At 37.8% G+C, this 72089-nt stretch overlaps 6 protein-coding genes and 1 long non-coding RNA gene across 8 annotated transcripts; 6 read left to right on the forward strand and 1 right to left on the reverse strand.

The window, feature by feature from the left end:
* Positions 1–6771: 6771 nt before the first annotated feature.
* Positions 6772–7888, forward strand: LOC104226986 (uncharacterized). The gene is made up of 2 exons (XM_009779112.2): positions 6772–7107; positions 7239–7888. Exons 1-2 carry the CDS (start codon positions 6871–6873, stop codon positions 7767–7769), a joined length of 768 nt encoding a protein of 255 aa, XP_009777414.1. The 5' UTR covers positions 6772–6870; the 3' UTR covers positions 7770–7888.
* Positions 7889–11449: 3561 nt separating this feature from the next.
* LOC104226987 (uncharacterized) lies at positions 11450–13280 on the forward strand. Its single transcript, XM_009779113.2, has 2 exons — positions 11450–12661; positions 13045–13280. Exon 1 carries the CDS (start codon positions 11531–11533, stop codon positions 12236–12238), a length of 708 nt encoding a protein of 235 aa, XP_009777415.1. The 5' UTR covers positions 11450–11530; the 3' UTR covers positions 12239–12661; positions 13045–13280.
* Positions 13281–26524: 13244 nt separating this feature from the next.
* Positions 26525–27697, forward strand: LOC104239237 (uncharacterized). Its single transcript, XR_714073.2, has 2 exons — positions 26525–26652; positions 26811–27697. It is a non-coding gene; the product is annotated as an uncharacterized lncRNA (long non-coding RNA).
* Positions 27698–30285: 2588 nt separating this feature from the next.
* On the forward strand, positions 30286–31455 carry LOC104239236 (putative F-box protein At1g32420). Its single transcript, XM_009793817.2, has one exon. The coding sequence runs from the start codon at positions 30286–30288 to the stop codon at positions 31453–31455; it is 1170 nt and encodes a 389-aa protein (XP_009792119.1).
* A 915-nt stretch (positions 31456–32370) lies between these two features.
* Positions 32371–34622, forward strand: LOC104239235 (pentatricopeptide repeat-containing protein At2g13600-like). Its single transcript, XM_009793816.2, has one exon. It carries the CDS (start codon positions 32566–32568, stop codon positions 34372–34374), a length of 1809 nt encoding a protein of 602 aa, XP_009792118.1. The 5' UTR covers positions 32371–32565; the 3' UTR covers positions 34375–34622.
* A 424-nt stretch (positions 34623–35046) lies between these two features.
* On the forward strand, positions 35047–38285 carry LOC104239234 (E3 ubiquitin-protein ligase RING1-like). 2 transcript variants are annotated; one of them, XM_009793814.2, is made up of 2 exons: positions 35047–36407; positions 37773–38285. In XM_009793814.2, the coding sequence occupies exon 1, from the start codon at positions 35196–35198 to the stop codon at positions 36390–36392; it is 1197 nt and encodes a 398-aa protein (XP_009792116.1). In that variant the 5' UTR covers positions 35047–35195; the 3' UTR covers positions 36393–36407; positions 37773–38285. The 2 variants fall into 2 exon arrangements, with proteins under 2 accessions (XP_009792116.1, XP_009792117.1); XM_009793815.2 differs by having other exon boundaries at positions 37832–38285.
* Positions 38286–41685: 3400 nt separating this feature from the next.
* On the reverse strand, positions 41686–48100 carry LOC104239233 (dolichyl-diphosphooligosaccharide--protein glycosyltransferase subunit STT3B). The gene is made up of 7 exons (XM_009793813.2): positions 47510–48100; positions 46411–46924; positions 45433–45969; positions 43726–44180; positions 43321–43443; positions 43021–43080; positions 41686–42101 (listed from the first exon to the last, which is right to left on the reverse strand). The coding sequence occupies exons 1-7, from the start codon at positions 47878–47880 to the stop codon at positions 41972–41974; spliced, it is 2190 nt and encodes a 729-aa protein (XP_009792115.1). The 5' UTR covers positions 47881–48100; the 3' UTR covers positions 41686–41971.
* Positions 48101–72089: the final 23989 nt, after the last annotated feature.

Genomic DNA, 72089 nt, shown 5'->3' on the forward strand with positions numbered 1-72089 from the left:
TATGTTCATGTGGTAAATGGACCATCTACCACATGCTGTGTGCACATGCGTTGAAGTGCTTTCAACAAGTTGGATATGGGGAAACAAACTATATTGATAGGCAATACAGTGTTGCTGCATACATAGACACGTATAGTGGGAAGTTGAAGCCATTAGGTGCTGAGCATTATTGGCCGCCGGAACCTTTTAAGATGGTATGTAACAAGGACTATTTGCTCAAGCTGCAAGTGCAAAAGAGAACGCGTATACGGAACCAAATGGATGTTGGTGACACCGTTTATGCGCGTAAATGTGGCATATGCTCGCAAACAGGACACGACCGTCGTAAATGTCCTTCAGGTGGTGTGCATGGCGGTGGTAATCCGGCTCCTGGTGCAAATTCGTCGAATGTACCCAACTATCAAGGATACCCCTAGTCTTTTATTTTGGTATTGTTTTTTTGTAATACATGTTTTTATTTGTGTATGTTGCAATATATATCAAATAAAATTATGTTACACAATTTGAAATGAGTGAAGAAAAAGTTGTTTAATTGTAGGAAATGTAATATGTAAAGCGTGGTTTGATAGTTTCATATAACAACACAAGCACTTAAACTTAACTTGCACTTCAATTAAAATAAAGCATTACTACAGCACAAACATAACAGGCCAACATAATAAAAATACATGAAATATGAAAAATACACTAAACACATACAAGCAAATGTTTAGTCTCGGTTGCCATTTATTCTCTGCTCCAACCACTTAAATCGTTATTCCATTCGTTCTTTTTTTCTTCTACCTCTTTAAGTTTCGCCTTCACCTCCGCAAGTTCCCATTTATATTTTTCTTTTCGTTCCTTTTGTGCTTCACAATTCCATTATGCTTTCCATTTTTCTTCTCCCACCTCCTTCAGTTTCCTCTCATTTCTACAATAATTTTATCGCTTTCTCTTTGTGTTTCCCGTTGGCATAAACACATATTATGAATAAACTGCAGTTGTTCTCTGTAGCATTCCTGATAACATGGTTCATCAACCCATTCCTGAAAATCACAAATAGGTTCGCCGGAAACCTTGTATAACTGGTTCATACAGCACCAGTAGCGGCGTCCAACTTCACCATCGTCCCAACAATTTTGCATCGAGCATTCTTTTCCACAGTTGCACTTTGGTACACGAAGAGGTTGAGCCATTTGATGAAATATTTGCTTTTAGTAAAAAAAAAACCTTACTTTTAATGAAATATTTGCTTTTACTAATTTTTGAGCACACAAAATAACTATAATGATGCCGTTATTTATAGGCGAGACAAAATACATAAAGCGTAGTATAGTACTACATTTTATGGAGTTGTCTTGCCGTTCTGAAAAAGATGAAAACCATGTGAAAAAGATGGTTTATCGCAGAAAAATTTAACACATAAAGCGTAGTATAGTACTACATTTTATGGAGTTGTCTTGTCGTTCTGAAAAAGATGAAAACCATGTAAAAAAAGCTGGTTTTAGTTATCCTTTGTGCAGTGATGGTTTTAGTTCTATTGTTTGTTTTTCTGTGTACTGCTATCCTTTGTGCAGTGATGGTTTTAGTTCTAATATAGTACTACGTTTTGCAATGTTTGTGTTTCTTGTGTACTGTTTAAGTAAAACTGTTGTTCAAATGCAATTAAAATATAAATGTTGTTAAAAGATAATTGTTATCATTATATACATAATGCACTATTTAGACAAACTAAAAACCTAAGTAAATCAGTGAGTCTCGCAGCCTGTGTGCTTCAGTGCTGTTGTTGGCCTAAGTCGCATCCCCTGTCGCCCGGGTACACTATCTGGATCATTATTATCAAGCCGCCTCTTTATGTGAGGATGTGCAGCAACATCGACACCACAACTGGCAGAATCGGAAGAATAGGCCGTCGGGCCGTCAGCAACCTACAAAACAAGTACTAAACTTAGCATGTGACAAAGTATATTTGTATTGTACGTGTTAAGTCAAAAAATATTTTCCCACTGTGGTCTCGTCGGCCTCCTAAATATATGTATCAGTGGTGTCCTCATCAAAGCATGTAGTGGCCTCAAAGATGGGCTGGGACGATGCCTTCATAAGAAAGTTAAAAATTAATTAATGGCACCTCATTAAGGAAAAAAAACAAATTGAAATTTTAAAGTAATACAAACATACCTGCGCCTGTAATAGATCCGTATCAACCACCGGGGATGAGGTATAACTCAACCTACGCCCGCAATTCACGTCCCGGGTGGGCCGATCCTCAGCTGCGCATGCAAAGTACTGGTCTACATCCCCGTCGAATGTACCCGTGATCGACAATGCTCCTGATGGGGTGACCTGCGATGCTGGCAGAGATAGCTGAAGGCTGTACGAAGGCATGCTGCTGGAAGGCTCATCTTCCCGAGGTATATAACCCGGCTGATCATCTCCAAGCGCCACAACTCCAAAGTCCTCATCATGTCCCTCAACAGGTGGGTCGACAGGTGCCTCAATGCCCCCTTTCTGGGGACCACCTCCTTGCCGTCCCCCGCGACCCCTGCGACCCCGTAGAGCACCCCTACCTCGTGGGGCATCCCTCCCTCGTGCCCTACCCCTGCCTCGTGGGACACCCCTACCCCGATGGTAGTCCTCTGGTGCCGCATACTGAGCCTCGTGGTCTAACCTCGCGGCATCTCTCGCCTGAAACAGGGTCCGTCGAGCCAGCTGTGCCACCCGCCGGCCATAGTCAACGACTGCAGGGATGTCGGTATGCTGCTGCATCTCCTATCCCAACTGGTAGAGGTGATGATGCCCAATAGCCTGTGAAATATTTAAAATATTAATTAAATAACGCAATATCACAATTATACGATATTAATAAGCCAAAAAACATACCAGTGCCTCATGTCTCCTGGTGTATGGTCTGTAGCGCTCGCCAAGTACATGAATGGGGTTCCCGATAATCAGTCGGGTGTGACAGCGATACCATGATGCATACATATGAATAGTGGCCTCCTGGGTAAATGTAGGTGCTGGCGGAATACGGTCAGCTCGGTGCTCCTCCCAAATAAGGACCTGCTGCTCTAGCCATCCCATATATATATCGTCCAGCCTGGCACGGTCATCCCGCTGATAGTGTATAGCTACCCATCCAGGATCCCTCGGTATAGGCTGGGGACGGTAAAACTGGCGAAGCACACGCTCTGTGGCATGATACTCAACCATATTAAAGAAGATCATCGGGACGGGGGTGCTCCAAAGCATTCGATCGACTGAGCAATAAAAGGGCAGCTGAGCTACCAACTCGTCGTTATATGGCGTCCAGATGAACTGCCAAATAATAACATAAAAGTGAGTATGCGCAATACAACTCAATTTAAACAAGTAAGTGTAGGTACATATTTACCTGTCCGTCCACCAGCATATCTAGCATATCCCTGATAAGAGGGAGATTATGATGAGCATCGGTCCCTCGGTAGTTCCCACGCCGGAGAATCCACCTAGAAGCTAGAGGGAGAAACGAATAAGCCTCACCAGGCGCAAGTGCTGGTAGAGGTGGCTGCAACGGCATGATCCGCTGCCAGGCCCAAACCTAAGATAAAAGGTTGATGTAAAATTTATGAGTCATTTCGACCATATAGAATTCGGAGAAATGAACAGAGTATTCGAAAATGTTGTCACCTATAGGAGGGGCAGAAAACCACTTATGTCCACCGCTGGGCCCATGCTCGCCCGTCACATGCTCCTATACAGGTATGCGAGAACAGCAGCACCCTAACTGTACTGGGGTAAACCATCCAACTCCTGAAGATGATGGAGAAAACGCATACTCACTTTACTCCCCGAAGTGTTCGGGAACAAGACACACCCGAAAGCAGGAGCAGCGCCAACCGCGTGTACCTCTCAATATGGAGATCCTCCGTCTCGCCGGTAATGTCTGGGTGCAAAAATGCCATATGATCTCTGATGGCTGACAAAGCAACGCGACTGCCCCCAGCGTCACCCTGAGGTCTATAACCAGTAAAATGCATCATCATATCCAACAATTATGCACGCGTCATGGATCTAATGTACGGGGGCAGTGCTACGGCCCGTCCATCTACGCGCAGCCCGTACAAAACCTGAACATCCTCCAGCGTGATGGTGGCCTCTCCAGTGGGCAAATGAAAAGTGTGCGTCTCCGGTCGCCACCACTCTACCAAGGTCGTGATGAGAGACCAATCAAGTTGCATCCGTCCAAGCTCAAAAATCGTATAGAAGCCCGTAGCCTGTAGGCGCGCGACTACGCGGGCATGGAAAGGATGCTCCCCGATGAACTCTCACAAATCGTCAGGTCTCCTAGGGCGGAGAGGCTGCATCGATAGTTGTCCCTCCCATACAAATGAGGACATATGGTTGCCCTACAATATTAGTAGCTGATCCTCGGCAGGTCCGGGATGCGCAGGCGGAGGAAAGTCCATGTTGTCTACTATAATTTAAACAAAATTAATTGTGCCTGTTAGCTTAATAAATTAAATAATTAATTATGTTTAAAATTGGACTGAATAATTATGTACGAGTTCCAGGCTCAATATTTGAGGCCCGGTAGTACCGAGTTATCCTTAATTATTATGCGTGTTAATTTCAACATTTTTAGAATTGTGCTTGTTAGCTTAATAAATTAAATAATTAATTATGTTTAAAATTGGACTGATTAATTATGTATGGGTTCCAGGCTCGATATTTGAGGTCCGATAGCACCGAGTTATCCTTAATTATTATGCGTGTCAATTTCAACATTAATAGAATTGTGTCTATTAGCTTAATAAATTAAATAATTAATTATGTTTACAATTGGACTGAATAATTATGTACGGGTTCCAGGATCGATATTTGAGGCCCGGTAGCACCGAGTTATCCTTAATTATTATACGTGTCAATTTCAACATTTTTAGAATTGTGTGTGTTAGCTTAATAAATTAAATAATTAATTATGTTTACAATTGGACTGAATAATTATGTATGGGTTCCAGGCTCATTTTTTGAGGCCCGGTAGCACCGAGTTATCCTTAATTATTATTCGTGTCAATTTTAATATTTTTAGAATTGTGTGTGCTAGCTTAATAAATTAAATAATTAATTATGTTTACAATTGGACTGAATAATTATGTATGGGTTCCAGGCTCATTTTTTGAGGCCCGGTAGCACCGAGTTATCCTTAATTATTATTCGTGTCAACTTTAATATTTTTACAATTTTGTGTGCTAGCTTAATAAATTAAATAATTAATTATGTTTACAATTGGACTGAATAATTATGTATGGGTTCCAGGCTCGATTTTTGAAGCCCGGTAGCACCAGTTATCCTTAATTATGATGCGTATCAATTTTAACATTTTTAGAATTGTGTGTGCTGGCTTAATAAATTAAATAACTATGTTTAAAATTGGACTGAATAATTATGTATGGGTTCCAGACTCGATATTTGAGTTAATTTTACAACATATAGGAATTTGTTACTTTTGTAAGTTTATTGTTGTAATTAAATAATTAATTTTGTAAAGTGTAATTGAATAGAGTTTGCAGTTACTATATACTTAAACTACATAGACTCTACGCTAAAAGGCTCTACATTTTACTACACTAAAAGGCTCTATATTTTACAACACTAACAGGCTCTATATTTTACTACACTAAAAAGCTCTATATTTTACTACGCTAAAAGGTCACTATTACATATAAAAACAACTAACATAAAATACAAATATGAACAACAAACAAAATAAATAATATTAATTTTTTAACAATACAAATAATTTATCAAATTTTAACAATTTTTTGTACCAAAGCTAATAAATCAATCCGGGTATAAATAAGATACAAATTTAAACACAAACATAACACAAATTAACATGGAAACACATTAAACAATACAAATATGCATGTACTATACAAGTTTCGACATAAACAAAATTGAAATACCTCGATTTAAGTTTTTTAAATTTGATTGAAATCGAATTTTTGCACCCGAAAAAGGAATCCAAAGCTTGTCTTGTATGTGGGACCTACACTCCTTGCTCTTTAGGTGACGGGTGGGGCCCAAAATATTTTTTTTTGAAGTTTGACGCGGGGGTGGGGGACCAGCAGAATCGAAGGTGTTGGTTTCCTTCGGTTCAGTGGTCCAAGGAAGAAGAAAGGGCTATATTTTATTGAAGTTGTTCGCAGTATTATACTGCGTTTTAAGTAAAATGCAGTATAATACTGCGAACAGCTTTAATAAAATATAGTTGGGCCCAGCATCTTAGTAAAACGCAGTATAGTACTGCGAATTACGTATAAAAATATTTTTTTAAGTAAAACGCAGTACTATACTGCGAATTACTTTAACGGCAAAATTTCTGTTAAAGTAATTCGAGTCATTTATGTAACTTTTTTTTAAAGTAGTACAAAAGTATTTTTTGTACAAAAAATAATTAAAAAGGTTTAGGAGCTGTCACTCAGCAACACGACAAAACAGCCCTCTACTTTACCATTATAAAAATCCCCCGACTGAGTACTTTTTTGTTTTTGCATGTAAAAGTCAAAAAGCATAGCTACTATGGTCTACTCATACAGAAAATAATAATTGCATGTAAAAGGGAAAAGCAGAGCTACTATGCATACGTTGATTGATTATATCTAGAAATTCGAAGACTCAAGAAGCATATCAAAAAGGATTTAATTTAAAATTAAACTAATTCAAATGACTTTATGCATAGGGAGACGGGCCCATGAGAAGGAAGTGGAGATTAGCGCTAATGATCACGCTCATCTACAGCGTATGAGCTAGTACTACAAAAAAGCATGGCTGTATGTACTCTCTGTTGCAGACTATGAACAAAAACCCTAATTCCTCTCTCTATTCTTCTTCTTCTTCTTCTTCTTTGAGATGGCTAACGAAAGCAAGGAGACCACAAGTACTGCCATGGAGATGAGGGAAATGCGTGCTCTAATCGGGAGGATATTCGGGGTATTGCGTGACAGACAGGACAAGTCTGATCAAGCAATTCTAGAGCTGAAGGAAACCGTTGAGTCGTTGAAGAATCAACAGAAAGGAAAAGAGGAATTCGAGCCCGAGAAACCTTCCGTGAATGCTTCCGGCTATGGCAACTCATCTACGCTTCAGGTACAATAAAAAACCCTATGGAGTTAAACTATAACTCCTTTTTTCATTCGCCTTCTCTAGATTTGACTTTCCAAAAGTTCTCTTGTAATGATTTGTAATATTGGCTCTATTTCTTTGTATTCATGTTTTAGGGACGCGGAAAAACCCTAACCACGAGTAAGGTTGTTGTTGACGTTCCAACTGTAGATCGTGTGACTACAGAGCAAGAAGAAATAACCATGAGGATATCAATGGATGCTGTAGTAGAATATTCTGAGCCATACAAAGGTTTCTCACGTGTGACTGGGTACCATGGGAAACGACCTGTGAATATCCTAATTGGTTTAGGGGGGAGTACTCACAATTTTATTGATGAATCCTTTGCAGATAAGTTAGGCTGTGACACATTTCCAATCAAGCCTCGATCTGTTAGCTCAGCTTTTGGTAATATGGTGACCTCCAGAGCATGCTACAATTTCCAATTGTTACTGCAAGGCGCCCTGTTTATTTTGGATTTATATCTACTTCCATTCTCGTCAAATTGTGAAATGGTACTAGGAGGCGAATGGCTAGCGACCATTGGGGGGCAATTTACTATGGATTCTAAGGGTATGGAGTTTTCCTACCAAGGTAAGAAACACTTTTTACCTTTCAAGAAATCAGCTGAACGCAATAAGTGCTAAGGGTCTTGACAAATTGGAAGTACTGATGCCTCTAGTTGACTGTTTTATATAGCTTTTTCCTAATGGGGACTTTAGGTTTGATCTCTCTGCTCTCTCCTTAAATTCCCTGCTATGTTTCTTAAGGATATGATTATGCTATTAAAGCTACTAGTTTATGGTTTGTACTATTTTCCTAACAGTTCTCCCTCTATGTGAAAGTAAACGAACTACTTGTAAGGTTATCTATCAATATTATATGTATTTTGTGAGTTGGTTATACCAGTCTTGTTAGGTTATGCATTTCTTTGAATGTTTGCTTTTCCATCCTTCCCCTGCTTCTTGAGTTGTTGCAGTGTGATCTGCCATTTTTGCTATTTGTGGATTAATTATTGGTTGTTTGTTGAATTGTGTTTAGTTAAAAGTTATTTTAGATTTTCAAAACTCTCACATTTAGCTCTTGTAAATTATGAACAAGTCACCTTGACAACCATTTCCGATTTCCTGGCAGTCCAATAGCTTTTCTGATCTTTGGCCAAGGCATATTGTTATGTTTGTATAGGATGTTGGTACTTAGGACTATTATACAATATCTAATTCTTCTCCTACTTGCACTTTACAAAATGGTTCCTTAAAAACTGTATATCGGATAAGTTTAAAGCTTAATAAACTTCAGAATTCGCAGTGTCATGGTGATCTGTATATTTCACAAATTTTCCACTCACTTTTGTTATTAGGAATTTATAAAGTTGCATCGAATCAGTCTTGGACCAATTAGACATGGTAATTTAGAAAACAATTCATATTGCACTTGTGACGGTCATATACTAGCTTGATTGTCAAGGGGATGTGAGTTCATTTAGTAACATTTTCATGTGGCTCGTAGGATTTTGTCCCTCCAATAATTTTTCTTGCCCTCATGTTCATGAAGTTAGAACTACTCCCCAGGGCAGTGATATACCTCCAAAAATATTTATTCTGGAAAAGGAAATCAACAACTACAATGACAACCCATTAAATCTCACAAAGTGGGGTCTGGGAAGGATAGTGTGTACGCAGACCTTACCCTTACCTAATGGGGTAAAGACTGTGTTTTCGATAGACCCTCGGCTCACGGAACTAAAACAAGAAGAGACAATTCATCAGAGCAGAAACCATAGAAATAGTAATAGAAGCATAAAAAGCATAAAATAGATGACATGCAATAACAATACTCAATAATTAAAGCCCGAGGCTATGATAAACGGATGGAAAAGGAAATCAGGGTAGAAAAATTGCCTGCCATATTGGATTCAATAAATTGTAAAATTGACTTAAGATATGCCTCTTTGCTTTTTGTTTGCAACTCAAAAAAATTTGTGCTCTGGTCTCCTCATGCCAACAAAAATGAACTAATTGGCGGTGTACAGCAAACTTCTTTCTACTTTTCTTTTTGGATCTTTTTCCGGGTTTAATAGGTAAAGATGACAACCACCAAAGGTGCAAATATATTGACTCACGTCTAATGATACTCTAATTGGGAAAAAGGAACTGATTGGGTTGTGATGGCTAATATCACTGTTCTTGAGCTTTCTTCGGATGAGCAGACGTTAAAAAGATTTTTCTAATGGCCAAATATTTATTCTAAAGATATATACATCCAAAATCGAAGCAGGGATGAAGGACAAGAATACTATTTTCCCTAATCCAAACTAATTGGGTCAAATTCTTCATTATATACATCATCAACAACAACAAATCCAGTGCAATCCCACACGTGGGGTCTAGGGAGAGTAGTGTGTACGCAGACCATACTCCTACCTTTATCTACCTTATAAAGGTATGGAGATTATTTTCGAAAGACTCCCGACTCAAGAACGGTAAAAAGGAATAAACCAACATTAACAATGGCAAGGAAATAAGATAAAAGAAACAAATAGCACATCATGTAATAGCAGAGAAACTAGGAATACAAAGCTATATATAAGAGAAGTGATCGAATACAAAGCTATATATAAGAGAAGTGCGAAACTATCGGCAATATTGCCACATCGTCTAATCAGCAAGGAACTCGGAATAGGAGAATACAAGACTAGTACTAATAATACTAATACGACCAGAAGAGAATCTCAATTACCTGTCAGCCCACGAGCCTAACCGTCTACCTCCTTACCTCCCTCTCCGGTAAAAAGCCCTTGACATCCAAATGCTTCCACTTGTTTTTGTCTATGTTTGTGATGTCTCATTTTCTCTATTGCTCTCTTTCTTTCTACATCACTTTCACAACATAGTTTTTCCCCCAACCTTTTCACAACTGCGTATAGGAGAAATTTTGGCTTAGTTCTTCGAGTTTTCAGTTTAACTGTCAATTATATTTCTATATTAATTAGATACGATGGATATATCATTTCCTGTTGCACCACCTTCTACTCATTCATAACATGATTTTTCTTAGAAAATGAAATGATGTTATGTTTCCATCTGATATAACTTTCAGTTAAATAAATTTAAAAGGTTTACTTAGTTTTCGAATTAAAAAAATGCATATGAGAAACTTTTACTTAGTTTTCAAATCTATAAGTTTGGGCTTAACAATAAACAATGTATAGTTGTACATTCAAATTATAAGGTTGATATATCAGTTTATTTGGCACCATCTTTCTACTCATTACTAATAGGATTTCTCTTCTAAAATAAAAATGATACTTTCCATTTGATACAAGTTTAAAATGCTATACCAAGATACAAGCTTCTGTTTCATATTGCAAATTGAAGTTCAAAAGTCATTACTCACTCACAATTTACGCCGTTGGGTTTGGGATTATTATTAGTAGAATACAGCGTGGGAAAAATTAGACATTTCGATAAATTGATTTTACTTTGAGAGTCCAAGAAATTTTTAAGACACAATTAGCATATTAAAGGATTTAATTTAGGAACTAATTCTAAAGAAAATGCGCACGTGAGAAGGCGGTGGACGCTGGGGCTAGTACTACAAATACGCATTCTGCGCTCTGTAGTAGAGTACGAACCAAAAACCCTTTTCTCTCGATTCTTCTGCATTTCTTCTTCTTCGACGACGAGATGGTTAAAGGAAACAAGCAAACTACGAATACTGTCATGGAGATTAGGGAAATGCGTGCTCTTATCGAGAGGATGTTCGGAGAATTGAATGCCAGTGTTAACGATCAAAACCCCCATATTGATTCAAAGGAAGATGAAGAAACGAGAAAGAAGAAGATGAAGGAAGATGAGGAAACGAGAAAGAAGAAGATGAAGGAATAAAATAATAATTTCGGATGAATGGTGCACATGTGAATGACACATGGATATACTGCAAAGTAAATAAATATTCCTATACCCATTTCTATTCCTCACACCCATTCATTTAAAATGATACACATTTGAGATGAATGGGCCACACGTGAATACACATGGATATTGTACAATATAAATAAATATTCCCCACACCCATTCATTTAAAGTGATACACATTCCAAATGAATGGTGCACACGTGAATAGCACATGTATATAGTACAATGTAAAGGAATATTTTCGTTAGTTGGTTTTGCAAATAGCCAATAGGATTTAGTACAAGTGTATATGAATATTTATTTACATTCTTTGGTATCGGTACAGAGTTTTGTATAAAGGGACCAAGCTGTTAATAAGAAAACAGAGAAAATTTCTCAATTTCATTCTCTTTTCTTTCATGGTATCAGAGCAGATTTAAGCTCGATCCATTCACAAATCATCTCACGTTTCTATCTGATTTCTTCTCCCTTATCCATTTCTGGATTCAACCATGACTGGTACTGAAGTAACAGCTGCCATCACAGCACCTGGATCCACAACCAGTGCAGTCAACAATGACTCCAATCATCCCTATCAGTTGCACTCTTCTGATACTCCAGGTATGGGGCTTGTGAGTTCACCATTTGATGGAAGAGGATTTCCAGGATGGAAGAGGTCTATCCGCATTGCAATCTCAGCCAAGAACAAGCTTGGATTCATCAATGGATCTGTTGCTGAACCAGCAATGGATGATAAAGAATATCCATTGTGGAGTAGGTGCAATGACATGGTTACCTCTTGGTTGCTGAATTCTTTGACCAAAGAGATAGATGACAGTGTTATCTATTCAAGGACTGCTAAGGACCTTTGGAACAGTCTGGAACACAGGTTTGGGCAGTCTAGTGGAGCAAAATTATACCATCTGCAGAAGAAAATTTCAAAAACATGCCAGGGAAACAACAGCATATCAAGTTATTTCACGACACTTAAGAGACAATGGGATGAGCTGGATTCACTTAATTCACACTTAGGGTGTAACTCTGCATGTGTTTGTGATGGTAAGAAGAAGTTGGCCAAGTTCATGGAGGACCAAAGAGTCATTCAATTCCTAATGGTACTAAATGATGCTTATGCACAAGCAAGGGGAAACATTCTCATGCTCAGCCCTATGCCTAGCATAGATCAATGTTACTCTCTTCTTTTACAAGATGAGAGCTAAAGGGAAATCTATACAAGTCCACAATACCCCACTGATGGGACTTCATTCATGGTAGGATCACAAAACAAATTTTCACAGAAAACCAACCTAGTGCAAAGAGGGTGGAATACTCAGTAAAAATCAAGAAACACACAACACAAGTCTAAGCCAAAGAAGTCTAAGTATAATCCTAATGTTACCTGCAGTCATTGCTCAAAGATAGGTCATGTAAGGGCTGATTGCTACAGACTTGTAAGGTTTCCTGATGAATTCCAATTTACCAAGGGTGGAAATTTTCAAGGAACAACAATCAAAACAAATGTTGTAATAACAGATCAGCAAACTGATGGAAAGTATTCTGAGGACAATGAAGGAATCCAAAACAGTCAGCCACAATTTTTCAGTAAGGAACAGGTCTCTGAGCTAGTAAACATAATCCGGCAGGTACAAATTGGAAATACAACAAATGCAAGCTCAAAAATTAGTGTCAATGTTGTTGCTGGTACTATACTCAAATATTCAGGAACATGAATTGCTGTTTTTAATACTAAAACCTGGAAATTGATTCTGGTGCCTCGGAACATATGTGTTTTGATTCCAAATCTTTCCTAAACCTATCACCCTTACCTGTGCCTTTACATATTAGTTTGCCTAATTCTTATCAACTATTTGTCACACATATAGGGGAGGTTTACATTCATCCTGATATGATTCTAAAAAGAGTACTTTATGTTCCATCTTTTAAGTATAACTTGTTATCTGTTCATAAGTTATGCTCTCAATTCAAATATAGCATCAACCTTACTTCTAGTGAATGTTTATTGCAGGTCCCTTTAATGAGGAGGGGACAAATTTTTGGTGAAGTAAGAGATGGATTATATCTACTCCGGCCTAGAACTACAGAGTCTAGAATTCTATTTAGTAAAGATGTAGTTTCCATTCCAAAAACTAAAGTTCCCTTTTCAATTCCAGTTCTAGCTAATGTCGTTCCTAATGTAACTCAATGACATGTAAGGTTGGGGCATTTGCCCTTTTCAGTAATGAAGAAGCTCAGTTTTATTCATTTTCCTTCAAATTTTCATAATGTGTGTGACATTTGTGCTAAAGCAAGGCAAACTAGGCTCCCTTTTCCCATTAGCCAAGTCAAAACATCATCTCCATTTGACCTCATTCATATAGATACTTGGGGTCCTTTCAAAGCTCCTACATACAATGGGTACAACTATTTTTTGACTATAGTTGATGATTTTAGTAGGGCTACTTGGACTTTTCTGTTGATGACCAAAAGTAATGTTTTTCCAACTTTGAAATCTTTCTTTTCTATGGTTGAAAGGCAGTTTAGCAAGAAGGTAAAAAGGGTGAGGTCAGATAATGCCTGGGAGTTGGGAAAGGGAACACAAGAATTCCAATTCTTTCAAGAACAAGGGATTCTTCATAAAACCTCTTGTGTGGCTACACCCCAACAGAATGGTGTAGTTGAGAGGAAACATAGACACCTTCTGGAAGTTGCCAGGGGGCTAATGTTCCAATCCAAAGTTTCTATTCAATATTGGGGAGAATGTATATTGACTGCAACATTTTTAATAAACAGGTTCCCTTCCAAGGTATTAAAAGGGAAAACGCCATATGAAGTTCTGTTCGGGAAAGCACCTACTTATGAGATTCTAAGGAGTTTTGGATGTTTGTGCTATGTGTCAACTCTGTCTCAACATAGAAGCAAATTTGATCCTAGAGCTAAACTTGTAGCAACCCCTTTGGAAGGGTACTACTTAGGAAAACAAATCTAATTTCCTACTTACAAAATATTAAAAGAGATATTAATAAAAATATTTAGAATAATTTTAGTAGCGGAAGTAGGTCCATGCGAAAAGGTTCAAAGTGCAATATATATTTCTTTTTTGAAAATACACCATAATTTTATTTTAAATGAAATACAATGTCAAAATATTAACATATGGTGATATAACCCTTCTGGATTAATCAACAGATTAAAGCAACTTCCTAACAGATTTATACAATCATTCAAAATCACTACAAGTTTATATTGTACATAAATTTCAAACTATCGGGTATATATAAAAATCAAAGGAAACTAGTTTTCTCCTTTTCTACATATTTACAAAACAAAGTGTAAATTCAGCATATTACAAGACTTGAGTTATTAAAACACTCTAATACAATAAAATAGGTTACAAATTCAAGCTACAAGATTTTGGTCTTTAAAATCCAACAAGCCTCCAAATAACATAAGTGTGACATATATATATATATATATATATATATATATATATATATATATATATATATATATATATATATATCCTGTATATCCTGTATATCCTGTATATCATGTATATCATGTACATGTCCCAAAACTATGCAAACCAAGGTGCATATGCAAATATGATCTCCATAAATTCTCCCAAAGAGACTACTTCACCCTGGCCATCTTCAGATTTCATCCCGAACATTTCCTACGATAGAAAACAACTATCGCTAAGCATAAAGCTTAGTGGTGTATAAACTTTAGGCTTGGAGTCATTAAATTCTCCAATTCCCCTTTTCAGTCATAGTTAGCTCAATTTAACATAATTTAAAACAAGTGAACAAATATATCAAACATACCAATATCAAACTTTGAAGTGTTTCCAAATATCAATAACAATGTTCAAGAGTCTAGAAAGTGTATACTATCAATTTAAGAGAGTATATCAAATATCCATTTTTCGCCCAATATGTACGTCATGCCATCACACTAAGCATAATCAGATACCAAGATGGACCGAAGTCCCAAATCAAGTAGGGGCAAAACCCAATAGACAAGAGAATCAAGAACCATATTAAAAATGGCTTCCTAGTTCGTACTTAACACGGACAAGTTCTATAATTCAAGATGAACTAACAAATCCAAAGTCAAGATGCCAAAAGATCCAAATCAAGAGGCATGCCAAGTGAGTGACCAAGTCACTGCCACAAGAAGGACAAAGTCCCAACAAGATAGCAAAATGATCAAACAATCCGTACGAATAGGCGATTTAGCAAATTTCTTACAAGACTTGATATAATACGAATATTACAATATAATTCGAAGACAAGAAAAATAAAATATCAGGTTATTTCAACATATTTCTAGCAAGCAAAAAGAGTACAAGTTTATACACAAACCTTGGTGTTTTACCACGAAACAGTTCAATCACAACTTGGGGACGTTCGAATCGTCTACGCCGTAAACAAACCAAATCTGTCCACTTCCTCAAACACTTCCCCTTTGATTTTTTTTTCAAGGGTTTATATACCTTAAATACATAATCAAATATCTAAATAAGTTCAGTGATTTAACAAGTTAAACTAAATATGATCTTGGTGAAAATTACCCAAAAATGTTTGAAACAGAAATTCTGGACAGTATCACTGTTCCGAGTTGTGACTCAGTTGTGAAGATGTACACGGACAAACTAGACTTTCTGGTCTTCACAAAAGTTGTATATCTATGTCTTACCATTTCATAACATCTTGAATCACCTCCATATCAATTTTGAACAAAAAGTTATGCTAAAATTACTAACAGCAGTACATGGAGTATTTCTAAAGCTGGAAATCTGGACAGCACCTGCCCTGTACTTTCTGTTCCTTTTTTAGGTAAATACCAACAAAACTAGATTTTGGTTCCTTCATAAAAGTTATAGATTTATGAGATACCTTTCCAGAAAGTTCTGGATCACTTAAATCGGAGCTCTGTACAAAAAGATATGTAGAAAAGTCTAGTAGGTGTCTAGTATAAAATCGAGTTTAGAAACTTACCAAGAGGAGCAACTTGATCTTCACCAAAAACGAATTTTGTGCGTTGATTTAGTCGAAATCCATGATTTTTTTCATGAAACTTCAGATTTTTCAAGTTTCTACGGAGGGGAAATATAGAGAGAGATAGAGAGAAGGAGGGATAGATAGAAAGAGAGAGATGGATTCTTTGTCTTGAAGAGTAGAAACAAAATGGTTACCCAACCACTAAATATTATTAGATAAATACAAAAGGTTGGAAACCAAAACTTAATTATATATTATATTTAATAACAACTAGTCAAAATAATATTAAGTGTTACATATAGCAACATCATGAAACTTCATTGCTAATATTAACACAACCTAAAGTAAGAAATTTTCATATATTGACCATTTCACATTTAAGAAGTGCAAAGTAAAATATTTTCTCGTTATAAAAATGCTCAATCAAGAATGCAAATATTATAAAAAATTTTGGGGTGTTACAACTCTATCCTCCTAAAAAATATTTCGTCTCGAAATTTACCTTGTACTAGTCCCGAAACAAATGTGGATATTGAACTCGCATATCCTCTTCTCGCTCCCAGGTAGCTTCTTCGCCTGAATGATTTCTCCAAAGAACCTTCACTAATGGGATTCTCTTATTTCTAAGCTCTTTTATCTCACGCGCTAAGATTTGGATTGGTTCTTCTTCATATGTCAAATCAGGATTAACCTCAATAGACTCAATAGGAAGAACATGAGATGGATCTGAGCGGTATTTTCGAAGCATAAAAACATGAAAGACGTTGTGGATCTTACCTAATTCAGGTGGCAAAGCTAGCTTATATGCAACCGGACCAATTTTCTCAAGTATTTCATAAGGTCCAATGAATCGAGGACTAAGTTTACCTTTTTGGCCAAATCTCATAATCTTCTTCCATGGAGAAACCTTTAAAAATACCTTATCGCCCACTTGATGCTCAATTTCACGCCTTTTAAGATCAGCATAGGACTTTTGTCTGTCTGAAGAAATTTTCAAACGATCCTTGATGATTTTTACCTTATCTTTAGTTTGTTGCACAATCTCAGGACCCACAAATTTTCTTTCACCAACATCATTCCAACAAAGAGGCGTTCTAAATTTTCTCCCAAATAAAGCTTCATAAGGAGGCATGCCTATACTTGATTGGTAGCTATTATTATAAGCAAATTCTATTAGGGCTAAGTGTTTGTCCCAACTACCCTTAAACTCAATAATGCAGGCTTGAAGCATATCCTCCAAGATTTGTATTACCCTTTCAAACTGGCCGTCCATTTGTGGATGGAAAGCGGTACTAAAATTCAACCTGGAACCCAAAGCTTCTTGCAAGCTAGACCAAAATATAGATGTAAACCTCGGATCTCTATCAGACACAATAGAAACAGGGATTCCATGCAGCTTCACAATCTCATTAATGTACAATTCTGCTAACGTTCAAGTGAGTAGTCCATTCTGATTGCCAAGAAATGAGCACTCTTAGTTAGTCTATCTACAATGACCCAAATTGCATCATGATTTCTTTGAGTGCGTGGAAGTCCAGAAACAAAGTCCAACATTATCCTTTCCCATTTCCATTCAGGTATTGACAAAGGTTGCAGGAGACCAGTTGGGACTTGATGTTCAGCCTTTATTTGTTGACATACCAAGCATTTAGAAATGAACTCTACAATGTCTTTCTTCATACCACTCCACAAATAGTGCTCCTTAATGGTCTGATACATTTTAGTACCTCCAGGATGCATTGCATAAGGTGAACTATGTGCTTCAACTAAGATCTGCTTTCTCAATTCATCTTCATTAGGAACACACAACCTATTTTTATAAAATAAGGTACCATCTTTCCTTAATGAAAAATTTGATTCTCTTCCATTTTGGACTTCTTCAACCCATTTCACAAGCTTCTCATCTAACTTTTGTGCTTCTTGGACTTGCTCAAGTAAGACTGGCTTGACTTGCAAATTAGCAATAATAGAACCATTAGAATTAAATGAAAGACAAACATTCATGGCTCTTAATTCAAGAAGCAAAGGTAATGTACTTAGAGTTAAACTTGCAAGGGAATTGTGACTCAACGCATCTGCAACCACATTGGCTTTACCAGGATGATAATCAATCGTGCAATCATAATCTTTGATGAGTTCAAGCCATCTACGTTGTCTCAAGTTTAACTCTTTTTGTGTACCCAAGTACTTCAAACTCTTGTGATCAGTAAATATGTGACACTTCTCTCCGTATAAGTAATGCCTCCAAATTTTTAAGGCAAAAACAATGGCAGCAAGTTCAAGATTGTGAGTGGGATAATTCAACTCATGTGATTTCAACTTTCGAGAGGCATAAGCAATTACTTTCCCTTCTTGCATCAAAACACAACCCAAGCCACGAAGAGATGCATCACTGTATACCACATAATCTTTTCCTTCAGCTGGCAAAGAAAGTATTGGAGCTTGTGTCAATAAGGATTTGAGCTTTTCAAAGCTCTCTTGACACTTGTCATCCCATAAAAATTTGGCGTCTTTCCCCAAAATTTTGGTCAAGGGAGAAGCTATAATAGAGAAGCCCTTCACAAACCTTCTGTAGTATCCTGCTAATCCCAAGAAACTTCTTATCTCAGTTGGAATTTTAGGAGTTTCCAATCAACAATAGCTTGAATCTTACTAGGATCAACCTGCACACCTTCAGATGATACAATGTGCCCTAAAAAAGCCACTTCATTCAGCCAGAATTCACATTTGGAAAGCTTCGTGTAGAGTTGTCTCTCTTTCAGAATTTGCATGACAATTCGGATATGCTTATCATGATCTTCTCTATTCTTGGAATAGACTAAAATGTCATCAATAAACACCACCACAAATTGATCGAGATAAGGCTTGAATACACGGTTCATTAGATCTATAAATGCAGCAGGAGCATTTGTCAAACCAAATGGCATTACCAAAAATTCATAATGGCCATACCTGGTCCTAAAAGCAATTTTAGGAATATCTTGCTCCCTCACACGCAACTGATAATATCCAGACCTCAAGTCAATTTTTGAGAATAAGCGGGCACCCTTCAGTTGGACAAACAAGTCATCGATTCTAGGCAGTGGGTATTTGTTCTTGATTGTTACCTTGTTCAGCTGTCGGTAATCAATACAAAGCCTAAGAGTGCCATCTTTCTTTTTCACAAATAAAACAGGATCTCCCCAAGGTGAAATACTGGGACGGATAAAACCTTTCTCAAGAAGTTCTTGCAATTGAGCCTTCAACTCTTTTAATTCAGCTGGAGCCATTCTATAGAGAGTGATAGAAATAGGAGTAGTTCCAGGGACAAGATCTATAGGAAATTTAATCTCCCTTTCTGGAGGCAACCCAGGAAGATCATCAGGAAATACATCAGGAAAGTCGCACATAGTTGGTATGTCCTTAAGACTTGGACTCTCCAATCGTGTATCGACTATATGAGAAAGATAGGCATCACAACCTTGACAAATCATCTTCCTTGCCAAGACCGCAGAAATAATATTAGATGTCAATGATCTTTCTCCTTGAACTACTATGTGTGAATATGCAGAAGTTCTAAATGTCACTTGCTTCAACCTACAATCAACCAATGCATGGTGCCTATGGAGCCAATCCATGCCAACAATAACATTATAGTCTCGGAAGGGCATTTCAAGCAAGTCGACAGGGAATACCAGATTTTGATCATGAATGCACAATCTCGGTAAATCCTGTTAACAACGGCCTGATGACCTAATGGACTCGTGACCAGCACATCAAAGTCAAGTCTCACAGATTTAACAGTATCGGGAAATGCAAGTGATGAGCAAACATAAGAGTGCGAAGATCCAGGATGAAATAATGTAACAACAAATATGCCAAATAAGTGAAATTTACCAGCAACCACGTTCGGACCATCCTGGTCATTCTTCTGTCTCATAGCATAAACTCGTGCAGCAGCTCTCGACCCACTAGCCTGATTAGCTACACTCGAGCCCGCTGCTTGCATATTTCGAGGTCTAGCACTACTATTAGCTTGAGAATGAATAGTGACAGGCTTTTGAACTGATCCTTCTGTATGTGTATAAGAAAGAGGATTAGGATTAGGACAATCCTTCACTTTATGATCCATACTTCCACAATTAAAACAAGCACCAGAAGCTCGTTTACATGCACCATAATGATTCTTCCCGCACTGTGCACAAGTAGGTGTATGAGTTTTGCCTTGGCCATAACTTGGAGTACTGGCAGTAGAAAGATTTGACTTATTCTGCTTATGATGTAATGATTTATGGGTACTCTCGGTCTTGGAATAGTCAAACTTTCCCTTTTTGGATGGACCGCCATATTCTGAATTACCCTTCCTAAACTTGTTTTCTCTCCTACTAGCTTCTTCCTTGTCAATTCTTTCCCAAGTAAGTGCAGCTGAAATCAGCTTGGAAAAATCATCAAGTTGTAAGATTGTCACTGATTTTCGAATGTAACCATGCAAACCTTCTTCAAATCTTCTGCACTTGTCTCTTTCACCATCAATAATACCTTTAGCATAGCGAGAAAGCCTGAGAAAGTTTTGTTGATACTATGCAATAGACATACTCCCTTGTCTTAAATTCAGAAACTCTTTCTTTTTAGCATCACAATAGACAGGGGGAACATATTTTGCACGAAATGATTTCACAAAGTCATCCCAAGTCAGCACCGGAGGTTTCACTTTTGCATTTGGCATACTTACCCACCAATCATAGGCATCTTTTTGTAAAAGGGAGATAGCATACTTAAATTTTGCAGCATTAGTACACTCCAGTTGTTCAAAGACCCTCTCCATGCACTCGAGCCATTGTTCAGCTACCGTGGGATCTGTAGTGCCTTCAAATTCAACTCCGCCCATTTTTCTCATCTTTTCAAAATTCATTTCACTAGGTTCTGACATTGTCCCAGCTAAGTGACGAAAGAATTCAGCCATCTGCTGGAATGGAGGAGTCATAAATGGAGTATTATGACTCATTGCTCTTGGATTACTGCCCATTTCATTTTCACTAACACGAGGATGATTTAGGTCAGGCAAGGGTTCCTCATTTCCTCCCTGAAGGTGAGACATGACATTATACTGGGCCTGACTTTCATCAACGGATTCAACAGCTCTATTCGAAAAAGAGGTCATATTAAAAATCCTATAAAAGATAAGATCACACTGCATTAGGGACATGTACATGATGCATATGCACACAAAATACAATAAATTAAATTAAATTAAACAAGTATGCAAAAATTTATAAACTCCAAGTCATTTTAAAGAGAGGAAATAACAACAAATACTAGGTATTATCACAACAAAACAAATCCTAGAATCACAAACCGTGGCTCTGATACCAAAACTTGTAGCAACCCCTTTGGGAGGGTACTACTTAGGAAAACAAATCTAATTTCCTACTTACAAAATATTAAAAGAGATATTAATAAAAATATTTAGAATAATTTTAGTAGCGGAAGTAGGCCCATGCGAAAAGGTTCAAAGTGCAATATATATTTCTTTTTTTGAAAATACACCATAATTTTATTTTAAATGAAATACAATGTCAAAATATTAACATATGGTGATATAACCCTTCTGGATAATCAACAGATTAAAGCAACTTCCTAACAGACTTATACAATCATTCAAAATCACTACAAGTTTATATTGTACATAAATTTCAAACTATCGGGTATATATAAAAAACAAAGGAAACTTGTTTTCTCCTTTTCTACATATTTACAAAACAAAGTGTAAATTCAGCATATCACAAGACTTGAGTTATTAAAACACCCTAATACAATAAAATAGGTTACAAATTTAAGCTACAAGATTTTGGTCTTTAAAATCCAACAAGCCTCCAAATAACATAAGTGTGACATACATACATATATATATATATATATATATATATATATATATATATATATATATCCTGTATATCCTGTATATCATGAATATCATGTACATGTCTCAAAACTATGCAAACCAAGGTGCATATGCAAATGTGATCTCCATAAATTCTCCCAAAGAGACTACTTCACCCTGGCCATCTTCAGATTTCATCCCGAACATTTCCTACGATAGAAAACAACTATCGCTAAGCATAAAGCTTAGTGGTGTATAAACTTTAGGCTTGGAGTCATTAAATTCTCCAATTCCCCTTTTCAGTCATAGTTAGCTCAATTTAACATAATTTAAAACAAGTGAACAAATATATCAAACATATCAATATCAAACTTTGAAGTGTTTCCAAATATCAATAACAATGTTCAAGAGTCTAGAAAGTGTATACTATCAATTTAAGAGAGTATACCAAATATCCATTTTTCGCCCAATATGTACGTCATGCCATCACACTAAGCACAATCAGATACCAAGATGGACCGAAGTCCCAAATCAAGTAGGGTCAAAACCCAATAGACAAGAGAATCAATAACCATATTAAAAATGGCTTCCTAGTTCGTACTTAACACGGACAAGTTCCATAATTCAAGATGAACTACAAATCCAAAGTCAAGATGGCAAAAGATCTAAATCAAGAGGCATGCCAAGTGAGTGACCAAGTCACTGCCACAAGAAGGACAAAGTCCCAACAAGAATGCAAAATGATCAAACAATCCGTACGAATGGGCGATTTAGCAAATTTCTTACAAGACTTGATATAATACGAATATAACAATATAATTCGAAGACAAGAAAAATAAAATATCAGGTTATTTCAACATATTTCCAACAAGCAAAAAGAGTACAAGTTTATACACAAACCTTGGTGTTTTACCACGAAACAGTTCAATCACAATTTGGGGACGTTCGAATCGTCTACGCCGTAAACAAACCAAATCTGTCCACTTCCTCAAACACTTTTCCTTTGATTTTTTTTTTCAAGGGTTTATATACCTTAAATACATAATCAAATATCTTAATAAGTTCAGTGATTTATCAAGTCAAACTAAATATGATCTTGGTGAAAATTACCCAAAAATGTTTGAAACAGAAATTCTGGACAGTATCACTGTTCCGAGTTGTGACTCAGTTTTGATGATCTACACGGACAAACTAGACTTTATGGTCTTCACAAAAGTTGTAGATATATGTCTTACAGTTTCAGAACATCTTGAATAACCTCCATATCAATTTTGAACAAAACGTTATGCTAAAATTACTAACAGCAGTACATGGAGTATTTCTAAAACTGGAAATCTGGACAGCACCTGCCCTGTACTTTCTGATCTTTTTTCAGGTAAATACCAACAAAACTAGATTTTGGTTCCTTCATAAAAGTTATAGATTTATGAAATACCTTTCTAGAAAGTCCTGGATCACTTAAATCGGAGCTCTGTACAAAAAGATATGTAGAAAATTCTAGTAGATGTCTAGTATTAAAACGAGTTTAGAAACTTACCAAGAGGAGCAACTTGATCTTCACCAAAAACGAATTTTGTGCGTTGATTTTGTAGAAATCCATGGGTTTTTTTTCATGAAACTTCAGATTTTTCAAGTTTCTACGGAGGAGAGATATAGAGAGAGATAGAGAGAAGGAGGGATAGATAGAAAGAGAGAGATGGATTCTTTGTCTTGAAGAGTAGAAACAAAATGGTTACCCAACCACTAAATATTCTTAGATAAATACAAAAGGTTGGAAACCAAAACTTAATTATATATTATATTTAATAACAACTAGTCAAAATAATATTAAGTGTTACATATAGCAACATCATGAAACTTCATTGCCAACATTAACACAACCTAAAGTAAGAAATTTTCATATATTGACCATTTCACATTTAAGAAGTGCAAAGTAAAATATTTCCTCGTTATAAAAATGCTCAATCAAGAATGCAAATATTATAAAAAAATTTGGGGTGTTACATAAGTCTTGTGTGTTCCTAGGATATGCCCAAGGTCAAAAGGATACAAGGTCCTAGACATGGATACAAGAAGGGTATTTGTATCCAGGGACATCATGTTTCATGAATAAGTTTTTCCCTTTCATTCAGCTCATTCATCCATCTATTATCCACATTGTTCTACCTTCTTCACAGATCCTAGTGCTGAAAGTCCTATACATCAGCAACAACTTGTACTCTCACCACATTCATGACCCTCAAGAATTCCTTCAACACCTACTGGTCATAACCCTCTTTCTCTTAGAGCCACACACATTTTACCTCACAACACACCTGATCTTACACCACTCCTAGATAAATCATCCACCCCTCCTTTTTCACCTATTCACCTAACATCCAGATATGTCATTCCCACACCTCCACCACTGTCAGAAAGTCTGATAGAATTTCTCAAGCACCTAGCTATTTAAAAGACTATGTGTGCAATGCCATCATTCTCACTAATCTCACAGATTCCTGCTTCACTAAGCCAGCTATTCCTACTGTTTTCTCTTTTGGGACTCTATCTGATACAAATAAACACCTAGCTCAATCCCTATCCACTATTTTTGAACCTAGCAGCTATGCACAAGCTTGCAATCACCCAGGGTGGAAGGCTGCCATGGATGCAGAAATTTCAGCCTTACAGCTGAATCGCATCTGGGATGTGGTGGATTTGCCTCCAGGAAAGAAAGCTCTACCTTGTAAGTAGGTATACAAGGTAAAGCACCATTCCGATGGAACTGTGGAGAGATTAAAGGCTAGACTAGTAGTGAGGGGGGACATTCAAAGGGAAGGAATTGACTATTTTGAAACCTTTTCACCAGTGGTCAAAATGACCACCATAAGGTGTCTTTTAGCTGTGGCTATGAAGAAAGGTTGTGAAGTGTCACAGCTTGATGTAAATAATGCATTCCTCCACGGGGAATTGCAAGAAGAAGTCTATATGAAGTTTCCAGCAGGTGTTCCTCCACCCCAAACTAATCAAGTTTGTCTCTTGAAAAAGTCTCTTTATGGGTTGAAACAGGCATCTAGACAGTGGTATGTCAGACTTGCAGGAGCTTTGAGTTTTAAAGGGTATTCTAGTTCTCTAAATGATTACTCTCTATTTTACAAACGCAATGGTACTCTTGTGTCTATACTAGCAGTTTATGTGGATGATATCTTACTAACAGGGGATGATACCACAGAAATTCAATATATTGCTAGTTTTCTCAACTAAGAATTCAAAGTGAAACATTTGGGTGCTATTCATTATTTTCTAGGGATGGAAATACTCAGGGAAAGACAAGGTTTCATTATCAGCCAAAGGAAATTTACCTTAGAGCTGCTGCAGGAATTCAATTCTCTAGGAGGAAAAGTTTCTTCACCTCTTGACCCTTACATCAAGCTTCAGGCGAATTCAGGAACACCAATGGATGACCCAAGTGTGTATCGTCACCTCGTTGCCAAACTCAACTATTTAACGAACACTAGGCCTGACCTTTCCTTTGTTGTCCTCTCTCTCAGTCAATACATGCACAAGCCTTGTTGTTCCCATTTTTTTGCTGCTCAACGAGTCTTGAGATATCTGCGCACAGATCCTTCCCAGGGAATTCTTCTATCTTCTTCTCCCTCTTTTGATTTAATGGCATTTTGCGATGCTGATTGGCAGCGTGTCGTGATTCTCGCTGGTCAGTTAGTGGGTTCTTTATTACGCTTGGAGGTGCACCTATTTCCTGGAAATCCAAGAAACAGGTTTCAGTTTCCTTGTCATCTGCCGAGGCTGAATACCGGTCGATGCGTCGAGTCACTGCTGAAATCACTTGACTTGTTCGACTTTTAGGAGATCTCACAATACAGCCTACCTTACCAGTCCCCATTCATTCCGATAGCCAGGTAACGATACACATCGCTCGCAACCCTGTCTTTCATGAGCAAACGAAGCATGTGGACCTCGACTGCCACTTTGTCCGTCAACAATTCCTCTCTGGTTTAATTTCCCTATCTTTTGTTCCTTCCGACTGTCAACTTGCCGATTTATTCACAAAACCCTTATCTGGGGTTTCTCATCGTCACATTCTAGGCAAGTTGGGGGTCCATTCTCTCCCCTCCATCTTGAGGGGGGATGTTAACGATCAAAACCTTCATATTGATTCAACGGAAGATGAAGAAACGAGAAAGAAGAAGATGAAGGAAGATGAGGAAACGAGAAAGAAGAAGATGAAGGAATAAAATAATAATTTCGGATGAATGGTGCACATGTGAATGACACATGGATATACTACAAAGTAAATAAATATTCCTATACCCATTCCTATTTCTCACACCCATTCATTTAAAATGATACACATTTGAGATGAATGGGCCATACGTGAATACACATGGATATAGTACAATATAAATAAATATTCCCCCCATCCATTCATTTAAAGTGATACACATTCCAGATGAATGGTGCACACGTGAATAGCACATGTATATAGTACAATGTAAAGGAATATTTTCGTTAGTTGGTTTTGCAAATAGCCAATAGGATTTAGTACAAGCGTATACGAATATTTATTTACATTCTTTGGTATCTATACAGAGTTTTGTATAAAAGGGCCAAGCTGTTAATAAGAAAACGGATAAAATTTCTCAATTTCGGTCTCTTTTCTTTCAGCCAGACAGGACAAGTCTGATCTAACGATTCAAGAGTTGAAGGAATCCATAGACTCGTTCAAGTGAATGCTTCCTCTGCCGTCTGTGGAAACTCATCTACCGTTCAGGTACAATACAAAACTCTATACGGCTAAAACTCCTCTTTTCACTCTCGCCTCTATAGAATTTGATTTTTCCTAAAAGTTTCCTGTACTGATTTGTAATATTTGCTCTATTGTGTGGATTGCTATTTTTTTTTACTCTTACTATTGATGATTTCCTTAAGGAGGAGAATATGAAGGGACGCGGAAAAACCCTAACCGCCACTAAGCCTAAGAAGAGGCAGGCCTGTTTACATTGTGATGAAAAATTGGCTCATGGCAACAAAAAGCAAGTGTATCTGATCGAAGATGAAGGTGAGGATGTTGCTGCTATTCCAACTGTAGATCCTGTGACTACAGAGGAAGAAGAAATACCCATGAGAATATCTATGGATGCTGTAGTAGAATACTCTAAGCCATACGAAGGTTGCTGTGTGACTGGGTACTATGGGAAGTGACCAGTGAATATCCTAATTGGTTTGGGAGGGACTACACACAATTTTATGGATGAATCCTTTGCGGATAAGTTAGGCTGTGACACATTTCCAATCAAGCCTCGGCCTGTTATAACACCTTTTGGGACTGTTATTGTGACCTCCAGAGCATGCAAAAACTTTCAATTGTTACTGAAAGGCGCCCTGTGTAGTGTGGATTTGTATCTACTTCCATTGTCGTCAAATTGTGACATGGTATTAGGATATGAATGGCTAAAGACGTCCATTGGTGGTGGGGAAGTTAAGATGGATTCTAAGGGTATGGAGTTTTCGTTCCAGGGTAAGAAACACTTTTTACCTTTCAACAAATCACTTGAACGCAGCAAGCGCTGAGAGTCTTGACAAATTTGGAAGCATTGGGACCTCGAATTTCACATTGCTAATTGACCTGTTTTAGATCTTTATTCCAGTTTCTGTGTCTGCAATTTTCCTAACAATTCTCCCTCTACGTGAAAGTAAATGAACTACTACTTGTATTCATCCTTAGTTCGTTATCTACCAATGGTATATGTCATTTTGAGAGTTGGTTGTTTTTACCAGCCTTGCAAGTTATGAAATCCATTAAGTTTTTGATTCTCTATCCTTCCCCTGCTTACTGAGTTGTTGGAATGTAATATGTCATTATTGCTATTGTGGATTAATTATTAGCTGTTTGTTGAATTGTGTTTAAATAGAAGTTATTTTAGATTTTCAATACTTGATGTGATTCAACTCTCAGGTAAATATGAACAATTAAGTCACCTGACAACCATTTGTCAATTCTTGCTCCCCGATAGCTTTTCTGGGTTTGTTTCTGATCTTTGGCCAAGCCATAATGTTAAACATGCACCAAACTGCTCATTTTTGTTGTGAAAGTTTTAATCAGGAGAGCGATAAAGAGGAATAGTCTTGTTTTGACATGGACCAATTAGAGTAATTCAGAAGGCAATTTATGTAGCAATTGTGGCAAGGGATGTCATAATTTCATTTACTACTCCCTCCCTTAGTTTATGTGAACATATTTCCTTTTTGGTTCATTCCAAAAAGAATGACCCAAACAATTTAGCTTAAATTCTCAATTCTACCCTTAGTGAGAAGCTTTTATAACTACACAAATATTGTGAATCCCTTTTTGAGTTATTTAGGACCACAAATTCAAAAAGTCTTCATTTTCTCTTAAACTTTGTGTCCAGTCAAACAAGTTCACATAGATTGGAACATAGGGATTAGTATTTTAACGAGGCTCGGAGAAATTTGGCCTCTCTTGTAAATTTCATTTCCCTTTGGGATAGAGTTGGTTCATAAAGGTAGAACCACTCCAGGGCAGCGACATCCTCCAAAAAGATCTATTTCGGAAAAAGAAATGAATATAGACAAAATTGCTTGTAATATTCGATTAAGCAATTTTTAATCAATGATCTAAATGTTAAATGAAATTGGCATACAATAACCTCTTTGCTTTTTTGTTTGCAGCGCCAGAGCAAGTGTTTTTCGTTTGTTTTTTTTAGATTACACGTAATTTTGTCACATTACCAACAAAAATGAACATATTGGCGACGTGCAACAAACTTCTTTAATTTTTTCCTTTTCCGGTCTTTTCTTGGATTTAATAACTAAAGATGATAACCAAAGGTGCAAATAAAAAGCATGTATTATTTACTTAATGACTTTCCTCACGCGTAATACTCTAATGGGAAAAAGGAAATTAATTAAAAAAACTAATCAAGTGATATTCTACTATTGAATTATCGTTAAAGTGCAAAAGAAAGGAAAGATCACTACTATTTGATGACGTTATCTTATCAACCCATTTTCATTTTAAGCATAAACTCAAAATCATATTCACACATCAACAACAACAACATTCCAATCTCAAATTGGGGTCTATTAAGCTATATACACTATTTCTTTACACCACCTGTAACAGATCGCTTGTTTAAGGTTATAAACTCACATTGCTATTATAGTTTGATTTTTAAATCACCTTATAATAATAAAACAAATTATTTAGATGGAGTGCATATGACAAAACCAAAGAATATGTAGATAAAAAGAGTGGAGGAAAATTAAGAAATGGAGGTCAGCATAATGGGAGGACACGTGTAAGCAGTGGGACGTCCTGACCCCAGTCATAATTTGTACAAGTTCCGTTGCAGCATTTGAAGGGTCTGCAAACTCTGTCACGCAGCCAAAACTGCACTCCCACTTTGCCACTACCATATTTCCAGTGCCAGAGTACTGAGCAACAATTTTGTTTTTTGCATGTAAAAGTGAAAAGCAAGCCACTTGCACACAAAGAAACAGAGAGAAGATCATAAGCTGAGAAAATGAAAGGTTGGTTGGTTTTGTGATGGCTATTATGTTTTCATTCTGAAGATTTCTCAAAGCTTTCTCGGGAATACAAGGTCTGTTTTCTAGTCCTATATTTCTAATGCAAATCCATTTAGCTCTGGCAAATGCTGTTGGTTGTAGCTGAAAAATGAATAAGAAACTTGTTCAAAAGGAAAATATAAGAAATCTATAGTTGGTTGTTGAAGATTAAAATTTTATCACCAATTACATACACGCCTGCTTCCAAATAAAGAATACAGTGTTTTTTTCCTACTTCTAATTTCCAATTTCTGCTGTTGTTTACTTGGTTCATCTTTACCTTTTTCAGCTTGTTGCTTCAGATATAATTTTTTTCGTCCTTTATAAGCAGTGCGATTTAGGGGGTGGGGAGGTATGGCATGGAGTTTGCTTATCTTTCGTTCATTATGGGTTAAAAGAAATTGCCTTTCTTCTACAAAGCTATCAATCTTTAGTTTCCATTTAAAATTAAAAAAAAAGAACATGAAACTGAGAAAAAAGAGGAGTCTTGTGCATGATATTTTATGATGAATACAACTTTTGCATATTTCACCGTTGATCATATCTCTAATATTTATTGCACATGTTTATCCACTTATTATATAGTAGTAGCTCTTTTTGTATCTCTGTTGTACTGCTCTTAAATTTTGTTAAACAATGCGTTTAGTCTACCTCTAGTTTGAATTTTGGGCAGAGTGAGGTTAATTCTTCTCACTGTTTTGTGGGTCTTCATGGTTAAAATAGGGGTTAAGACCTGAATATATATTCACACATTTAGAGGATTATTAAAGAGTTTGTTTTCCTGTGTTAATCGAATTATCTCAGGGACGTCGTGAAAATGAAGAAGGAACTTTGGTCTCCAAGCAATGATATGCTGTTTGAAGTACTACCTAAATTGTCTACTAAGGATTTGCTGAAACTGAAATGCGTGTCAAAGGAATGGCAATGTCTTATATCTGACCGCAGTTTCATCCAAGTTCAGTTGAAAAATATGGAACCCCCCTCTGGTTTCTTCTACCAAGGTAGGTACCAGTGGTGTGATGAAGATTATGACTGGATCAGCTACATGCCTATATCAGGATCAGTTGCCACTGAAGAAGTCCATAATGATGTTCTTGATTTCCTACCAGAAAATGTTGTCATCCTCGATTCAAGATATGGACTTGTCTGTTGTCGAAGTATCTTTCCTTGTAACGTTCCCCTAATCTACATCTGTAACCCTGTGAATAAGGAATGGAAAGCAATTCAGTGGCCAAATTCGTCTAGAGAAAGCAGCATAGCCTTGGTTTTTGAACCATTAAAGAAACCGATTAATGAGTTCACAAAATTCCAGGTTGTGATAGTTAGTCATCAAGATGAAACTAGTACAGAAGGGGATAGATATGGATATTTCTCTTTCAACATTTATTCATCAGAAACAGGATTATGGAGAAGATCAGGAGAGATTTGTTATTGCAATCACAACATGTTGAAAAAGGGATGCGTTTGTGTAAAGGGGATTATATATTGGCTTACTGATGGAGACCAAATCCTCATGTTTGATCCAGAAAATGAGATATCTTGGTTGATAAGCATACCACTCCCTAGAAACCAGTTCAATTTAAAACCCGAGATGTGCTTGGGAGAAGCTGAAGGGAGGCTGCATTACGTGTTGATTTGTGAGCATGGACTTCAGTTGTGGGTGCTTGAGGATCGTTTTACGTCTCAATGGGATCTTACTTATACAATCTCTTTAGAAGAACTGGAAAATGAAAACAACAAGTATCTGTTCAAGATAGCTGAAAAGTTGGCAAGTAACTTCAATACTGATGATATCCCATGGATTGGGACTCTGGCTTTCAAGGATAACATCTTGCTTATGAGGGTTTCAGTTAATATCTATTTGTATCACTTTGAGACAAGGAAGATGAGACACCTCTGTAGCCTTTCTGCTCTCGCGCCAAAGCCTTTTTTTGTTGCCACAGTGGTTCCACATACCATGAGCTTAGTTCCACTCGGTCAGTCATAGAAACAGTCACTCTTTTCTCCTTTTAGTCCTTGGTTTAGCAATATACATAAGCCGTTACCAATAATAGATGAAGTGCTATTTCTGAATATCCCATTCCTTGGGATATGCATTAGTTTTTGTTATATCCTCACAGCAAGCATGTTTAGAAAGACTTTAGTTATGCAGTTTTCTTATGGAAGTGCATTTGATGGTGAGACATAGACATTAAACAGGAAAGTCACAAAGTAACTTTATCTTAGGTTACTAATCCGAGCAATGACATCAAGTTTCAATGTATATTCTGGTAGTCCTTGGTGAATGTAGAGATGAAAAACATGACTGATTCTGAGTTACTAAGAAACAAATTAAGCGTGTTTTGTTTTTTCTATTGCAAGTGCTCTTTTGTATGCTTAACTCTGTTGCCTTCCTTTTTCTTTTCCAATGGTATAATATGTGAAAGGAAAGCTTGATCTGATTCTTGTTACAACTTCTTGAAAATGATAGGAGCTAGCATGGTCTCTTGCTGTGAAAAGGATTTGAATTGTGAGTCAAGACTTTAGTTTGTATTCTAAACTGATGAAGTGATATCAAGCTTTAGTAGATCCGAGGCATATTGCTGCGAAATATGTTTCTTGTTTCTCTCTTGATCTAATTTTACATAATAATGCAGGACTAACATCTCGTACTTATATTTGGCTATCCTTTTCTCAATTTAATCGAGCCCTGTTTAATATGCTTAAAAAGAGTGCCATCAAGAAAACATGCAGATTCTGAGTTAAACATTAAGCATAAAATGATGTTGAGACAGAGAGATTAAACAGGGACTATTCAATTATAATACTATCTGAGTTGGTATTCTATATTAATGACCTGTCTGATGTCCAGCTTTAATAGATATCAGGCATATTGCAACTAAATATATTTCTTATTTTTTTCCTTATGATTGAATCTTTGGCGAAATTCTATAGATAAGGTTCTACTCTCTTGTTATTACAAAGTTCTATTTTACACATTGATGTTTCAGTTCAACTTCACCTAAAAGTCCAAACAGGGGTGCAGAAACATTTGTTACTTTTTCATCCAAAGAACGACATATTTCTGAAGAAGCTATATGAACACAAAAAAGCGCATATGCTTATTTCTAAACTCAGAAAGCTCACAAGTTTACGTGAAACTCGAATTAGTATCCTTAATAATGAACCGTCTTTCTCCACATTCACATCAAAGAAAAGCTACAGAAATCTTGTCACTATGTCATTCACATGGGACAAGAACCAGGAGGAGGAGGAGGAGAGCAAATATTCAAATATATTGCGTCAATGTGTGGAGACTTCAAAATTGGATAACGCTAAAGCCATACACGCGAAACTACTGAAAAACTCAGGCAGCATGTCTTCGCTATACTTACAAAACCATCTTCTAAATGCTTATGTGAAATGTGGTGACACGGGCAACGGACTCAAACTGTTTGATGAAATGCCTCACAAAAATGTGGTGTCTTGGACTGCCCTCATTGCTGGCTTTGTGCAAAAGGGCTTCCCTGTCGAAGCATTCTCTTTGTTTACCCGTATGCACCAGAGTGGGACGAAGCCTAATGAGTTCACTTTTGTGAGCGCCCTCCACGCTTGCTCGTTTGAGGATAGATTAAACTTAACTCATGCATACCAAGTTTATGGACTAATCACAAGACTTGGGTTTGAATCTAATGTTTACTTAGCGAATGCTTTTCTGACAGCTCTGATAAGGCACGGTAGATTAGGTGAAGCACTAAAGGTTTTTGAGTGGTGTTCTAATAAAGATATTGTGACTTGGAATGCAATGATCGGTGGTTGCATGCAATCTTGTTGCTCAGAGGTGCCAAGACTTTGGTACAAGATGATTCATGAAGGAGTTGTACCAGATAACTTCAGTTTTGCTAGTGTTCTTACTGGGTTGGCAGAGCTTTTGGATTTTGAATTGGGTGTGCAAGTTCACGCTCAGCTGGTTAAGTGTGGTCATGGAAGTGAGATATGTGTAGGGAACTCTTTGGTGGATATGTATTTGAAAAATCGAAGCTTGGCTGAGGGTTTCAAAGCATTCGAGGAGATCCCTCTAAAAGACGTTTGTTCCTGGACGCAAATGGCAGCAGGGTGTTTGAACTGTGACGAACCAATTGAAGCTCTCAGGGTCATTGGAGAAATGAGAAGGGCAGGAGTGATGCCTAATAAGTTTACTCTAGCGACTGCTTTTAGTGCATGTGCCAATACAGTCTCTTTCAAGGAAGGGGAGAAAGTTCATGGATTGAGGATCAAACTTGGGGATGACATTGATGTCTGTGTAGATAATGCAATGCTTGACATGTACGCGAAATGTGGTTGCATGGATGGTGCATTCTTGGTTTTTCGATCAATGGGTGAACACACTACTGTTTCATGGACCACTATGATTATGGGTTATGCGCAAAATGGATATCCCAAAAAAGCTCTTGAAACTTTCGATCAGATGAGGGAGGAAGGGGCAGAGCCTAACTATATTACCTTCATATGTGTGCTTTATGCTTGCAGCCAAGGAGGACTTATTGATGAGGGATGGAAGTATTTCACTTCAATGAGTCATGATTATGGTATTCTCCCTGGAGAAGATCACTACGCTTGTATGGTTAACCTCCTCGGACGTGCTGGCCGCATTAGAGAAGCTGAGGAATTAATCTTAAGCATGCCATTTCAACCAGGTTTGTTGGTCTGGCAAACCTTGCTTGGAGCATCTCGGCTTCATGGGGATATGGAAGCTGCAAAACGAGCAGCAGAACGAGCATTACAAGTCGACAGAGTTGATCCTTCAATCTATGTGTTATTGTCCAACACATTTGCTGGTCTGCAGAACTGGGATGGTGTTGGAACTTTGAGGGAACTGATGCAAAGTAGGGATGTCAAGAAAGTGCCTGGCTCTAGTTGGCTTTAAATGAAAATATGGACTGTTGTATTCTAGTTCTTTTTCAAAGGGTCCACTCTTTTTTGATACCAGAATTAGGAATTCACGTGAATTCTGCAACTTGGCTTAGCAACCAATGCTTACTCATCCACCATGCCAACCTCTTGGTTCTTGGGGTCATTTTCATGCACTATGATTAATTTCTCTATTTTCCAACTCTGTGTATATGAAAAGCTTCCTCCTTATTTCAATTGAAAAAACTTACCATTTCCTTTCTATTTTTCTACTAAAATTTCTCAGCTTCATTTTTTTGAACTTCAAACAGACTTGATTCAATTAAAACAAAAACTTCATCTTGTTGCACTCCTCTTAGTTTAACTAGTGGTTGGTTTGAGACGATTTGAAGGAAATATATAGATGATGGACCATTTCATTTGTAGGTAATAACATTTTGATAAAAGGACACTTGCCTGAACTGGAGGGACCTTAATTAATTAAATTAAACAAATCATTTACAATTTCGCCTAACTAGATGCCACGTGTATGTATATTAGACCTGTGAACATTCTTATACAGCATCTCACCTGGGACTCGGAAGTTGTAGTCTCCCTTATCAGCGACCCCACACGAAAATATCCACCTATCCAAAGGCGAGTACTCAATAAGCCCATCAGCTATTTACACTCGCAATTGCAATTTCACGCGCCCCTCTTTTCATCCATTTCTCAAATTCCCCTAACTTCTCTCTCTCACATCGATTTTCTCTTCTTCTCTCTCTAAATTTCGGTTTCCCTTAGTTTCTTCTTTCTTCTCTCTTTCTCCATACGGAGAATCCTTATATAGACAAAAAAATGTCGTCGCCCGGAACTTTTGGTAGCGGTGGAGGAGGAGGCGGTGCTACCGGCAATCAACCGCAGAATTATCACTGCTACCAATGTGAACAGACAGTTACCATTACGCCATCGCCAAACTCCGAACTCACATGCCCTAATTGCAATGGTACGTTTCTAGAAGAATCCGAAACCGCTCCACCACCTTCTAACCCTAATAATCCCGATAATTTTCCCTTCTTCTCCGCCGCCACTACCGATGACCTCCCCTTCGGCGGCGGTGGCTTTCCGATTGTTTTCTCCTCCAGTGCCGCTTCCCCTGCCGGCGGTGCCGTCGCTTTCGATGATCTCTCCGCGCTATTGAGCGGTATCGCTGGTGGTGCCGGCGGTGCCGCCTTCCCCAGTCGATCCCCCAATCAATTCGATCCTTTCGCTTTCCTCAACAACTATATGAGTACTATGAGGGCCGGTGGTGCTAATATTCAGTTAGTCTTCGAGAACCATCCTGGCGGTAGCGGTGGTGGTGAGTTTAGGTTTCCGGGGAATTTCGGTGACTATTTCCATGGGCCTGGGCTGGAGCAATTGATCCAACAGCTTGCGGAGAATGATCCAAATCGTTACGGGGCACCTCCAGCTGCGAAATCGGCTGTTGCTGGGCTTCCGGATATTAAGATCACAGTGGAGTTGTTGGATTCGGATTCATCTCAATGTGCTGTTTGTAAAGATACTTTTGAACTCGGTGAGGATGCAAAGCAGATGCCTTGCAAACATATATACCACAAGGACTGTATATTGCCATGGCTGGAGTTGCATAATTCTTGCCCTGTTTGTCGCTATGAATTGCCCACCGATGATCCTGATTACGAGAATAGGAGAACATCACAACAGCAGAATGCAAATTCGAATGCCAATAATAGTAACAATAACAATACAAACAACAACAATAATACTGGTTGGATATTTGGGGGTTCAGAAGGTGGTGGGGGGAATCAGGAGAATTCTCAGACACCTAGGACAGTTGAGGGCAGGCTTAGGATACCATTACAATGGCTTTTCAGGGGACTTGGATCACCTGCTGAGACGAGCAATAGTGGAGGAGCGAGCGGCAATGATACTAACAATAGAAACAACGACAACAACCATACGAGCAACAATTCTCGTGGTGGGGAGTCAAATCCAGGTTCTGGAGGGCAAGCACGGCAGGAGGATCTCGATTAATTACAGAGTTATGAGGTTGTATGTCCATATTTGTTACATTAAGTTTTGTGTATGCTAGTATCTGAGAATTACAGGAGCCCCATCCTTGTAATATATGGGAATTTCGGGAAATAATGTTTTTGATTGTTTGAGTTGTTGATCATTTGTTTTAAGTTAGCCTCGGAGTCTGTGTTTTATTCAGTTAGTTAATTTGCTGTTGTTTGGTGTATACGAACTGATTGGGATCGTGCACATTACATATGACACAAGGTCTCAAAAAGAGAAAAATAGACGGTCAATAACAAGAATATCTATGTTTTCAGGAGGGTGTTAAGTTGTAACTGTGGTAAAACAAGGCCTTTCACATTTCAAACCACTACCTTGAATATCAGTTTGGTTCGTCTTTAGCACCTTATCGTTTTGTATCTTTGAGCGGTGAAATGCCAACAAACACGCTTTCTAGTTTATTTTGGATAATTTTCACTCAAAGTAAGCTCCTGGCTTACCTCTATCACTCTCAAAATCCCTGCTGCTTCTGTTGACATAATGTACATATAGCTGGCTCCCTATGATGATGGATCCATTGTCTTACGTATAGCTGGCTCCCTATGATGATGGATCCATTCTCTTGTAAACGGAAGGAAACAGGAATGACAAGTTGTTAACAAGGAGGGTATGGATTCATGTGTTAATTTGGTTTAATTCTTAGCAGGCCAACTGAACTTTTTCTTAGTCTTCAGCTTGTATATAGTATCTATCTTAGTTGCTAGGTCCTTGTTAAAAGCATTCTGTACCTATTTATAGTGAAACCTGTGAAAAACGTTTTTCACTGTATTACTATTACATGTTTAAACGAGTATAGTAATAAACATCTAAATTCAAGAATGATCTATTCCTTTTCAGTACCTTATGTCCTCGCTAAAGGAGGTAATGAGACTAGGGTCTAGGACAGATGTCCTACTGAATAAAATGTGTATGTTGAGTCAAGCATGTTATTCAACGCTTCACTTGGCTGACATTTTTCATTCCATGTCTTTATGATTTGGTGCCTTTACTTTGTGATGATTATTTTTGCTATTTTTGTTAGCTTGTTTTTCAAGAGGTAGGGGGTGTGTGTCTCTTTGCTCCCATCTCTCATGCTGCCTCTAGAATAAAGTCTCTCAAAGGGTCTCGTATTGATGTTATTTTTGTTCTATGCTGTGTATTGTTCATTCATTAGAATAGTGTAACTGCATTTCGATTTGCTCTGATTCATGGATTATTCTGTAGCGTGGCTTAGGATCAATTTCAGTTGTTTGACATCATGTTATTTTAGACCTTCAAATCATAATATTTAGATGTACTACGGACAAGTTCTAATCCAATTTTGTCCTAAAGCACGTATACGGTTGTTTTTACCAGGTTCTTACTCTTATAAGCAGCTTTCTCATGTCATGTTGACGTAGTTCTTACAAAAACAGGATTGAAGAGATGAGTCCCCTTCTCAAAAAGCAGGAGTGCAGGGAGAGAGGGGAGGTTTGGTGAAAATGCAAGTGTAAATCGTCACTTTCCACATCTCTTTTGCAGTTACTGATTTCATTAAGTTTTCTACATGACTATATATGGGAGTGTTTGCATGTTCTGCGTTGTGAATCAGCAATGTGTATCATTGTAGTTCCTGGCTGAGGTTACTTAGGTGACAGTCGTTTATTTTGTCCTTATCCTGTTTCAAATTTGTGCTGAGGAGGCTATTTAGCAGTCATGTCAATATTTTTGTTGTTATGCAGTATCATGCCTTTCCTGATAGAGCATGATTAGCTTATGGTTGAATTTAACTAAAACCTCCTCCAATTTCCAAACAAATTTTCAGAAGTTATGATGTATAGTTTGTGATTCATTTTAGGCTGTAGTTATGAGACGACTTTCTTTGTCTTACTAGTAGTACATTATTTTTGTTTCACGTTTTACCATAGCAGCAGGCTTGCCGTTCTGGCAGTCCAACTGATTGTAGATTAGTAGATAAATTATCTGATTTTGCTTCTCCAAAAATTACCCGACTCAGTATGGTAGATTGGCAAGAACAAGAACTTTTTGCTATTAGAGGTAGCTATTTCAGTTGAGGATTAAGAATACATGTAGGACGTTCAAACCTCAAAGTTACTCTAAATACTCTAGAAGTTATGGGTCAGAGGTAGCTATTGTGCCGTGGAGATATAGTAGCACTAGTTTTTTATGGAACTCAACTACTCAAGGGATGACAAATTCTGTCGTTATCTGCAGTTTTAATCAAACCAATAGCTGTAACTTAGAAGAAAGAAAGCAAGAGATTTGTGTAGTGATTGATGGTCGTTATCTGCAGTATTAATCAAACCAAACAAGAATATGTTTAGAGCCCGTCTGGATTAGCTGATTTGAAGTAGCTGATAAGCATTAGGTGCTGAAAAGCACTTTTAAGTGCTGAAACTGATTTAATAAATAAGCAGTTACGTGTTTGGGTGCAAGTGTTGCAATTGATAATAAGTTGTTGTAGTACTTGATAAAAATGTGTTTATAAGATATTTTTCTATTAAAATGACTTAAATAACCTTAGACTGTTTACACTAATAAGGGCGTAATTTTTTCAAAATTTTAGATTCCAGATCGATTCAAATACAAAATATTCTATTTGTCATTTTATTTTAAATACAATTGTGCTTAGATAAAATAAATTTTATGATAAGCATATTTCCATAAGTTATAATAATTAATATTTGATAAACGTTTCTCAGTAAAAAATAAATCTAAATAGAACGAAATATTTGAAGAAAAACAAACACTGTCTTCATCGCCACAACACTTAGAAAGCAATACACCAAAAATTTGATATGTAAATATGCAAAGGAATAGAGAATTTGCTTATCTCACATAGTCAATGAGAATTGCATACTTGAAGAGGGGGGGAGGGGAGGGGGTTAGGTAGAAAAATACTTGAGGCAGTGAGTATCGATGTATGAGTTTTATTCTAAAAAGGAATATTTTAAGGATAAAATAGTAAAAATCTTGGTCAAACTTAAAGTGCTTATAAGCTAAAAATTCATAAGTTGGGGGTGACCAACTTATGGCTTTTGACTTATTTTTGACTTATAAGCACTTGGCTCACTTTTAACTTTACCAAACGTATAGATAAGTCGAAAAGTGCTTATAAGCTAGTTTGACCAGCTTATAAGCTTAGCCAGACACCCTCTTAATCATTTTGCTGTCCGGCTTCCCACTTTAGACAACGTATTTGTCTCGAATTCATGATTTATAAGATAATTGGATAAGTTTTTAATTAGTCTGAAAATTTATTTGCCAAAACATTCAATCCTCTCTTTGTTGGGATCTTCTTTATCACAACTTCATGTTCATTGTGTTATCCATCGTGTTGCCTAACCAACTGAAGTTATGGTTGTTTGTAGGGGTGTATATAGGTCGGGTTGGTTCAGAATTTTCAATTACCAAACCAAATCAATTGTGTTGGGTTATTAAATTTAAAGATCAAACCAAACCAATAAAATTCGAGTTTTTCATTCTCGGTTTCTCGGGTTTTTCGGGTTTTTTCCGATAAAATCTTCGTAGAACAAAACATATAACTTGTGCTCAAAATATTTCTTTAATTCTAGTAAGATACAACTATATAAAGTATTTTTCAAGAAAATAATACAAAATATGAAATGTGTCATAGCTTATCCTAAAATATTCAACAATAAAGACAATAAAATTATGTGATATAAATATTGCTAATTAAAAAGCTATAATAAAAATAAACATAATCTAAAAGTACTAAGTCATGCTAAAATAAGTAGACTAATAAGGGAGTATTAATTACATGACTAAACGCTAAAGAAAAAATAAAAATAGGTTATGCATTTTTATTTTAATTATTGTAAAACAAAATATAGATATTCAATACATCCTCATTCGTAGTATTGAATTGAATGTCTTTTATTAGCATTAGTATTGATTTGATTTTGGTTTGGGCCTTTGTTAGCATTATTTAATTTACTAATATTAATGGCTATAAAACTTATTGGAATATTCAAAAGTTCTAAGTCCAACTTTGAAATAATACCTTAAAAGATAAAATTATGAAATTTTTTAAGAAATATTTATAAATTACATCACAAAAAGTATATTTATATACTAAATATATCTAAAAAAATTATATATGTAATGTCGGGTTGGTTTGGTTTCGGTTTGACTTTCTTAAGTTAAAACCAAACAAAACCAATTATGGTCGGGTTTTTTCTTCCAATATCAAACCAAATCAAACCATAGTCGGGTTTTTTTTCTTGGTTTGACTCGAATTATCGGGTTGGTGTGGTTTGTCGGTTTTCTTTGTACACCCCTAGCTGTTTGGAGTGCAAGAGGATGATAATATACTATATACTAAATGTGAATAAAGAAGAACAAACTTTGTACATGTTATTTCGGTTGTGACTTAATTTTCCTAAGTTGATCTCCTGTCTAGTGTTTTCTGTAGTCAGAAAAATCTCACCTATTGCTACATAAAGTTAAGACAATCTCCCATTCAGTTCAATAAGTCATCATACAAAAAGTTACTAACCAAACATACATTTACCTCAATCTATTAACCTCTAAAAATGTGACAAAAAAGTGGTTTTAATACAGCATGGGACCTTCACTTGATATTCCGACATAAGTAGTCATAAAGTTTTCCTTTCTCCAACTCGGGATAGAATGTGACATAGTTTATGTGACTAGCTAGGTGATGTGAAGTTGAAGGAAAAGAAAAAGAAGAAAAATTATAGTAAAATTTTACCCATACTCAATATTTATGGCAAATCCATAGATGCATGATATGTATGTGAACATAAACTTCTATCACATACTGATAGTCAATTAATATAAATTTTCACCTCATTAAATCATTCAACGGTAATAAGTTAATATGATTGGTACAATTACAAAGTGCAGGTAAATATTTACCCAAGCTCCTTGGTCCCATTGAGCTTTTCCCCGTATGTGAAAAATGATTATAGCATATATTGCTTCTTTCTTTCCCTTTTTTTAAAAATAAGATACATTTTCCTCGTTATGTTAGAAAATAACTGACGGTAGAAATATCAATTGCTCAACAATATAAGGGGGAGATAAATAGTTCCTTGGAAAATGAACAAAGGTTTGGGACATATTTTCTGCCGGACATGTTCTTAACGTCATGTATAACTTCCAAATCAGCTCACCAATAATGTCTTCATAATATTTTGTCCCTTTCCACTTAATTTTGGAAAGAAGAGACTAAAATGGTTAACGAGGTAATTAGAAGTCACAAAGTAAGTTCCAAATCTCAATGTCGTAAACCAAATAGATGAATTACCATTATCCTATTCTCAAGTTCCTTTAACCACGAAAGATTGCAGAGAAACTACAGACTTACAAAAGTAAAACACTAGATCATATTAGTTAAAAGAAGTTAATACAAAATCTGGAAAAAGAACATCCCAAGCAACTGAAGCCTTAACTTTTCACCCCAAAATAGAAGATGAAAGAAAGCAGCAATCTATATCTATCTAATGCTTTCAAAAATTGAGATCCTCATTACAGCTCGTCCCGCAGTGGTGATAGAAAGGAGATCCAGTTTACCACCTGTTCTTGGGTGGTTTGACTTTATAAATTCTAACTATCCAATTAGAAGTCGTGTACGCCTCTTCCAAGTACTCAAGCTTGATGTCCTTGTTCCCTATTTCAACTCCCCTAGCTCTATCATATCTGGGCCATAAAGAGACATTGGAAAGACAACAGTAAATCACTTCGAAGGATTCCAATAATGTCTGTAGATCTACAATTCATCACTTAAGCCACAACACTTCCAACACCGATTTGCCAAGTATTAAAACACATGCATCGTTTCAGGAAACCAATTAAATTGCCAAATCATTTTTTTTTCATTTGCATATACACGCATATGAAAGCGTCTAAAATGTTTCCGAGCTTCAGTGATACTCTTTTGATAACCAAGAAATCCCCAAGGACCAGCTGGTACAAGACTCAGAAATCGGTGGATAATGGGTCCGCCCCTCTATCCCTCTCCACTTAAATACTAGGCTTTTTTCTGTGTTAGGGTTCGAACATGTGATGTATGCCAAACCCACATATCACGCGTTGTGCTCTTACAATTGATTTCTCAAACACAATTTTTCTAAGAAAACTATTTTTTTCAAAATATTAAATCAACATCTGACAAAACAAAACCTACAAAAGACAAAGAATCTCACTGAAAACAGCAAATTTATAAATTCATGTTAACCCCTGTCAAAAGTCTTTCGTGCCTTAAGCGAAGGAGCGAAGAATTGGATCTCATAAAGGGGAATATAAATATTTGCCTTGGCTCCCTGTCAAGCAGCTTAAGTTGGGTCTATCACAATGTGAGAGGCTCGAAAGCCAGGCAGCTTCATTTGTTCAACCCCCCCCCCCCCCCAAAAAAAAACCAAAATTTATTTTATGTGCGTCTTTTCTCATCCCCACCCTACTGCTTGTTCCAAAAGCAGGAAAAAGGGGGGGGGGGGAGAACACAAATGAGTTAGAAATGTTATTAGACTAATGAAGGGACTAAAATATCCATCACAAAACCAGGCAAGTGCAATGATGCTTCTAATAATCATGAGGAATGCTGAGGTTAGCAACTTACCCAGGAGGCTTGCCATATTCTGTAGTCAGCTCCCCAAAGCGATAATAAGATAGCTTGTACCTAATCATGAAACATCAGTTGTATAAAATCAATCTATGCGTGCAAGATAAAGGAAGAGATTTTGATAGTATAGAGGCATGAACAATGACCCAAAAAAATTGAACAAAAAAAAACTTCAGAACCAAAATATTTTAAAAAGTTTCCAATAAAATGTGGTAACCTGTCTTGACGGGACCAAAATACTGTTGGACAAGGAAGAAACAACGTGCACAATGAGTCATGAGATTAAAGGGAACTCACATTAGACAGTTCAACATCTTAGGGGCAGCACCTTTATCAACACGATACTCGCCATTAACAAGGTAATCTGGTTCTTTGATGACAGGAAAAACTCCACCACCTATTCTCACCATCCACAAGAATCTAGCATGAAAAGGATGAGTGCAACCAAATTAGAATGAAGTCACAAGATACAACCAACATTAAGAAAGAAAACAAGGATAGATGAAATCAGCATATTCAGATGAATGAATATTTGATAAGACATTTTATATGCTTACACAGGATAAAAAAGAAATGTGAAAAGAATCTCATGTAAGCCTGATAATAAGAGGGAATAGTATTTTTAGGATTAATTAAAGAAAATAAGATGCAACATGAGGAGAAAATTAGCAACCCTGCTTTTTAAATCAACAAACTCCTTACTTGTTTATGTCATCCGATGAATACCCAGTTACACCTCCAAACACAACCAATACATAATCCACATCCAGTGATCTCATTATCTCATATGCTTCATCCTCATAAGATGACATCGCTCGTCCAACTGTAGCTATATGTGTGTTGTTCCAGGTATTATTATCTACAATGACAGTCCTGTTTCCCATGGCAGTGATCTGATAACCATAATCCCACCAAGACATCACCTTAGCATCCGAAGGAGTGTTCTGCCTCAGCCAAAAATATGCTTCACGGTAGTCATCGAAGATAACCCTATTCCCATGGGCACCCCTTGCAGCTAGGACAATGGAGGGGGATGAGTATGCCTCTGATGTCACCCAGGTACAATGGATTGCATATCTAGTCAGCAAATAGAAAGCACCAACAAGCAATGCAATTGCTCCATTTTTTTGGTAGGGCAAAGATTGATCAAGCGCACCCTGTTTTAGACACAATCATTTAAAAAGCAAATTACTTATTGGCTACAGTGGGAAAATAGTTCCAAAACACAATTGTGGTGAAATATGCCATAACCACAGAACCTCTTTTATAAGCAACACCAACTTGGCGAATTCTTTTACAATATCACTTCATTTTGAAAGAAAATGAAGGAATTGATAAGTTGAATCATACACTAAAACAGTTAATTGCACGCACAAACATTAAATGACATTTCCCTTCACCACTCATCTACTAAATACCAAGGATAAAGAATACTTTGGCAAATATATAATTCTACTTTTTAATTCACTTTCCATAACCTTTTTAGTATAAGTAATTTAATATAGCGTATAAAAATTTTGAATTCCAGCCTCACCCCATCTTCCATACCAATCAGCAGTTAGTTCACGCACTGAACACTTTTCTGGAAAAAAAGGAAAAAGATAAGCAAGGAGAATCCTCACATCAAGAATAACCGAATCAGCCCAGACAATGAGGAACAATAACGGTAATATGGCTTGCTTCTAGGGTAAAAAAAAATACAGATAACTTTGTCAAAGAGTTGGTATGCGATAACACGTGGAGTAAAACGTTTTTACACTTAGTTGCTCCACATTATTGGATCAGACAATAGCCCAAACCCTAAGAGGGATTTGCACAGAAGCAGACAACAACAGAGCTAAAGTAGGTCAAAGTCAAAATAACTGCTAATGTTAGCTAACATTTATGAAATTTAGTCCTCACTAGTCACTAGATGTCAATTTAGTTGCTTGCACATTAAAACCTCTTGGAACATACACACATTATGCAAGGAAGTTAAATTACCAGACACTGTCTGTCATACCATTTTAGAAAATTTGAGTTAAGAGGCTAATCCCCAAAAAAAAGAGAAAGAAAGAAAGTGACTAATATTTCTGTGAAGGCAGCTTGTTTCAAACTTGCAGTTGAAGAAGCAAAAACATCAAAACGTAGCCATTTCCAAAAGAGATCTTCAGACAAGAGCAGTCAGACAAATACAACAAATATCTTCGTTTCTCCATTTCTTTGTTGGATCACTTTAAAAGTGGTCAAACTATACGACATCATTTCCCAATCAAGTTGTGCTTGTTAAATGAGTCCTAAACTATTTAACACACCAAAGATTCCATTCCTGATAATTTAACTAGCTGCTTGTTAAAAAGATATATAGGCTCATCACGTAACTTGAAGTACAACGAAAAATTACAAACAAATCATATTTAGTGATGCTACCTTTGAGGAAGTCTTTGCACTAGTTGTTCCTTTACCGGAGCCACCTTGAGTAGGTTTAGTTTTTGTCCTCACCAACTGACTTAAATTCTTGATAGTTGCTGAGACAGCAATAGCACTGATGAGGCATACTGCAGGTGTGGCAACAAGAATCAATCGAACCATGACACCAGCGAAGTACATGCTGGTGAGACCGTACATCACGATAAATATGGTAGCATCTGATAGTCGTTTGAAGCAGAAATACAGACCCGCCGGGAAAAGGATTAGCAATATATGGAAATCAAACATGAAAGATGACCATGCGGTTGGCTGATGCTCAGAAACAGAAGCAATAATGGGAATGTGGTCTTTCGCGTAAGTTGGATCCAGAAGTGAGTAAAACCGGCCAGTCCATGGAGAGATATAACCAGAAGCAGTGCCAACTCCAAGAGCAATGGCACCCACACTTATAGCACAAGTCAATGTTATCCTTAAGAAAGCTTGAAATAACTTCTGATCATTCAGTAGATGTTTTACCCAATCCAAGAAATAAAACACCTTCAAGAAGATAAACACTTGGTATTCAAAACCAGCTGTATCCTTTCTCACACAGCATCAGCAAAATGCTAACAGCAATTATCAGTCATGAGCGAAGAAAAAAAAACAGAACAGGTGAAGAAGCTAAAATGTCCTGTGAGACAAATGTGTATCCTCCATATTAGATTCTTACGAAGAAAAAATTGAACAATGGAGAGAGGAAAAAAATCTACAAGCTGAGGAGAAGAAATCCTCCTAAAGGAGTTAAATAAAACAATACGAACTCCCGTCAAGGACCCCAGAAAACCATAGGAGTTGTATCCTTAAAAGCGCATAAAGCTACGGACTACATAAGAAAACATGAATGACTACTTTGCAATGATATAAAACGATATAAAAGAAACACAATTCACTTTTATTTATCTGTTTCCATCGGAATAGCAGAAGGGACAAAAGGAATACCTGCATCAAGAAAAACACTCCCATTGCTGCCATATGTTCTCCGGACTGTACATGCTGAAAACCCACAAAACGAATTTGCATGGCTAGCAACATTCCTAAAATGTACATGCAGTTGTAAGCAACATATAGCCTCATTGAATATCTCCCAGTAACCAAGAGTACCAGCACATACAGTGGGATTAGATTAATGATAAAGATATAACCACCCCAAGCTGAAACCATGTAGAAGTACCCAAAAGCTGAGGCCAGAGACCAAGCAAGTGAACCTCCCTTCACTGCCTTAACGAATAAATAGAAAGTAAGCAACAGAGCAAATATTGCAACTGCTTCATTGTCATATGATCCAGCCACCGACCTTGAGATGTAACCAGGGCAGATAGCAATCAATGCTGCAGCCACAAGCCCGGCACCCGAATCCCATAACTCTTTCCCAAAGAAGTAAGCAACAAGGGTTGTGTTGGAAGCAAAGAACGGCGCTGTAAGCACACAAACCTCACGAATATGGACAGCAAACCTGGGAAAGAATGTCATATTTTTAGCTCACGAAGAAGACGGTGGAATTTTTTTCTTTATCTTAACAAACTTGACAAAAATCTCCAGATTTTCAAAACTACTACTACTACGCCTCAGTCCCAAACAAGCCGGGGTCGGACATATGAATACTCACTGACCACGTTACTCCATTTAAACTCATCTCATGCCAATATTACACAAATACAAATAAAAAAGTATTAGAAGTTCTGTATATTCTCTAAACATATAAACTCTGAGACAAAAGTAGTATACTCAAAATTTGGCTAATTTAGCAAAGATCGCCATTTGCACTCTCAATTTGCAACTTAAAGGTAAGTAATTTTTAATTATGATTAAACTTTGCTCTCTATGTCTCATTCCCAATAAAATAATTTCTCTCTCAGTGACTCATCATTCTATTTTACGTTTCCTTAATTTATCTAAATTTGGTCTATAAATCTCCTCTCTCGTAATCCTCACACGGTGCGTCCTCTTTCACATTTTTCTTAAAGAATTACACCGATAAGTCCTCACCTGAAAGTTCTCTTTCGGTAATAAAATGCAGAATATTAACAAAAAGCAATACCTGAGGAATCTCAGTACCCAGTAGATGAAGGCAGCAGTGACCATAAGGCCAGGGTAAAGCGTACCCCCAATGATACGCCCAAGGGGATACCAACTCTCCGAGTCAAACCAGTTCCAGAACTCGTAAAAACCTTTCTGAGTCAAGTACAAAGTCGTTCTGTAATTGAAATAGGGATCGAATTCGTGGATCATGCTCTCGTATCTTAGCACACTGAATAGCCGAGTGATAAATGCCAAAATGTAGACGAGGCATAGGATCGAAATCCGAATCAGCAGCTCCTGTTGCTTCGTCTTAAGCTTTAGGGATTTGAGTGAGAACAGTGACTGTGGTGATGAGAGCAGATCCGTTGCTTTCTCCATTTTCGCTACCATTTCTGATTAGATCTACTGCTGAATTGAACTGAAACTGAAAAGATGAGATTTTTTTATTCTGACTGATCTAGTTTTTGGTTGATTTTTCTTCCATTTAAGAGTTTGGATCAAAGCGCAAACCCTACTGAAACGTTAGTCGTAGTACTGTATGAATCATAGAGGGATCCGCAGAGCAAGTATCGAGTCTGAGGAATCGACAACGTGGAAAAAACGATGACATAAAAAGAGGACTTTTACGAGGTATTTTGTCAATGGGCTTATATTCAGCTTAATCTTCTCTTTAGGCCCAATTGCCATTTCCGGGAAAATGACACTGCATAGTTGTTTTCAAAATAATAGCCGGAAAAATATCGCGCGGACACTATTTATGTCAAATGTTTAAGTTATTTGGATTGTATGTAAATAATTTTAAAATTTATATTTTTTCAGTAAATATAGATAATCATTGGATATTAACTACATGAAAAAAATTAACCATTTCTTCTATTTTTCTTTTTTGATAGCATTCTTGTCGGTGTCATTTGATCCTAAAAATAGTGAGAAAGCAAAATAATAACTCATATTTATTGCAAAACAATCAAATGTTGAAACAATGAATGACTCTTTTGATAAGACTTAACTCTTTCACTACTACTTGACCCATTATTTGATGTGTTGATATCTCTTAAAAATATTTCTTTCTTAAAATATCAGTGTCTAAAACATTATTTTTCAATAATAATTATTTATATAGTAATGTAATTGAAAATATTATTCGTAATTCAAAACTCATTTTAGTTGGCTATCTAATATAAAAAAAAATCTTTAGCTAGTGATTTTTTTTACTCCAAATTGATATCTGATATTAATCATATTAAATATCCGAGTTATTTGAATTATATATAAATAACCTTAACATTTAAATCTTCTAAATAATTATAGATAATCGTCAGTTATTAATTAAGAAATACTACATGAAAAAAGATTAACATTTTCTCAATACTCGTAGTGATAATTTTATTTTTGCATTATTCTCATAGATGCCTTTGGAACCTAAAAATAGCCACAAAGCGAAATAATGATTCATATTTATGGCAAAGCACAAAGGTTGACACGATATAAACGATTCTTTGATTACGACGTGAATCTTATACTACGACTTGAACTCTTATTTGGTATGATATTATCTTTCGAAAAATATTTCTATTTTAAAATTTCAATTTCTAAAATTTTTTATATATATATTATAATAATTATCTTTATAATGATGCAAGTGAAGATACTATCCTTAATTTAAAATTCACTTTAATCGGCTATCTAAAAATTTAAATGATTCTTTGGCCGGATTTATTTCACTATGACTCCACTTTAAGTTTATCGATATCTCTAGTCCCAGAATTTGAATTTTTAATACCCTATATATAAAAAAAAAATTGTTCTTTGAATCATTAAATGTTATATTAGTTGATTATTATTATAAAACATTGCATATATTGTCTTAAAATTATCAAATAGTTCATTTTTCGACATCATATTTGGCTTAATCTCAATGCAAACTACTCAAATTGCATTTCAATTCAAACTCGAATATCATATCAGTTTGTTAGTAATAATAATTTTTTAAAAACGACACATAGTGTAAATTTTTTTTTAAAAAATCTAAGATATCCTTATCTTATAATCCATGTATTTGAGTTGAAAAAAATATATTTGAAATTGATAAGACTAACTTTCAAATTTCTTATACTCAACAAAGATGAAACATAAGAAGAAATTTGTTGTCATCTTTTATTTATGATTTTTAGATCTTTCTAACATTTTTTTCAATATTTATTTTCTTTTATCTTATTTTTTATGTCATTATTTCTTTTGTTGCAGAAAATTAATTTATTTCACTATAAAAGGATGAGTTTTAATAAAAACTGTCTACATATGAACTTAATTATATTTTTAGTATTTGGTTGAAATTATTTCATATTTTTCTTTTGGCTTTATTTAATCAGCCTAAATAGGTGATCACCCGACCACTTAAATTAAAAAATTGAATGGTGTGTAATTTATATATAATTCATATATAATATGTGTATAATCGTGTGTTGTCGGTATATCATCTATTTATATTAGCTATAAAAAGTAAACAATAAATATGGCCGGATATTATGTAAATATTCCATAAGATTTCAGTTTTTTAATTTTATCTATGATATAACTTCTATTATAATAATTTTAAAACTCTCTACTAATGTTCAAAAATATCTTATTTTTTTATTATTTTGAATTAAAAAAAAAGTAAAGAGTTTTTTCGAAATAATTTGTTTACAATTTTAAAAAAAATATTTCACATCATACCATTTTTTTCTTTATATATACTCTTTGTTACACTTAAAAGTCACTATAGAAACTATCAATTAGAAATCAATTTCTCGCTTGTTGAGTTTGAAAAAAATCTTTCACCTGATCTAATGATTCAAAACTAAAATTCTTCAACGAAAAAAATATTATACCCTTGCAATATTGGCTTGACTACAGCTAAATGAAGGTGTTTCAGCTTTTACTCTTCAATTTCTTGAACATGCTAAATTGAAATTAATGATAGCAATTGTATAACCAAAGTTTTGTTATTTGTTTGATGTCCATTTATGCAAATTGACTCTTCAAACAAATATTCTTCAAGAAGAAAAAAGAAATAATTTTTTTAATATTGACTAATTTTGTGATGTTTCTTTCTCCAGCATGTATGTTTATTTTATTATATATGTAAGTAAACTTTTATTTGATTTTGTAAACTCTTTTTGTTATTTATATAAACATAGACGTGTACCCTATATATTACATTTATTTTAAAAGAATTTTGTTTTATTCAAATCTAGCTATAGTGTTTCAAAGAACTATACTTACAGAATATTAAATGTGAAAGAGTTTTATATTTATATAGAGTAGTTTTTTTTTCCTGCTAGAGGCGAAGTAGTATTTAATTAATTAGAAAAAATAACAAAAGTTCCTAACATGATTGCATATGATCATTAACCGAATTAAGTATGATAACATGATAAAAAAAAAATTTAATTTAAATTTGAATTTTAGAAGTTTATCTATAAATTCAAAATTATCCTTTAATTCAAATTTCGTAATATATATATATATATATATATATATATATATATATATATATATATATATATATATATATATATAATTTTATATTTGTATTTAATTAAAATAGTCAAATATAGAATAAAGTTACCATATACTATTGACATTTATTAGCTTGCCACTTGGCTTAACCATAATGTCAATTATATATGGTAACTTTCTTGCTTTAATATATATATATATATATATATATATATATATAAATATTATATACAAAAATTATATAAATTTTATATACTTTTTCGGCCACAAAATGTAAATAGTTTCTGGCGTGGGCTAAAAGTGATAATATCTCATTTCCAAAACATGAAAGATCCAAGCCAAGCTTGTCGAAATTGTACAATTTTCATGTGGCGCCCAGTTTTGTGCCACCGATTGAATTTGTACGCAAGTTTAACTGATACCCAGTTTTTTAGTAACTCCAAATACATATATTTTTCTCTTCTTCTCCATTGCTACTTTTTCTTTGTGTTTAGGGTTTCTTCTTATTATTTGCAAAATAAGATTGTTAATTTTATTGTTGTTTTAATAATTTGATGGTGGGGATTTGTTCTCTATGATATTTGAAAGTTGTGTTTCAAATGTGAGTTCAATTGGAGTAGATTTGGGTATTGAGTCGTGTGTTGGATTGTTGAAATTCAAAGAATAAGTTTATGTTCAAAACTTCAAATGTTGAATATGATTTTGAATTTAAAGTTGTCTCAAGTTGTATTGAAAAATTGAACTACTTAAGATTTCAGATTTTGAATGTGATTTTAAATTTGAAGTTGCACTGAAAATAGAACTGCTTAAGATTTGAATTTCTGAATTTACAATTGAAAGATAGAAGAACTTCAGATTCGACTTTGAAGAGATTGAACTACTTAAGATTTGAATTTCTGAAGTTGCCGTTGAAAGATAGGAGAACTTCATATTTGATTTCTAAAGTTGCATTGAATAGATTTAACTACTTCAGATCCGAGCGAATACACTTTATAAATTTTTGTGCAATGCGAGTATAAATTTAATGGTGGCCCCAAAATAGATATATATGCAAATGCCCATTGAAATTTGAGGTGGAAATGACACTGATAGCCACTTGTAGCACCTTTACTTAAAAAAATTAATTTTTAGAAATATTTAAAAAAAATCAATTTCGACAAACTTTAGACTGAACCTTCTTTGCAATTGCTTCTTATTCAAATCTTTGAGTGAAATTGAGTTTTGCCGAAGCCTAACCTCATACTCTTTTTTTGAGTAATAATAGGACTTATATTAGTTATACTAGATAAAAGAGGACATATTACATCCCATATTGTTTGTAGAGGTAGCCATACAGGTAGGTATCCCGGCATAAAAATGCTACTACTACTGGGGATATTTTTGTTACCAAAAGTTCTAAGTATATTACATACTGAAAGAGGCACTAGTTTTATATAGTTGCCTTCCTGTTGATCCTTCGCCTGGTGATGCGTCGCAAAAGGGGGTGGATCAGCAAAAAGTTTTAGGCTTCCTGGCTTATATTGTTTGTTTTCCTTGTTTTTTGCTTCCTTGGCTAGTACATCCGCCACTGAGTTTCCTTGTCTGAAATTATCTTGTAGTAGAAGGCCCTTCCACTGGCGCATTAATGACCTGCAAGATTGTATTAAGTTAGATAATATTGCATGTCCGTTATTCATTGCATTTATTAATTTCGAGTGGTAGTAGGCCAAACCTGGTAGCCAATTGGATTCCTTCATGAAGTGCCTGCAATTCTATATGAAGTGGAAATAGCCCATTGCAATATTTGTTAAACCCTAATATCCATTTTCCAGTGTTGTCCCTAAATACACCCCCTATACCACTGTTTTGAATTGTGAATGCACCATAAATATTTAATTTTATTCAATCTTTTGATGGTGCATGCCAACGAATTTAGATAATAATTTTTTCCATTGGTTGAGGGTTTGTTTTGGCCAAGTAATGAAACTCAGCTGTGTGATTGGTGATATTTGTAAGTGAGAGGCCGTGATTAGTGTTATTAATGTTGTTACTATTTCTATTTAGCCATATGCACCATATTATAAAAGGTAAAAAGTCTTCCTATTCTATGTAGGTAGGTTTCCTGCTAGGTCGAAGACCTTTGATGTGTATTATCCAGTGATCCATGGTAGTCGTTAGCTGATTTTTCAAACCTAATTTGGTCCATAATGGATGAACTATAGGACATCTAGTGAATATATGGACAATAGATTCCTCTTCTAATTGACATACTGAGCATTGGTTATCAGTGTTAATAACAATATGGCTCAGATATTGACGACAAGGAATTTTATTATGGAGCATTGCCAGAGGAAGAATTTCACTTTATTAGGGCACTTAAGCTTCCATATCCACATGAATTCCTGTCGGGGGGTTATGGTGCTTTTGATAATACTATGACAGCTTTTACTAGATAATGAACCATTAGTGTTGAGTTTCCAGATTGGGGTGTCAATGTTTCCTTCACTGAGAGGTATAGGAATTTGATCAATGTTTGATTTAATATCAATTGGGATATTAAAGAAAATTTTTGATAGGGCCCAATTATTGTTGGAAATATGTCCTTGATTCTTAGAGTTGAATCTTTTTTGGTTAAGGGACCTTCAATGCAATCCCTGAGTGATTGAAGGTTTGGAATACATGTGGAGTTCCATAGTTCCAATTTTGAGTTCTTATTTGGTTGCCACCTAATTTCCTTTGAGCATATGGACCATTCTTTCAATATACTTTTCCAGATGAAGAAGGTTTGAATTTTTGGAGTATTACTGGCGTATTTGGTGATGATAATTTTGTACCATAGAGTAATTGGATTTGAGAGCATTCTCCATGCCAGGTTGGCCAGGGAAATGAGGTTTTTTATCTTGGCCTTTTTTAGTCCTAGACCCCCCTCCTCCTTTGGTGTTGTAATGTTGTTCCAGCTTACATAATGGATTTTCTTCGCATTGTTAGTTGTTCCCCAAATAAAGTTACGTTGGATACGATCTATTTGGTTGAGTACTTTATTTGGGAGATATGTATATTGCATGGCATGACTGGGTATAGAATTTAATGAGGAGGAGGCTAATGTTGTTCTGCCAGCAATATTGAGAAATTTGGCTTTCCATGCGGTTAATTTTTTCTGCATGTTTTCAATTATGAATTGATAATCTTTTGGCTTGGGCTGGTTTTGGAGAATGGGGTATCCTAGGTATTTACCAAAGCAGTTGTTGATTTGTATGTTAAAAAAAGTTGTTACTTCCTTTGCTACATTAGGAGTACAGTTCCTAGAGAATATTATCCTAGATTTTTGTAAGTTGATATTTTGACCAGATAGATTACAAAAGAGGGTGAAGCATTTTTTGATAGCTTTACAAGATTTGTCATTTACTTTGGCCATAAGAGTGAGATCATCTGCAAAGAAGAGGTGAGATATTCCGGGACTTCGTGGATTTAGGTGAATTGGGTCCCACTGACAAATATCAATTTCGCGGAAGATGAGTCTAGAAAACATTTCTATACAGAGTATGAAAATGTAGGGTGAGAGGGGGGACAACCTTGCATGATGCCTCTACTAGGTTTGAAAAATTATGTAGTGATCCGTTGACTAGAATTGCTATTTAGAAATAAATTCTATGTTCTAAGGCCTTAAAAACCTCTTTCTGTCTCACCTCGATTTGTATGTGCAGTCCAGGCGCGTAGCCCGAAAGCCATCATGTGAAAATCTATAAAAAATGATAAATTTTGCCTTTAAAATGAATTTAAGTTGACTTCGGTTAATAATTTGGGTAAACGGACACGGACCCATGATTTGACAGTCCCGAAGGGTCCGTAGGAAAATATAGGACTTAGGTGTATGCCCGAAATTAAATTCCGAGGTCCCAAGCCCGAGAAATGAATTTTTAAAGAAAACTATTTTTTGTAATATATATATATATATATGTTTTTGGAAATGAAATGTGTTTGGAATTTGATGGTATTAGGCCCGTATTTTGGTTCCAGAGTCTGATACAGGTCTTATATGTGATTTTAGTTGAGCCTATAAAATTTGGTAAGAAACGGAGGTCATATGACGTGATTCGGAACCTTAGTTGTAAAATTTGAAACTTAAAAAGTTCTTGAGACTTTCTTTGATTTTGATGCTGAATTCATAGTTGTTGATGTTATTTTAGTGATTTGATTGCATGAGCAAGTCCGTATGATATTTTTAGGTTAGTGTGCATGTTTGGTTTGGAGCCCCGAGGGCTCGGATGAGTTTTAGATAGGCCACAGAGTGAAATTTGCTCTTAGGAATTTCTGGTGTGTTGCAGGCCTGCAGGCTTCGCAATTGCGAAGCTTGGCTCGCAAATGTGAGCAATGTGTCGCAAATGCGAATAGTGGCCTGGGATGCCTTTGTCGCAAATACGATGTATTTGTCGCAAATGCGACATCGCAAATGAAGGTAGTATCCCAAATGCGAAGAGGACAGGATTCCTTAGGGTTCGCAAATGCGAACCCCTGTTCGCAAATGCGAAGTTAGCAGTTTGAGGGGTTCGTCTACAACCTGCAAAATCATAACTTAGACGCATTTCAACCATTTTTCAAACCCTTTCAAAACCTAAACACTCTTGGGCGATTTTTCAAAGACAAGTACTTTTTCAAATCGATTGTAAGTTATTTCTAACTTCTTTTTATTAATCTTTAACATCTTTTCTCATGATTTCAACTCAAAATCAAAGTTTTTCATGGGGGAAATTGGGTGTTTGGGGTAGAACCTAGGTTTTTCAAATTTTGGGGATTTGGACCTCGATTTGAGGTCTGATTTCAAAATAAAATTGTATATTTGGGTTTGTGGGGGAATGGGTAATCGGATTTTGGTTCGAACCTCGGGTTTTGACCATGTGGGCCCGGGGGCGATTTTTGTCTTTTTGGGAAAAACTTTAGAAAACTTATTTTAATGCATTGGAATTGATTCATTTAGCATTTATTGATAGAGTTAAGTAACTTGTGGCTAGATATGAGCGAATTGGCGGTAGAATCAAGAGGTAAAGCGATAGTTGAGACTTGAATTGTGTTCGTGACATCGAGATAAGTGTTTGGTCTAACCTTAGCTTGAGGGATTAGGAGTTGTGTCATATTTGCTATGTGTTAATTGTTGAGTATGACGTATAGATATGGTGACGAGTATCTATACGTTGGTGTCAAGCATGCCCGTTAGTCTTATACTATGATTAATGTGACTTCGTTTGTATTATTCATGCCTTATGTGATGATTTTTATTGTTGAGAAAAGCTTGTGGAAGTAATAGTGGTATTTCAATATTGAAGAGCGTTGGCTCAAGTTGTATAATGAATTGTGAAAGTATAATTGGCAATTGAACCTTATAGAGCATTGGCTCAAGTTGTGAAGTAAATGTGAAAAAGAGAAGAGGATTATTTTATTGTCTCCCTTGTAGGGGTGTTGTTGCTTTTAATACTATCTCCCTTGCCGGGATGTTGATGCTTTTGATATTGTTCCCTTGCCAAGATTTGACTGTTGAACTATTGTTCCCTTGTCGGGATTTTATTTATTTCCTTGTCCTTATTGCTTGTGATTGTTGTTTGGGTGAAGAAGAGTGTTAAAAAACGAAGGGTGATGCCGTGCATTATTTTGGTGAGAGAGTGTTAAAGCACGAAGGGTGATGTCGTGTATGATTTTGTGAGGAAGAGTGTAAAAGCACGAAGGGTGATGTCGTGCTGCACGATGTACAATTTCGTGTCGATTATATTAATTTTATGGTGAGGACGAGAGTAAAAGTATGAAAGGTGATGTCGTGCAGATTATATTGATTCTTATGGTGAGGATGAGAGTAAAAGCACGAAGGGTGATGTCGTGCACTTGTTAATTTCTGATTTTTGTTGATAATTGAGTTATGGTGTTCCTTATATTTAATTGTTGTCCTTCTGTTATCTTTTGATGTTTCTCCGCAGCATGTTTCCCCCTCCCATCCTAAATTGTACATTCCTGCATTTATTTTCCGATGTATATGATTTAACTGCACATGTTTATTTGGTAGTCTGGTCCTAGCCTCGTCACTACTTCGCCGAGGTTAGGCTAGGCACTTACCAGCACATGGGGTCGATTGTGCTGATACTACACTCTACACTCTGTGCAGATACCGATATTGGAGCATACGGATCGTAGCTTTGGGTTGCGGCGTTCAGTCCAGTCGAAGATTCCGAGGTAGTCCTGCAGGCGTCCGCAGGTCTTGGCATCTTCTCCTATCCTTTTATTCTGTTTCTTTTATATATTTCAGAGATAGTGTTGTAATAAATCTTTCGGACCTTTATTTGTAGTATTCCTAGACAGTCTGTGAAGTTGTGACACCAGTCTTGGGTAGTTTATGTATGGATTGATATTGGCATCTTTATTAATATGATACGTTTCAGTCTTCCGCTTTTAATTTCCGTTGTTCATATAATGTTGGATCTTAATTGTTAAAGGATTAAAAATGGGGAAAAGGTAGATAATTCAAACTGTTGCCTTGCCTAGCTTTCACTAGTAGGCGTCATCACGACTCCCAATGGTGAAAAATCCGGGTCGTGACAAGTTGGTATCAGAGCTTTAGGTTACATAGGTCTCACAATTCACAGACAAGCTTAGTAGAGTCTGAGGGATCAGTACATAGACGTCTGTATTTACCCCCAAAGGCTACATAGTTAGCAAAAAACTTCACATCTATTCTTTCCTGTCGTGCGATTTGGTTTCTCAATGCTAATTGAATTTCTACTCTATTTTTTCGCAGATAGAGAGAACACGCACTTCCTTATCCACTGATCAGCTGCCCGAGCCCCCAGCATCAGCTCCCACGAGGTGTAGAGGGCGAGGCCGAGGTCGTGTTAGAGGCCGAGGTAGGGGCAGAACTCAGCCCAGAGTAGCAACACCAGTAGCGGAGCCTCAGGTTGAGTTTGATGATGAGGTTCCGGTCCAGGTAGTTCTGGTGGGCCTAGCACAGGTCCCAGAGTGGTTCATTGCTACCCCAGTACTCCAAGATACTCTAGTCCATCTAGTGGACCTTATAGAGAGTGTCATCCAGGCATTGCTTCCTGTAGCACCAGTCGTCTCTCAGGTTGGAGGAGAAGCCCAGACTCCTACTACTCGCACTTTAGAGCAGATGACTCCCCAGTTTCAGACTCCAGCAGCTTAGCTAATTGGAGCAGTTCAGCCGGGTGTGGTAGCTCAGAACGGTGATGGTGCAGCTATGTCTGCCGATGCCTTGTGGAGATTGGATAGGTTCACCAAGCTCTTCACTACCACTTTCAGCGGTGCATCTTCTGAGGATCCCCAGGATTATTTAGACAGATGTCATGAGGTTCTCAGGAACATGTGGATAGTGGAGATCAATGGGGTCGACTTTGCTACTTTTCACTTATTATCCGCCAAGACTTGGTGGAGGGATTATTGTTTGGCTAGACCAGTTGGGTCACCAACTTTGACTTGGGATCAGTTTTCTCAGCTATTTTTAGAGAAGTTTCTTCCGGTTACTTATAGAGAGATCTATCGGAGGTAGTTTGAGCGTCTCCAACAGGGTTATATGGCTGTTACTCAGTACGAGACCAGGTTTATTGATTTGGCCCGTCATGCTCTACTTATACTCCCCACTGAGAGAGAAGAGGTTCATTGAGGAGCTCATTCAGCCTATTCGAATTCAGATGGCTAAGGACACGGGGAGTGAGATTTTCTTTTAGGAAGCATCCAATATGGCCAGGAGAGTTGAGATGGTTCTATCGCAGGGAGGTGGTCAGGGATCTGACAAGAGGCCTTCGTCATTCAGGCAGATTTAGTGGCGCCTCGTCTGGAGTCAGGGATTTGTATAGTAGAGGCCATCCTCATAGGCCTTTTCAGTTAGCACTTTAGGTTTCTCACGGTGCTTCAGGTGGCCGTGGTTCTCATATATAGTATTCTGATCTGCAGTCCTACAGTGCACCACCAGCTCCTATCAGTGCGCCGCCGCTCCAGAGTTTTTGGGGTAGTCATTCAGGTCGTCAAGGTCAGCAGTCTCAGTAGCTGAGGGCTTGTTATACTTGTGGCGATATAAGGTATATTGCAAGATTTTGCCCTAGAGCATCGAGCAGTTCTCAGCATCAGGGTTCCTGTGCCATGGTTCAGGCACCGAGTGTTCCACAGCCCGCTCAGCCAGCTAGAGGTGGATGTAGATATGGTAGAGGTGGAGGTAGAGGTGTTAGATGTGGAGGTCAGGCCGCTAGAGGTGGAGGCCAGCCAGCAGCATGGCATCCCAGAGATGTAGTTCAGAGTGGTGGGGCCCAGCCATGATGTTATGATCTTCCAGCCAGGCCTGAGACTGAGGCTTCTGATGCAGTTATCACAGGTACTGTTCTGGTTTGTAGTAGAGATGCTTCAGTTCTATTTGATCCAGGATCTACGTACTCTTATATGTCATCTTATTTTGCACCTTATCTAGTCATGCCTAGTGATTCTTTGAATGTTCCTGTATATGTGTCTACACCGGTGGGTAATTCTATTGTGGTAGATCGTGTCCATTGTTTGTGTATAGTTATGATTGAGGGTCTTGAGACTCGTGTAGATTTCTTACTTCTAGACATGGTTGATTTTGATGTCATATTGGGGATGGACTGATTATCATATTACCACGCTATCTTGGACTGTCATACCAAGACTATGTCCTTAGCCTTACCGGGTGTACCTCGTTTAGAGTGGAGAGGGACTCCTAGTCATTCTACCCGTAGTGTTATCTCATATATGAAGGCTCGACGTGTGGTCGAGAAGGGGTGTTTGGCCTATTTGGCATATGTTCGTGATTCTAGTGCTGAGGTTCCTTCTATTGATTTTGTGCATGTTGTTTATGAGTTTTCTGAGGTATTCCCTTCATACCTACTAGGTATGCCACCCGACGGGGATATTGAATTCTACATTGATTTGCTACGGGCACTCAGCCCATTTCTATTATGTCGTATCGTATGGCCCCGCCTGAGTTGAAATAGTTGAAGGAGCAGTTGCAAGACTTGCTCGAAAAATGTTTCATTAAACCTAGTGCCTTGCCTTGGGGTACGCCGGTGTTGTTTGTTAAGAAGAAGGACGGATCGATGAGAATGTGTATAGATTACCGGTAGTTAAACAAGGTTACAATCAAGAATAAGTATCCATTGTTGAGGATTTATGATTTGTTTGATCAGCTTCAGGGTGCCAAGGTATTTTCGAAGATCGACTTAAGATCTGGCTACCATCAGTTGAGTATTAGGGCATCCCATGTCCCTAAGACAGCTTTTCGCACTCGGTACGGGCATTATGAGTTCTTGGTGATGTCATTTGGGTTGACAAATGCCCCAACAACTTTTATGCATTTGATGAACCGAATGTTCAAGCCTTACTTGGATTCGTTCGTAATAGTCTTCATTGATGATATTTTGATTTATTCTCGCAGTCGGGAGGAGCATGAGCAGCATCTGAGGGTAGTTCTTCAGACTTTAAGAGATAGTCAGTTGTATGCTAAGTTTTCGAAGTGCGAGTTTTAGTTGGGGTCAGTTGCTTTCTTGGGTCATATTGTTTCAGTAGAGGGTATTCAGGTAGATCCAAAGAAGATAGAGGCAGTCAAGGACTGGCCTAGACCCGCATCAGCTACAGAGATCCGAAGTTTCTTGGGTTTGGAAGGCTATTATCGTCGGTTTGTGGAGGGGTTTTCATCTATTGCAACCCCGATGACCAGGTTGACCCAGAAGGGTGCCCAGTTTAGGTGGTTGGACGAGTGTGAGGCGAGCTTTCAGAAGCTCAAGATAGCTTTGCCAGTGTTGATTTTGCCCACATGTTCAGGGCCATATACAGTTTATTGTGATGCATCTCGTATTGGACTTGGTGCGGTGTTGATACAGGATGGCAAGGTTATTGCATATGCTTTGCGTCAGTTGAAGATTCATGAGAAGAATTATCCATTTCATGATTTGGAGTTAGTAGCCATTATTCACGCGTTGAAGATTTGGAGGCATTATTTATATGACGTGTTATGTGAGGTGTTCGCGGATCACAAGAGTTTGCAATACTTGTTCAAGCAGAAGGAGCTAAATTTCAGGCAGAGAAGGTGGTTGGAGCTATTGAAAGATTATGATATCACCATCTTATATCATCCGGGAAAGGCCAATGTGGTGGCTGATGCTTTGAGTAGGAAGTCAGTTAGTATGGGTAGTCTTGCGTATATTCCGATCGGTGAGAGACTACTTGCTTTGGATGTTCAGGCTTTGGCCATTCAGTTCGTGAGGTTGGATGTTTCTGAGTCCAGCCGTGTGTTAGCTTGCACAGTCACTCTTCTTCTTTATTGGAGCATATCCGAGATTGGCAGTATGATGACCCTCATTTGTGTGTCCTTAGAGACACGGTGCAGCACGGAGGTGCCAAGCAGGTTACATTAGGAGATGATGGAGTTTTGAGGCTGCAGGGTCGAGTTTGTGTGCCTAATGTGGATGGGCTCCGGGAGTTGATTTAGATGAGGCCTATAGTTCTCGGTACTCTATTCACCCGAGCGCCGCTAATATGTATCAGGATTTGTGGCAGCATTATTGGTGAAGGAGAATGAAGAAGGACATTGTTGCATATGTGGCCCAGTGTTTGAATTGTTAGCAGGTTAAGTACGAGCATCAGAGGCCTGGTAATTTGTTCTAGAAGATTGAGATTCCTGAGTGGAAGTGGGAGCGTATCACTATGGACTTCGTTGTTGGACTCCCACGGACTCAGAGGAAGTTCGATGCAGTGTGGGTTATATTGATAGGCTGATCAAGTCAACACATCTCATTCCGGTGGCAGTCTCTTATTCTTCCGAGAGGTTAGCGGAGATCTATATCCGGGAGATTATTTGTCTTTATGGTATGCCTGTGTCTATTATTTTAGACTGAGGTACATAGTTTACCTCACAATTCTAAAGAGCAGTTCAGCGGGAGTTGGGCATACGGGTTGAGTTGAGCACAACGTTTCATCCTCAGACGGACGGCCAGTCCGAGCGAACTATTTAGATTTTGGAGGATATGCTCCGAGCTTGTGTCATTGACTTTGGAGGCTTGTGGGATCAGTTTTTGCCTTTAGTAGAGTTTGCCTACAAAAATAGCTACCAGTCGAGTATCTAGATGGCTCATTATAAGGCTTTATATGGTAGGCAATGTCGGTCACCAGTTGGGTGGTTTGAGCCGGGAGAGGCTCAGTTGTTAGGAACGGATCTATTACAGGATGCCATGGACAAGGTCAGGATTATTCAGGATAGGCTTCCTATAGCTCAGTCAAGGCAAAAGAGTTATGTTAATCGTAAGGTTCGTGATTTGGCATTCATGGTCGGTGAGCGGGTGTTGCTTCGAGTGTCGCCTATGGTGACGAGTATCTATACGTTGGTGTCAAGCATGCCCGTGAGTCTTATACTATGATTAATGTGACTCCGTTTGTATTGTTCATGCCTTATGTGATGATTTCTATTGTTGAGCAAAGCTTGTGGAAGTAATAGTGGTATTTATATATTGAAGAGCGTTGGCTCAAGTTGTATATTGACTTGTGAAAGTATAATTGGCAATTGAACCTTATAGAGCATTGGCTCAAGTTGTGAAGTGCATTGTGAAGTAAATGTGAAAAAGAGAAGAGGATTATTATATTGTCTCCCTTGCCGGGATGTTGTTGCTTTTAATGCTATCTCCCTTGCCGGGATGTTGATGTTTTTTATATTGTTCCCTTGCCGAGATTTGGCCGTTGAACTATTGTTCCCTTGCCGGGATTTTATTTATTTCCTTGCCCTTATTGCTTGTGATTGTTTTTTGGGTGAGAAAGAGTGTTAAAGCACGAAGGGTAATGCTGTGCATTGTTTTGGTCAAAGAGTGTTAAAGCATGACGGGTGATGCCGTGTATGATTTTGTGAGAAAGAGTGTAAAAGCACGAAAGGTGATGTCGTGTCGCACGATGTACAATTCCGTGCCGATTATATCGATTTTATGGCGAGGACGAGAGTAAAAGCACAAAGGGTGATGTCGTGCAGATTATATTGATTCTTATGGTAAGGATGAGAGTAAAAGCACGACGGGTGATGCCGTGCACTTGTTGATAATTGAGTAATGGTATTCCTTATATTTAACTAATGTCCTTCTGTTATCATTTGATGTTTCCCCGCAGCATGTTTCCCCCTCTCATCCTTAACTGTACATTCCTGCTTTTATTTTCCGTTGTATATGATTTAACTGCACAAGTTTATTTGGTATTCTGATCCCAGCCTCGTCACTACTTAGCCGAGGTTAGGCTAGGCACTTACCAGCACATGGGGTCGGTTGTGCTGATACTACACTCTGCAATGTGTGCCTATCCCGGTACTGGAGCATACGGATAGTAGCTTTGGCTTGCTGCCTTCAGTCCAGTCGGAGATTCTGAGGTAGACCTGCAGGCGTCCGCAGGCCTTGCCGTCTTCTCCTATCTTTTTATTTTGTTTCTTTTATATATTTCAGAGACATTGTTGTAATAAATCTTTCGGACCTTTATTTATAGTATTCCTAGACAATCTGTGAAGTTGTGACACCAGTCTTGGGTAGTTTATGTATGGATTGATATTGGCATCTTTATTAATATGATACGTTTCAGTCTTCCGCTTTTAATTTCCGTTGTTCATATAATGTTGTCTCTTAATTGTTAAAGGATTAAAAATGGGGAAAAGGTAGCTAATTCAAACGGTTGGCTTGCCTAGCTTTCATTAGTAGGCGCCATCACGACTCTCGAGGGTGAAAAATCCAGGTCGTAACAAGTTGGTATCAGAGCTCTAGGTTACATAGGTCTTACAATTCACAAACAAGCTTAGTAGAATATGAGGGATCGGTACGGAGACATCTGTATTTATCCCTAGAGGCTACAAAGTTAGGAAAAAACTTCACATCTATTCTTTCCTGTCGTGCGGTTTGGTTTCTCAATGTTAATTGAATTTCTACTTTATTCTTTCGCAGATGGCGAGAACACGTGCTTCCTCATCCACTGATCAACAGCCCGAGCCCCTAGCAGTAGCTCTCATGAGGGGCACAGGGCAAGGCCGAGGCCGTGCTAGAGGCCGAGGTAGGGGCAGAGCTCAGCCCAGAGCAGCAGCACCAGTGGCGGAGCCTCAAGTTGAGTTTGATGATGAGGTTCCAGCCCAGGCAGTTCAGGTGGGCCCAGCTCAGGTCCTAGAGGGGTTCATTGCTACCCCAGTACTCCAGGATGCTCTGGTCCATCTAGTGGGCCTTGTGGAGAGTGTCGCCCGGGCAGGCTTGCTTTCTGTAGCACCAGCCGTCTCTTAGGCTGGAGGAGAAGCCCATACTCCTACTACTCGCACTCTGGAACAAATGGCTCCCTAGTTTCAGACTCCAGCAGCTCAACCAGTTGGAGTAGTTCAACCGAGTGTGGTAGCTCAGACCGGTGATGGAGCAGCTATGTCTGCCGATGCCTTGTGGAGATTGGATAGGTTCATAAAGCTCTTTACTACCACTTTTAGCGGTGCATCTTCTGAGGATCCCCAAGATTATTTAGACAGTTGTCACGAGGTTCTCAAGAACATGGGGATAGTGGAGACCAATGGGGTCGACTTTGCTACTTTTCACTTATCTGGATCCACCAAGACTTAGTGGAGGGATTCCTGTTTGGCTAGACCAGTTGGGTCACCGACTTTGACTTGGGATCAGTTTTCTTAGCTATTTCTGGAGAAGTTTCTTCCTGTCACTCAGAGAGAGATCTATCGGAGGCAGTTTGAGCATCTCCAACAGGGTTCTATGACTGTTACTCAGTACGAGACCAGGTTTATTGATTTTTCCCATCATGCTCTACTTATACTCCCCACTGAGAGAGAGAGAGAGAGAGGAGGAGGAGGTTCATTGAGGGGCTCATTCAGCCTATTCAACTTCAGATGGCTAAGGATACGGGGAGTGAGATTTCCTTTTAGGAGGCAGCCACTGTGGCCAGGAGAGTTGAGATGATTCTATCACAGGGAGGTGGTCAGGGGTCTGACAAGAGGCCTCATCATTCAGGCGGATTCAGTGGCGCCTCATCTGGAGTCAGGGATTTGTATGGTAGAGGCCATCCTCCTAGGCCTTTCCAGTCAGCACTTCAGGTTTCTCACTGTGCTTCAGGTGGTCGTGGTTCTAATATGTAGTATTTTGTTCAGCGGTCTTACAGTGCACCACCAGCTCCTATCAGTGCACTGCCGCTCCAGAGTTTTCGGGATAGTCATTCAAGTTGTCAGGGTCAGCAGTCTCAGTAGCCAAGGGATTGTTATACTTGTGGCGATATGGGGCATATTGCTAGATTTTGCCCTTGAGCATCGAGCAATTCTCAGCATCAGGGTTCCCGTACCATGGTTCAGGCATTGAGTGTTCCACACCCTTCTCAGCCAGCTAGAGGTGGAGGTAGAGGTGCTAAAGGTGGAGGTAGAGGTGTTAGATGTGAAGGTCAGACCACTAGAGGTGGAGGCCAGCAAACAGCAGGACATCACAAAGATGTAGTTCAGAGCGGTGGGACCCAACCCCGATGTTATGCTCTTCCAGCCAGGCCTGAGACTGAGGCTTCCAATGCAATTATCACAGGTACTGTTCTGGTTTATAGTAGAGATGCTTCAGTTCTATTTGATCCAGGATCTACGTACTCATATGTGTCATCTTATTTTGCACCGTATCTGGTCATGCCTGGTAATTCTTTGAGTGCTCTTGTATATGTGTCTACACCGGTGGGTGATCCTATTGTGGTAGATCGGGTCCATCGTTCGTGTATAGTTATGGTTGGGGGTCTTAAGACTCGTGTAGATTTGTTACTTCTGGACATGGTTGATTTTGATGTCATATTAGGGATGGACTGGTTATCACCTTACCACGCTATCTTGGACTGTCATGCAAGGACTGTGACCTTAGCCTTGCTGGTTGTACCTTGTTTAGAGTGGAGAGGGACTCCTGGTCATTCTACCCGTAGTTTTATCTCATATATGAAGGCTCGGCGTATGGTCGAAAAGGGGTGTTTGGCCTATTTGGCATATGTTCATGATTCTAGTGCCGAGGTTCCTTCTATTGATTATGTGCATGTTGTTCATGAGTTTCCTAAGGTATTCCTTTCAGACATACCGGGTATGCCACCCGACAAGGATATTAACTTGTGCATTGATTTGGCTCCGGGCACTCAGCCCATTTCTATTTCACCGTATCGTATGGCCCCGCCTTAGTTGAAAGAGTTGAAAGAGCAGTTGCAAGACTTGCTCGAAAAAGGTTTCATTAGACCTAGTGTCTTGCCTTGGAGTGCGCCGGTGTTGTTTGTTAAAAAGAAGGACGGATCGATGAGAATGTGTATAGATTACCAGTAGTTGAACAAGGTTACAATCAAGAATAAGTATCCATTGCCGAGGATTGATGATTTTTTTGATGAACTTAAGGGTGCCAAGGTATTTTCGAAGATCGAATTGAGATTTGGCTACCATCAGTTGAGGATTAGGGCATCTGATGTCCCTAAGATAGCTTTCCGCACTCGGTACGAGCATTATGAGTTCTTGGTAATGTTATTCGGGTTGACAAATGCCCCAGCAACTTTTATGGATTTGATGAACCGAGTGTTCGGGCCTTACTTGGATTCGTTCGTGATAGTCTTCATTGGTGATATTTTGATTTATTTCCGCAGTCGGGAGGAGCATGAGTAGCATCTAAGGGTAGTTCTTCATACTTTGAGAGATAGTCAGTTGTATGCTATATTTTCGAAGTGCGAGTTTTGGTTGGGGTCAGTTTCTTTCTTGGGTCATGTTATTTCAGCAAATGGTATTCAGGTAGATCCAAAGAATATAGAGGCAGTCAAGGACTGGCCTAGACCCGCATCAGCTACAGAGATCCGGAGTTTCTTGGGTTTGGCAGGCTATTATCGTCGATTTGTGGAGGGGTTTTCATCTATTGCAGCCCCGATGACCAGGTTGACCCAGAAGGGTGCCCAGTTCGGTGGTTGGACGAGTGTGAGGCGAGCTTTCAGAAGCTCAAGACAGCTTTGACTACGGCGCCAGTGTTGGTTTTGCCAACAGGTTCAGGGCCATATACAGTTTATTGTGATGCATCTCGTATTGGACTTGGTGCGGTGTTGATGTAGGATGGCAAGGTTATTGCATATGCTTCGCGTCAGTTGAAGATTCATGAGAAGAATTATCTAGTTCATGATCTGGAGTTAGCAGCCATTGTTCACACTTTGAAGATTTGGAGGAATATTTATATGGCGTGTCATGTGAGGTATTCACGGATCACAAGAGTTTGCAATACTTGTTCAAGCAGAAGGAGCTAAATTTCAGGCAAAGAAGGTGGTTGGAGCTATTGAAGGATTATTATATCACCATCTTATATCATCTGGGAAAGGCCAATGTGGTAGTCGATACTTTGAGTAGGAAGTCAGCCAATATGGGCAGTCTTGCGTATATTCCGGTCGGTAAGAGACCGCTTGCTTTGGATGTTCAGGCTTTGGCCAATCAGTTTGTGAGGTTGGATGTTTCTGAGTCCAGCCGTATGTTAGCTTGCACAGACGCTCGTTCTTTTTTATTGGAGCATATCCGAGATCGGCAGTATGATGACCCTCATTTGTGTGTCATTAGAGACACGGTGCAGCAAGGAGGTGCCAAGCAGGTTACATTAGGAGATGATGGAGTTTTGAGGCTGCAGGGTCGAGTTTGTGTGCCTAATGTGGATGGGCTTCGGTAGTTGATTTTAGAAGAGGCCCATAGTTTCTGGTACTCTATTCACCCGGTGCCGCTAAGATGTATCAGGATTTGTGATAGCATTATTGGTGGAGGAGAATGAAGAAGGACATTGTTGCATATGTGGCCCAGTGTTTGAATTGTCAGCAGGTTAAGTACGAGCATCAAAGGCCCAGTGGTTTATTCCAAAAGATTGAGATTCCTAAGTGGAAGTGGGAGCGTATCACTATGGACTTCATTGTTGGACTCCCATCGACTCAGAGGAAGTTCGATGTAGTGTGGGTTATTGTTAATAGACTGATCAAGTCAGCACATTTCATTCCGGTGGCAGTCTCATATTCTTCCGAGAGGTTAGCGGAGATCTATATCCGGGAGATTGTTCGTCTTCATGGTGTGCCCGTGTCTATCATTTCAGACCGAGGTACGCAGTTTACCTCACATTTCTGGAGATCATTTCAGCGGGAGTTGGGCACACGGGTTGAGTTGAGCACAGTGTTTCATCCTCAGATGGACGGGCAGTCCGAGCGGACTATTCAGATTTTGGAGGATATGCTCTGAGCTTGTGTCATTGACTTTCTAGGCTCGTGGGATTAGTTTTTGCCTTTAGCAGAGTTTGCCTACAACAACAGCTACCAGTTGAGTATCCAGATGGCTCCTTATGAGGCTTTATATAGTAGGTAGTGTCGGTCATCGGTTGTTGGTTTGAGCCGGGAGAGGCTTAGTTATTGGGTACGGATCTATTACAAGATGCATTGGACAAGGTCAGGATTATTCAGGATAGGCTTCGTACAGCTCAGTCCAGGCAAAAGAGTTATGCCGACCGTAAGGTTCGTGATTTAGCATTCATGGTCGGTGAGCGGTTGTTGCTTCGGGTGTCGCCTATGAAGGGCGTGATGAGATTTGGGAAGAGGGGCAAGATTAGCCCGAGATTCATTGGCCCGTTTGAGATTCTTGATCGAGTGGGAAAGGTGGCTTACAGACTTGCATTGCCGCCAAGCTTATCAGATGTGCATCCAGTGTTTCATGTGTCCATGCTTCGAAAGTATCACGGCGATCCATCCCACGTGTTAGATTTCAGCACTGTCTAGTTGGACAAGGACTTGTCCTATGAGAAGGAGCCGGTATCTATTCTAGATAGGCAGGTTTGTTAGTTGAGATCGAAGCGTTTCCCTTCTGTTCGTATTCAGTGGAGAGGACAACCTGCTGAGGCATCGACCTGGGAGTCCGAGTTCGATATGCGGAGCCATTATCCCCATCTTATCCCTGACATAGGTACTTCCTTCTTATGTTCGTTCGAGGATGAACGGTTGTTTTAGAGGTGGATAATGTGAGGACCCAAAAGGTCTTCACTTGTTTTAGAAATAAATTCTGTGTTCCGAGGCCTTAAAAACCTCTTTTTGTCTCACCTCAATTTGTGTGCGCAGTCCGAGCGCGTAGCCGGAAAGCCATTATGTGAAAATATATTAAAAATGATAAATTTTGCCTTTAAAATGAATTTAAGTTGACTTCAGTCAATATTTTGGGTAAACGGACCCAGGCTTGTGATTCGATGGTCCCAGAGGGTCCGTAGAAAAATATGGGACTTGGGTGTATGCCCAGAACCGAATTCCGAGGTCCCAAGCCTGAGAAATGAATTTTTAAAGAAAATTATTTTCTGGAATATATATAAGTTTTTGGAAATGAAATGTGTCTGGAATTTGATGGTATCGGGCCCGTATTTTGGTTCTAGAGCCCGGTACAAGTCTTGTATGTGATTTAAGTTGAGCCTGTAAAATTTGGTAAGAAACGGAGGTCATATGACGTGATTCGGAACCTTAGTTGTAAAATTGGAAACTTCGAAAGTTCTTGATATTTCTTTGATTTTGATGCTAAATTCATAGTTGTTGATGTTATTTTAGTAATTTGATTGCATGAGCAAGTCCATATGATGTTTTTAGGTTAGTGTGCATGTTTGGTTTGGAGCCCTGAGGGCTCGGGTGAGTTTTGGATAGGCCACGGAGTGAAATTTGGTCTTAGGAATTTCTGGTGTGTTGCAGGCCTAATTGCGAAGCCTAGCTCGCAAATGCGAGCAATGTGTCGCAAATGCAAATAGTGGCCTAGGCTGCCTTGGTCGCAAATGCAATGTATTTGTCGCAAATATGACATCGCAAATGCGAAGGCAGTATCGCAAATGCGAAGAGGACTGGATTCCTTAGGGTTCGCATTACCCCTGTTCGCAAATGCGAAGTTAGCAGCCTGAGGGGTTCACAATTGCGAACCCTGGTCGCAATTGCGACTGCAAAATCATAACTTAGCCGCATTTCAACCATTTTTCAAAACCTAAACACTCTTGGGTGATTTTTCAAAGACAAGTACTCTTCCAAATCGATTGTAAGTCATTTCTAACTTGTTTTTATTAATCTTTAATATATTTTCTCATGATTTCAACTCAAAATCAAAGGTTTTCATGGGGGGAAATTGGGTGTTTTGGTTAGAACCTAAGTTTTTCAAATTTTAGGGTTTTGAACCTCGATTTGAGGTCCGATTTCAAAATAAATTGTATATTTGGGTTCGTGGGGGAATGGGTAATCGGGTTTTGGTTCGAACCTCGGGTTTGACCATGTGGGCCTGGGCAATTTTTGACTTTTTGGGAAAAACTTTAGAAAATCTATTTTCATGCATTGGAATTGATTCATTTAGCATTTATTGATATATTTAAGTAACTTGTGGCTAAATACGAGCGAATTAATGGTGGAATTAAGAGGTAAAGCGATAGTTGAGACTTGAATTGTGTTCGTGACATTGAGGTAAGTGTTTGGTCTAACCTTAGCTTGAGGGATTATGAGTTGTGTCTTATTTGTTATGTGTTAATTGTTGAGTACGACGTATAGGCATGGTGACGAGTATCTATATATTGGTGTCAAGCATCCCGTGAGTCTTATACTATGATTAATGTGACTCTGTTTGTATTGTTCATGCCTTATGTGATGATTTCTATTGTTGAGCAAAGCTTGTGGAAGTAATAGTGGTATTCGAATATTGAAGAGCGTTAGCTCAAGTTGTATGATGAATTGTGGAAGTATAATTGACAATTGAACCTTATAGAGCATTGGCTCAAGTTGTGAAGTGAGATGTGAAGTAAATATAAAAAAGAGAAGAGGATTATTATTGTCTCCCTTGCCGGGATGTTGTTGCTTTTAATGCTATCTCCCTTGACGGGATGTTGATGCTTTTGATATTGTTCCCTTACCGGAATTTTATTTATTTCCTTGCACTTATTGCTTGTGATTGTTGTTTGGGTGAGGAAGATTGTTAAAGCATGAATGGTGATGTCGTGCATTATTTTGGTCAGAGAGTGTTAAAGCACGAAGGGTGATACCGTGTATGATTTTGTGAGGAAGAGTATAAAAGCACGAAGGGTGATGCCGTGTCGCATGATGTACAATTCCGTGCTGATTATATTGATTTTATGGTAAGGACGAGAGTAAAAGCATGAAAGGTGATGCCGTGTAGATTATATTGATTCTTATGGTGAGGACGAGAGTAAAAGCACGAAGGGTGATGCCATGCACATGTTGATTTTTTATTCTTGTTGATAATTGAGTTATGGTGTTCCTTATATTTAACTGATGTCCTTCTATTATCATTTGATGTTTACCCGCAGCATGTTTCCCCCTCCCATCCTTAATTGTACATTCATGCTTTTATTTTCTGCTGTATATGATTTAACTGCACAAGTTTATTTGGTAATCTTGTCCTAGCCTCGTCACTACTTCACCGAGGTTAGGCTAGGCACTTACCAGCACATGGGTTTGGTTGTGCTGATACTACACTCTGCACTGTGTGCAGATCCCGGTACTGGAGCATACGGATCGTAGCTTTGGGTTGCAGCGTTCAGTCCAGTCGGAAATTCCGAGGTAGTCCTGCAGGCATCCGCAGGCCTTGGCGTCTTCTCCTATCCTTTTATTCTGTTTCTTTTATATATTTCAGAGATAGTGTTATAATAAATCTTTCGGACCTTTATTTGTAGTATTCCTAGACAGTCTGTGAAGTTGTGACACCAGTCTTGGGTAGTTTATATATGTGTTGATATTAGCATCTTTATTAATATGATACGTTTCAATCTTCCGCTTATAATTTTCGTTGTTCATATAATGTTGGATCTTAATTGTTAAAGGATTAAAAATGGGAGAAAGGTAGATAATTCAAACGGTTGGCCTGCCTAGCTTTCACTAGTAGGCGCCATCACGACTCCCGAGTGTGGGAAATCCGGGTCGTGATAGCTATATTGCTACTACAAATACAATTCATTATTAATTTAGAGATTGATGGGGAAAGTGAAAGAATTTAAGCATTCGATAGATAAAAGACTATTCGAGGCGGTCGAAAGCTTTTTCTAAATCAATTTTCAGGATCATGCTAGCCCTTTTTCCTTTAATTTTCTTGA

Source organism: Nicotiana sylvestris, chromosome 3, assembly GCF_000393655.2.
Source record: "Nicotiana sylvestris chromosome 3, ASM39365v2, whole genome shotgun sequence".
In the NCBI taxonomy this organism is placed as follows: domain Eukaryota; kingdom Viridiplantae; phylum Streptophyta; class Magnoliopsida; order Solanales; family Solanaceae; genus Nicotiana; species Nicotiana sylvestris.

Bases quoted from the DNA above. Each gene is read 5' to 3' on its own strand.
- LOC104226986 (XM_009779112.2), top strand. From the start codon at position 6,871: ATGGCTAACGAAAGCAAGGAGACCACAAGTACTGCCATGGAGATGAGG. The intron at 7,108-7,238 runs GTACAATAAAAA...TTCATGTTTTAG, and splicing joins GCAACTCATCTACGCTTCAG to GGACGCGGAAAAACCCTAAC.
- LOC104226987 (XM_009779113.2), top strand. From the start codon at position 11,531: ATGACTGGTACTGAAGTAACAGCTGCCATCACAGCACCTGGATCCACA.
- LOC104239236 (XM_009793817.2), top strand. From the start codon at position 30,286: ATGAAGAAGGAACTTTGGTCTCCAAGCAATGATATGCTGTTTGAAGTA.
- LOC104239235 (XM_009793816.2), top strand. From the start codon at position 32,566: ATGCTTATTTCTAAACTCAGAAAGCTCACAAGTTTACGTGAAACTCGA.
- LOC104239234 (XM_009793814.2), top strand. From the start codon at position 35,196: ATGTCGTCGCCCGGAACTTTTGGTAGCGGTGGAGGAGGAGGCGGTGCT.
- LOC104239233 (XM_009793813.2), bottom strand. From the start codon at position 47,880: ATGGTAGCGAAAATGGAGAAAGCAACGGATCTGCTCTCATCACCACAG. The intron at 46,925-47,509 runs GTATTGCTTTTT...ATTCTTTCCCAG, and splicing joins TGGGTACTGAGATTCCTCAG to GTTTGCTGTCCATATTCGTG. The intron at 43,444-43,725 runs GTAAGGAGTTTG...TTTTCATGCTAG, and splicing joins TCATCGGATGACATAAACAA to ATTCTTGTGGATGGTGAGAA.